Genomic DNA, 72,089 nt, shown 5'->3' on the forward strand with positions numbered 1-72,089 from the left:
CCACTTCCTCAGCAGAGAAGTTACCTCGGCTTGGTGGTACCAACAGTTCCTTGGTCTTCTGGCAGCGGTCCTATTAGCCGTTGCGCACACGAGACTAAGGATGAGGAGGATCCAGCTGCACTTCGTGGTCTCATGGAACCAGGAGCGGGGCTCTCAATCCGAGATTATCAATGTTCCTCCATCTCTCCACTCGGACCTCTCATGGTGGTCCAGCGACTGCAACCTGCGGAGGGCCAAGCCCTTCTGGCCGCCCACTCCTCAGGCCACCATCACCCCAGACTCCTTGCTCGAGGGCTCGGGAGCCACCCTGGACGATCTCTCGGTCCACAGCACCTGGACTCGACAAGAGCAGAAATACATCAATGGGCTAGAGCTGAACGCCATCTGGCTGGCACTCAGTGCATTCCTACCACTTCTCGGGGGCAAGGTTGTCCTCATCCAGATGGACAACTCGACCAGCATGTACTACGTCAACAAGCAGGGATGCGCCAGAGCCACTCCTCTGTGCAGATTGGCGATCAGCATGTGGGAATGGGCCCTGGAAAATGACATTTACCTCAAGGCAGTCCACCTCCAACCTGGGAGCGGACAATTACGAGTGGAAGATAAACAACCTCGTTATTCAGAAGATCTTCAACAAGAGGGGGTCACCCCCAGGTGGATCTCTTTGCCACCTGGCACAACAAGAAGTGCCCCCAGTTTGCATCCTGGCAAGGTCGGGCCCTGGCTCTCTGGGAGACACATTTCACCTCCAGTGGACTGGTATGAAAGCCTACGCCTTTCCGCCCATTCCCCTGATTCACAGGGTAATTTGCAAAATCAAGGAGTCTCGCCAACTCCTCATCCTAATACCTCCATGGGGGCTGGACTGTTCATGGTTTTCGGAGCTGCTCAGCCTCTCGGAAGTGCCCCCGATTCACCTCCCCATGGGCCCAGCACATCATCTGGCACAGCAGGGGGGCAGAGTCATCCACCCTGCACCAGGGAAGCTAGCCCTCACAGCGGGATACCTGGGCAGGTAACGCTTCGGCACCTTAGCCTCTCACAGGCCAATCTGGAGATCATACAAGGCACCTTGGGCAAAGGTACCAGGGCCCAGTACAAAAGCAAATGGACCAGATTCTGCCACTGGGCAGACTCCAAGGGGATCGACCTCCTGGCGTGCAACTTGGATGACGTGCTCTCCTTTTCGGCACACCTCGCCCATTCAGGCGTGCAGGTGGACACCTGCCGCACATACCTCGCAGCCATTGGGGCTTACAGGAACTCAGAGGAGGGCACTTTTTCCTCCTCCAACCCTATTGTCAAGAACATCTTACGGGACTCGGGAGGCTCTACCCGCCCATAAAGAGACTGCATCCGGTGTGGGACCATAACATAGTCTTGGGCACCCTGGCGCACAAACGGTATGAGCCAATGGCGTCAGTGGACATTAGGCTGGTCACCATCAAGACGGCCTTACTAGTCGGTCTTACTTCAGCTCTCAGAGTCAGCAAAATACAGGCGCTGGTCGCTTCGGAACCATATACTACTTTTCACAGGGACAAGGTAGTCCTGCGGACGCACCCGGCATTTCTGCCCAAGGTTCTGTCTGCTTTCCACTTGAATGAGGAAATAGTCCTGCCGATGTTTTTTCCTGATCCCAGGGATGAAGCACAGAGAGTGCTGCACTGCCTGGATGTCAGGCGTGACCTGAAATTCTACTTGGACAGGACCAAGGGCTTCAGCAAATCAGACACCCTGTTTGTCACTTTTGGAGGCTCAAGGCCAGGCTATCGGGCCTCTAAGACTTCCATATCCTGCTGGATGGTCTCTGCCATCAAAGAAGCGTACGAGGGCCAGCACAAGCCGCTCCCGGCCAACATGCATGCCCACGCAGTCGGGGCCAAGGCAACGGCCATCGCGTTCCAGCGCCATGTCCCTTGGCAGGTCATAAGCAGGGCGGCCACGTGGGCCTCTCACTCTGCTTTCTGCAAGCATTAATGTTTGGATGCCGGCTTTAGATCTGACACGGCTTTTGGACAGGCGGTTCTCCAGAACCTTTTTGCTTAAGGAGGGTCTCATCTCCACCCTGAGGCTACAATCAGTTGTAATCGCCCATACAATAGGGAGGAAAGGGGACGGAACGTAAGAGTAATTATAAGTTACTCACCGTAGTGACTAACGTACTCTAAGTCCATAGTCCCCTTTCCTCCATACTTCCCACCAACCTCCCCCCTAGTGATATTGGTGTCATTAGGCATTGTTAAATCTATTGTCGATGCGTCAATGGGGACTAAAGTGTGGCGCCGGAGGGCGGAGTCAGGGCAGCGCATGCACCCTGGGCCGCACCCCCACTTGCCTCTAAATTTAAAGGCGAAGAAGGTTTTTTCTCGTGAAAAAGGTTCCATCTCTCGTCCCTTGGAAGGGACACCCATACAGTATGGAGGAAAGGGAACTATGGACTAAGAGTACTTTAGTCACTACGGTGAGTAACTTATAGTTTAGCCATGATTCAAATCTGTCTTACAAACAAAGTGTTTCTTTTCAATCAGAAATACTACAAGCAAAAACAAGGCACGGCTATGGGCACCACTTTTCCCCTCTCTTATGCCAACTTAATGATGGGATATTGGGAAAAGTATGAAGTATGGAAAGAAGAGAACAAAAAATATACCAGCAAGATAGTAATGTGGTACTGTTAAATCGACAACCGCTTCATCATATGGAGAGGGAGTTCAAAAATGTTCAATTTACTGAAACTCACAGTTCCGAAAAAAGTCCTCCTAAATGTCACTGTTTTCATTGAAAAAGGACAAATAAAAAGTGAACTTTTCCAAAAACCTACAGGAGTCAATATCCCCTTACATGCCAGAAGTGCACACTCCAACAACATCATCTGTATTATCCCTTATGGGGAATTTATCAGGCTACAGAACTGTTCAAATATTGAAACATATGATAAAGAAAGCCAATTGACAGCATGGGGCTTCCAACAACAGTGCTACCCTAAAAGGGTTATCCAGCATGCTTATATTAAAGCACAAGCTTGCGATCGATCAGCACTTTTGTCAGATAAAATGCAGATACCAGGCGATGAGAAAGAAAAAGACGCAACTCGTCTGTTACTGACTTACAGATCAGCAAAAATAGTGGGAAGTATTCTCAGAAAACATTGGAAGGTACTGATGACAGACCCTGACCTTAATTACACCTTGGGCCAACGTCCAAATGTTAGCTATCGCAAATGTAAATCTATTAACGATCACCTAGCGAGCAGTTATATGGCGAGTGAAACCCGTACAATTGAAAACTACTTGGCTGGACCTAAGAAATAAGGGTTTTAAAAAATGTTCCAAATGTAAAATTGGTTAATTTGGAGATGATTGCACAACATATCAACATCCTGTTTTAGACTCTTATTATAGACATCACCAACAAGATTACTTGCAAATTGAAATGTGTTGTATATGTTTTAAAATGCACGTGCAACAAATGGTATGTAGGGAGTACAAAATGTAAACTGAGAACAAGGATCTTACAGCATGTGAGGGCCATTAAGAACAAAGATTTTTCATGCCCCATGACCAAACATTTCTTGGAAAACCATGATAGAAAACTGCAGGACTTTTCATTGTTCAGATTGAAATTGGACCCAGAGGGAGTGATGGAGAAAAACTACTAAGACAGCAAGAAACTCTCTACATTATTGATTTTGAGAGCAAGACCCCAGGATGATACAACATTGACAAAGAACTCTATACCTTTTTAGGGGAATGATCAATCTGATGACTTTTTGACATTTTTGATGTCATATTTGATGTCATGGGTGTTGGTCCTTGCAGTGCACAGTGGTAACGCGAGTTATGGTTGCATAGCGTACCATAACTTGGAAATTTCTGGGTTTTTTAGGTTTTACCTGTAACCATAACGTCCCTGTAGAAACGTTTTTCCATTGAATTTCATAGGGTTTGTAGTGGTGCAACTTAACCATAACATCCCTTTAACAAGGTTTTTTTTGTTAGTGAATTTCATAGGTTTTTAATAGTGCACTATAACCACAATGATGCTTTAGACTAGTTTTTTTTAAATAAAGTGGAAATGGTGTCAGTAGCGCAACTTAACCATAACGTCCCTTTAACAAGGTTTTTTGTTAGTGAATTTCATTGGTGTTTAGGACAGCACTTTAATCATAACGTTGGTATGTTAAAGTTTATGCAGGAAAGATGATAGAGTTTAAGGTGCACAAGTCAACCATAGTGTCCCTGTAGTAATGTGTCTTTCACTGAATTGCATTAGGGAAAATGACGTACCTATACAAAATGTGTACTTTCGCAACAAAGTGCACAAAGGCATAAAGTATGCAGCATAAAGAAAAGCACCAACATGAAAAGTGACGTTTGCCTTCATCAATCTTACCGCGCACCTGCTGCACAATCAAACAAAGAAGGACGAGGCAGAGGAGCAAACGGCAACTACCGAGAACAGAATGTCAGAGCAGCGTGGTAAGGAGACAAAGGTTTTTGTTGTAATTCCAGAGATCCGTTAGTGTACAACAGTAGAAAAGCATTATGTTTTCTGTTTGTGCACAGCAATGGCTTCCACCCTAGAGTGGCTTGAGGAGAATTTTCCGCATGAAGAAATGAGTGATGACGATAAGCCCATTGTTACCCGCTGCTCTGTGAAAAGGGAAAGAGTTACTGTAAGGGCAAGCACCCTGGAATGGCTGGACGAAAAGTTTCCGAATGACCAAATGAGTGAGCATAGTAACCCCATAGTTAAGGAACGAGCTGGCAGAAAGAACACAGTCGCAATGTAAAACTTCATTTCAAGTAACCACGTTTGTTCTCTTTTAACAGACCATACCGGAGTGCAAAGCTTTTCACCAGAAGCGGCACCTTTTGCACAGGAACATACAGCCACCGAAACAGAACTGAACCTGGGCATATCAAAGTTGACCGCCTGGACGCCAAAATCGAGCAATTGCTCCTGCAATTTGCTGACTTGAGAACGTTTGTTGAAGACCATATAAGGGGCAAAATAAGGTATCACTGCGCAACTTGTACATGTCCGCGTTCCCCAATTCCCAGCCCCCCTTCTCCGCAAAATCAGTTGCATGCAAGACGCTTCAATGAGAGCGCAATCCCTTGTTCCCATCAGCAGCAGCTTCTTGAAATGGAAACATCCCCAATATATGTATCTGTTTCTTGTCCCTCTTCACTTTACGATTAGTCACTATAAATGTTTGCTAATAAATATTGCAATGTTAATTTGTACAGATTGTGTATGTCCCTTTTTTTGTTTTTTTCGTTTAACAACGCCATTGTAAGTGAGAAGGGCACAACAGTAGTGGGGATGAGTACAAGTGAGAAAAATGGAGGAGGCGTACGACCGTTGCACCTGGCTGCCCCAAAACAATCATCCGTAGGACGCCACTGCGGGCTGCATGTTTGCATTTACACATCTGTCTGGAAATAGTAACAGCAGCGTCCGTTTATCTGTGCCACAACTGAGCACAAACGTATATCATATTGTGACGCCTGGTAACACTTTCCTTGGTGAACATCACCAAAGAAACGTGTGGTATAGTAGTAGCTGGAAGCGTACGCCCTCGTTCTACGCCTATTTTTCCACATAAACATCCCACCTACTCTACAGTGCTCACATCAAGCATAGGTAGAAATTGCAATGTACGTGAACCATATATTTAAGTAGGCTGGGGATGGGAAAGGTATCAGTAGTACACCTATGCATGTGCGACAAAGTATAACGTGCAATATACGTCTGGCAGAGAAGCTTGCAAATGGAGAACGATGGCAATGTCACCATAGTAACTTAGCAACGTTGCGCGCCATCCCTTATTTTGCGCACACGCGCCAGATCCGTACACATCAAAAGAGAACATTTCTCTGCAATGTACGGAGTGTTACACTGATGGTGCACCCTTACAGCGATCGTGCACTCTCCCTTATTTTTATTGTAGGGAATGAGTTAATGGCACTTTGCGATGTCACATGCTTCACATGAGCCCTATAAAAGAGCACACCCTACAATTGCTCTATTTGGCTTTCCATACAAGACCACCGGTGCGCAGTGCTTGGGCCAGAAATAGCTTTGTCACCAAATCTGTGCCTGCAAACAACTTCTCCAAGTAATGGGCACCAGAGCTTCTGCTACTTCCTCTGACTCCGAAGAACGCACACCCTCACCACCAACACCTCCTTCTAAATGTCCTCAGCAAATTTACAAGCTTCATAATGGGGAGGGACATCGAAAAGGAAACAAGAGTTAAGTAGAAGGAATCCCCATTGCCTACAGCCAGCCGCAATCCTCGGTATGGGAACTGTTCAGGACCGTTGGAAATGTACCTAAATCATATGCTAACCAGGTGCAGTGCACTGAGTGCAACACAGTACTCAGTCGCGGAAAACCTGGCTTGTACAGCTATGGCACCAGTTCCATGCGGCGGCACCTTAAAGCGCACCACCAGGCATCTATTTGGAGAGTTGTCCCCTTCCAAGCCGGCTGTACCTTATTGTCCACTACAGCGTGTTCTGCATCTGCTCCTACCACCACTAGAGAGACTCCAGTGGGCCACCGCAACCTGCAAGCACCTTTGGAGGACATACACAATACAACAGACCCTACCTTGCAAAGGTCATTGTATTGTGCATGTACTGTGACGAGGTACTGTGTAGGGCAGAACATTATTGTGGAAGTGCTTTTGAGTCAGCGGTCTGGGACCATGGCAAACAGTGCCGCCTACCCAAGAAAGGGTACACCTTATATCTTGTAATCTCCACTTACCATTTCATATCCCTGTGCTTGGTACGATTTGTGAAATCTCCCTTCTACTGCTGTCTTTTCTGGCCTGTCTTATAACAACAGGAAAAATGCTACACAGCCAGGAAGCGGGGCACACAAAAAAGCTCTTTTCAGATGAAGCATGCATGCGTTGACGCAGCCTATAAGCGCTGCATACAGAGATGGCAACAATTAGCGGTGAGACACCATCAAAAGCATTGTATACATTTCCACAAAAAAAGTAGCGGATCTGAAAAGAGCCTTATTGGTACTATTTGTATTTTAAACGTTACAATTCTGGAAGGACCACTGGGGAAATGCATCCTACACTTGCAGGAAGCGCTGTATGGCATTTTTTGATATTACGCAGAAAGATCTCATTGCCATCATCAGTCAGATGAACTCCATCTGAACGAAAACATTTCCTACTATGAAAGGTTATGTTTTCATTGTGGAAGGAAAACATGCCAACGTCACGGAGAAAAGCGCACACAGCCTTGTTCACATTGCGCCGCAGTTTCTCCATTTGTGGACCACAGAAGGAAGAACGCAGCCACTTCTGTCTCTGGGCAATGCAAGAAAAGATTATGGACCTCATCACGAGTTGGGTGGTAACGGCAACGCTAATAGTGCTGGCGTTATTAGCCCTACCGCCAAACCCACCGGCGCTATTAACGCCGGATCACGGGTTTAGCGGAACGGGTATTGCCCATTCCCCATTGAGCCCATTCGGGAATTCCCCATTGGGCTAAATGTGGAATTTCCGCGCTCTTACCGCTGGTGGATTTCCCGCCGGCGGTAAACGCGCCGAAAATAGGCACATTTTCAGCAGATTTCCCCCCAGCTTAGAGCTGGGGGAAATCGGCCAAAGCCATGATTTGCCGGACCCTTGAATGCAGTGATAACATAGCTACCGCCGCATTTAAGGGCTACCGCCAAACTCGTGATGAGGCCCTATGTGTGAATGTGGAAAAATGTCCATTAGTTGGCAAGATGTCTCCTTCATTGTAAAATGCAGTGAAATGCCGGTAACATGCCCTAAACTGTTCCCTCCACAGTGAACAATAATGATGTCTGGATGAGGAAGCGTCACCAAACTAGCACACAAAGGACCCACATGGACCCACTGCATTCCATGTATTCCGTACCAGTGCACAGAAACATCATTGAAACCAAGGTGTGCTGCTAGTGCACAACGCTCTGCGTAAAGTTGTACCCAGTGTATCCACAAGTCACCCAACAGCCATGTAGTCTGCCTACTTAACGGCACACCCGTCCTGTACCCATGTCCACTTCTATTGGCAAAGAAATGTTATGGAACAATCTGTTCCTACACACCACACCCACAAATTCATATTGACCAATCCCAACTCCTGCATAGTCCCATTTCCATTGCAGCCACCCTCACAATACCCGGATGTAGCATGTGCGTGCCCCCAAAAGGCGCGGCTTTCGCCAACATATTGCCCTGTGTGCGGGGCTACACAAACACATTTGAAATGTAATTAAAAAAGCAGCATCTTCGTAGAAGTTATACAAAGTGTTTATTTCTAATTGTGCTAAAGGCACGTGTCACAAAACACCTACTTCTGTGCTCCTTGTTATGGGTTGATCTCGGCTTGTCCTCCGTATAGTAATACATAGTATGTACTGCAACAGATTACTAATTGCAATACAGCAAAAAAGAAAATTCACTGCCACTAACCTAACGTCACACTACAGACACTAACGTTATCATGGCCACAAAACGAGATCCTACCATGGAACACAAAAGCATACATACAGTTAATCGCTCAACCGTAGTCCCATTTCGATACCAAGCATGTTACGAAGAACACCATTTAGCACATGCAGTTTCCCTTACTACCGTGAGGGCTGCGGGCCAGTAGAGCAGGGACCGTCCTTCTTCCCTATCAAGTAGTCTTTCAGCAGCACTCCCTCATTGGCTACTGTTAAAGTATTACATACTCATAAACCAATCACAACCAAGAAGTGTGCATTTAATTGTATCACATCTAATGAACAGTGCGTAACAGCTGTTACTGACGCAGAGGTGACAACTCTTCTAAATGAAAAGCACCTCCACGAGAAATTACAGGTGAACAATCTAGGCGTTCTGCAGCCACAAACATCAGCATCACTACCCATCAGCACACCCAGTAGGTATTACTCATTTTTTTACAGTACAGTCCCAACTGTGGTATACGTCCTCATACCTCTCAAATCACATGCTTTTGGCAGCTGCCGCCCTCCACTTATGCCGTTGTCTCACCTGCCAAGCTCCCTAAACATCCATACTAATCATAGGGATTTGACACGTGAATTACGACATCAGTTGTTTGCACCCGCCCAAGAGCCATGAAAGGTTGAGTGGCACCAGAGTGCCTAGGTGTAAATCTCCATAACATACTCAAAATGTGTACTATTGTGCTTCCCACATGCATTGGTAGATGAAAAAAGTGACTGTGTTCTTGTGTCCCGTCTTTTTTACAATTGTTTCCCCCATCACACCACCTCCTAGCACTTTTGTACAAATCGCAAATGCAACTTTCAGGCAGCCTTTCTGACCAAACTATGCAACCTGCATAAATTTCAAGCATAACGACAGTTTCCACCCATACGTCATCCATAACAACAGCACGTAATCAACACTAAGCAATAAAGAAAGTTATCACCACGTTCAAAACAGTAACATACGTAAATGTGCATAATCAAATTAAAACCCCTAAGCAATACCTGCACTCAGGTACTGGACATACATATGCACAGAACTGCATGCAAATGGACGCCCAAAAACATTGTACTTTCCAATCTGTAAATCTTGCCGCACCTTTGTCTCATTCTCCCACACTGTACAGTACTGCATTTGTCAAGTAAATAGGCCTACACTAATGCACACATGTTTTCCATAACCTGTCGCACACTAAACTCCCAAGTAGGCCACCTTCTCCCTTCACAAACACGCTTTTACTGCCAACCGCCCTTCATATTGTAGAGCTTCCATTTATACAAAAACAGTTCGTCTTCCTACCAAGGCATCCCCTACAGTTCTCAAAAATGTAATATATAAATGTAAGCAATATGTCATGAGCCAACATATTTTCTTACCATCTTCTTATACAGGAGCAGTACCCACCAATCTCTGTGAAGCTACTGGATTGTACACTTCAAAATACAGACTAGAAGACACCTACTCTCTGCAATCAACAAAGTAAGTACAATAGCAGCATATTCTTGTTTGTCTTACTAAACCAGTGCACTAATAATATACTGTAGCATATACATATGTGCCCATCCAACAGTATGTACTGCTTTGTTTCTAATCACACCTCTGCACGTGCTAGGTGTTTCTTAGGTTGCCATTATTACAATAATTCCCACATACTAACAGTGTCCCCAATCTAACCTTACACTCCAATACACACCCACACCCTTGCACTTAAATAGCTGCCTACCCTTCCATTCACTCACTGAGGCACATTGTACACATGTGCATGTGAAAATGTACACACCCACACTTTACTTTCCTCGCCAACAGCTACTTCACAATGGCTACCAAACAGCAATTTCATAGAAAGCAACGCAGAAAGAGAGCCACACAACCTACAAACACAAAGCACCCATCCACTGAAATCTGAATGTAATCAGAAAGGTTCAGTAGATGAGTTAAAGCAGTAAGGAAAACAAATCCATCCACAAGTAAAGACAGTGTAGGTGATCTGGCGAAATGTGAGAATGTATAGGAAACCACAAAATACAGTCCAACGCAGACTACTCCTAAAAGTGCATGTACAAATAGTAACGATAAAGAAAAAATTCTGTATTATTTGAATTGGCGCTCTTAGGGAGAATTCTCTCTTTAGGCTGAATTCCCTAACCTAGTGAGTCCCCCAGCAGCTTTGCTGGATTTCTGGAGTTTGTTTTTTTCTCCTGCCAAGAGTGAGACTCTTTTTCTCCCACTCTTGGACATGATTTATGGTGTTCCTTTGACTGTTAATGTGTTTTATGAGCTATGGGGTCCATTACTCCATAGGGTCTCATGTGTTTTTACTATGTGTGTTACACAGCACCCTCCGTGCAGTGACACAGGGGTGTCATAGTGACACCCCACCATAGACTCCATACCCTGGGACTGACTACTGTCTCCCAGGGCATGTAAAGTCACCATTGGCTTTACTAGTCCCAAATTATTAACAGAAACCGGTACCAACCATCATATTGTGGACATACTGGTTGGGGCAATTCGATTGCCCCGGGGACGTTAGTCGAGGGAGCATGTCTCCGCCCCCCCTGATCGAGTTTTGGCTGGTGGCAGTGGATACTACTTTTTATATTCAACCGCGAATATATCCCTATGGGATTTTCCCATTGTTCAAGGCTACCAACTTTAATTATTTAATTCTCATAGCCTCGAACATACCACCGGTTTATTTAATTAATATTAATTTGCCGGTTGGTATTTTTTGCCAGGACTCGATTCTAAAATGGCGTTTGTGTTCTCTTCTGTGACTCCAACCCAAGTCGAGCCCTTTGTTCCACTTTTTGGCGGGCTTCTCCACAGAAGCCTCCAAAAGTGGTGCCACTGTGTCTGGCCACCACAGGGGGTGTGGGAGGGGGTTTAGGCAACCTGGACTGAGTTACCTTGGTAACTCAAGTCGCACTCTTGTGTGATTGGCCCAAGTGGTGAGCCGGCCGGCTCACCACTTAGCATGTTTGATTGACAGCTAGGCTGAGTGAATGGGGGTGTGCTGCATAAAAGCAGGGCTTTGGGGACTGGAACTTCAGAAGGTGCCACAGGACCTGAGAATCCGACAAGGGAGAAGCTGAGCCAACCTACCACGACGACACCACCGGTGGAGCCCTGCGGAACCGACTCACCACTTCCCAACGACAGAGAAGATCTCCCGGCTGGAGAGGCTTCTTCCCCTGACTGGTGGGCACAACCAGTTTACCTTCTTCTCTTCGCACCCCAGACCGGTTTGTGGTCAAATTGCCCGTGCCAAGCACCCCGGCAGCCGGATAGCCACTTACCACTGGACCGCGAATCAACGGACCGCTCCTTTTACCTGAGAAACTCCGCGGCTGGTTTCTTCCCTGGCAGTGCAACATACTCCTGTCTTCCTCCCCGACGAGATCCTCTCTTCCCCCGGACGAAGCACCGACTTGCATCCGCTGCCAGGAACAACTGCCCTCGCTGGAGTATTCGCACCACTTTAAGGTACCGTGTCCGCCAGGCCTCCCTTTCTAAAGATTGCTACAAGGTAATAATAACCCCTTAACCTTCTGGACTGGGCTGGCCGCCTTGACCCTCTAACTGGTCCCTTTCTTTGGTCCGACTCCTTTTTGAACCGTTACAAGACTTTTGTGCACTGCAACCGTGTGACCTTGGACACATTTCATTTTGATCCTCTTAAAGCGGATCCGGCCTACTGACTCTAAATTCACGGTGTTACTTTGCCTTCCTCTCTTGCTGTGTTCGTGAAAAAGTGTTGGGATCTGTTCCAATTTATTCTCTGCTTTTCTATCCCTTTTTAAAACAAATTATTAGATTGCCATCTATGTTAAGCGCTCACCGCTGTCTGAAAATAAGTGGGGCTTTACTTAAGACTTGTCTAATATTCTTTTAAGGGAGTGTATATCTTTTAGTGACCGTGTTTTTGGATTGCTTACTATTAGTGCCTGTGTGTTTTTCTAGATGTGGTTTTAAAAAAATAATTATATCTCTTTTACACCAAGCCCTGGTCAGTGTTTACTTGTTCTATTGTGTTCTCTTGACCTATTGTGAATACTCTGTATACTGCCTAACTCTTCTTGAGGGAAGTCTGACTGCTCAGCCACAGCTACCAAGTGAATCTGTGTGGTACAGACTGCTACCAAGTGGGTTTACTGCCAAACACCTGTAGTCCTAAATCTTTTGCAGTGGTCCCAGAGGGAACTGCACAGGTTTCTGCCTAACAGGCGCCTTTTATTTAACATTCACAAAGTCAGTCACTGCAATATTTGTCTCACAGTTGGTTTGTGCTATAATATTTTGAGTTCCACAAGGGTCTATTATTTGTTCTGTAGCTTTGTTGCCTTTATTTGGTTACTCAGCTTTGTTACCTTTATTTGGTTCCTCTATTAGTTGTTCTGTAGCTTTATTGCCTTTATTTGGTTCCTCAGCTTTGTTGCCTTTATTTGGTTCCTCTGCGCTCGAACAGGTACACATAGTAGTGTAATCACAAGCAAGCATTCAAGAAAACTAATTTTACAAAAAATGTTCCACTAGAGAGTCCTTCACAACCTTAAAAGTAGAGGACAGAAATCATTATCAACCCTAAAAACCTACTGCAAAAAAGTCATCATGGAAGCTCTTACAGACACTGCTATAAGTGTGAAGCGGAAATTGTTTATAATAACTTTAAAGAGAATGAAACCACTAACAAGATTAATTGGTAAAGTACAAGCAGTATTACAAAAGAAATGCAATGTCACCATAGATACCTTTGGCCATATATGTGCAGGTGAGTGGAGTCACACCAGCAACACAGAGCCAAACTTCAATGAAGAATCCTACAAACAACAACTAACTAACCAAATTGCCTTACATCAGAGTTGACGAGGATATGAAAAGATAGCCAATACCACAATGGAAGAAGAAACACTTATTTCACAAATATCCCCATCAAACTTAGATTGCACTCTCCAATTCACCAAACCAGCACGCCTCACCGACAAATGGCCTTGCACATCAATGTGCAATTTTCTCCCATGCCTAATCAAAAATTTGCAGCAATTCCTCAATCACTATGTCAAAGGCACCAGCAAAAGAAAAAGGAAAATACTACAAAGTATGGACTCCTGTCCAGTGCGCAAGTACACTGGTAAACGCGGACATTCATTAGCCTGCATTTGTGGAGCAGGTTGCAAAAGCACCTTCCACCGTATTAAGATGTTAGCAACCCACCATTCAACAATCAGAAATCTAGTGTACAAACTGTACTATGCAAAAACTCCAGCTGTAGCACTCCAACAGATAAATGATATTCTCCTACACAGTACAGCCAAAAAAGTGCGCTATGAAATTGAGCACATCCCAAGGAAATACTGTGAAACTGAAGAGCACTTACCCACTGCAACATTGTCAGCCAACCATACTGCCAACAGTGCAGCTATGAACGTTTTACATCAGACATACACAAAAGAAATACAAAAGTTCAAAAGCACTTCTGCTGAAATACCAAATCAAGTATGTATGTGTTGCCGTAGAATGTTCTATTAAAAGAGCACCAAAACTGTTGATGTAATTCAGAAAATAGAAGCAGAAAGCAAGTACAACATTACCAACACCTCAATACTGTGCACATAATGCACTTCAAAACTTGACAATAACCAAAGGCCTTCACGTGCAATTAGTAATAATTTGGAACCGTTTCCAGTGCCAAACACGCTGCAGCAGCGTAATTTGTATGAGAGCATTATAATACAAACGGTGCACCCATTTCAAGCAATAATACATTTTCAACCAAAAACTGCAAAATTACCTCCCACCGAATTACTGAAAGGCATGTGTGGTAAATTAGTTTACTTACCGTTATATATGAAAGAAAATGTAGACACTCTACGAGTGCAAAGGCCAACACATAAATCTGTGATTATCCTGGTAAATGGTGTACCTACAAAAGACAAAACAATAATTGCCAACACCTAGTGGACTTAACCAAAGTCAGAGAGGCGTTGCAGTACCTTAAAGAGAACAATGAATACTACAAGGAAACAAACATTATAGAAAACCTGAGATAAACAACCAAAATAATGCAGGACTCCTCAACAAGTGGCCAATTTGAATGCCTAGATCCTAGTACAGCCTCCAGCATTTTAGACCACTATACAATTCACCCACTGCACTCCAGAGACACCATAGACGATGCACTAGAAACATATCAAATGCGGCAAGCCAAAGGTGTCCCAATCAGTATATGGGAAAAAAGTGTGGAAGCACGAGCCTTTACTCTTCCCACTGGAAAAGGTGGAAGATATGATGAAAGAAGCACACAAATAACAGCACCCGAATACCGCTGTTTACAAATGTATGCTGAAGACCCAAGATTTAGACAGAACATGGAGTACATATTCCACCTAGTCTTTGAAACTAACAACACTATGTTATGGAGTATACCACACATTAAAAACAGGTTCCCATTTCCAAAACATTTCTGCTACACAACTACTTGAAAAGGTGCAACAAAAGGACGAAGTTTTACAAAGTAGTATTACAAATGTTTTGGCAAACATGCGTGGCACCAAAGAGTACTGGTACAGACGGTACGCAGATGTGCAATGTATGCTACGCAACCTTGGCCCACCTACATGGTTTGCCACTTTAAGTTGTGCTGATTATGCATGGGTAGACTTGCACACTTTCCTACTCATAACAAACAAAAACAAAACAGGTATAGACGTGAAAACACCAGTAGAGGTGTGCTCTCTCGATCCAGTAAATGTTTCACGCTACTTTCATCATCGCTTCCTTGCAATGCTGCACTTCATTTGCAATAAGACTTCCTCCCCTCGGAGCAGAACAACACTTCTTTTGGAGAAAAGAATATCAAGCCAGAGGAGCACCACATATCCACATGCTTTTGTGGATTAGAAATGCTCCTAAATTTGGTGAGGAGAGTGATGAAACTGTTTTGGAGTTCATTCACAAATATGTCACATGTGAAATCCCTCCGGAAAGTACCCATAGTGTCCTACGAGCACAGATTTTGTAATTCCAACGACACAAGTGTGGCAAGTATTGTCAACCCAAATACAAGAACAGAGGCAAATACTACACCAAATGCCGCTTTGGTTTCCCTAGACCAGTTTCAACAACAGGCCAAGTAAACAGCTTCATGTCTTCAGTTCGACACAGTGTGAAAGGAAAATCTCCTAAAAACACATACTACATAAAAAGGAGCGAAGCATCCAAGTACATCAATGATTACAATGCAATTATTGCCCTCTTATGGAATGCCAATGTTGATGTACAATACATTGCAGACAATTCCACTACTGTTGCACAATATGTCACCGCCTACTTAACCAAATCAGAGAAAGCAGAGCTCAAAGACCTCTGGGATGATATAGCCTCCGAGAAAACACTGGCACAACAATTGTATAGCTTTGGCATTAAAATGCTATCCCATAGAGAATGTGGGAGCTACGAAGCCGATGGACGCTTAACCGGCACAGCCTTATATGGGAAATCTGACAACATAGTGTGGCTAAGCCTTGAACCTGCTGCATCCAGAAATAGAGTACTAAAATCGTAAAAAGACATACAAAGAATAGCCAAAAGTGATCCCAACAGCCAGGACATTTTGAAGAACAACTTATTGGACACATACTACCCAAATAGGAGTACTACTTTAGAAACCGTGTCCTTGTACCAGGTAGTCCAAAACTTCTCATACAAAAACAACATTAAACCAAATGAGGAAAAAGGAAGATACAGAGTGGAAGGTTGTGAAGGCAGGCTGGTAACACTAACCAAAAGAAGCATAATTAATCATATAAAGTTGTGCTTAAAAACTCCTCTACACAGAGAACTGTGCTACATGGCTCTACTGCAACTTTTTAAACCATGGAGAAAAGATTATTTATTTGCCACCTACACATGCTATGAAGATGCTTTCAAAGCCACTGAAAGTACAATTACTGATGAAAACTTCACACGGTACAAAACCATATTGGACACTGAACGCCAAGAAGCAGAAGAACTTAAAGTACAACTAAATGTGGACACTTCTGAAAGCAGTTTACCTTCACAAACAGGCAGCTAAGAACCACTTGGAGAGCCACTCAAAGCAAATGAGGCAGAATTAGCCTTGATGGAGGTAACCACCACTATGCTTCGGTACGAGCACACGTACTGCAATCCCGACTAAACAATGAACAACGTACCATTTTTAAAGAAGTAAGTAAAACCATTGAGCATGGTTTACAGCACGAAAGTACAACTTGCACCTGTAAGAACTACAAACCTATACTACTGTATGTAAGTGGTGAAGCTGGATCAGGTAAAACATTCTTAATAAAAATTATCAGTAATTATGTCCAACAAATAACAAACAACCACCTTTCTGCGGTTATAACTGCCTCTACAGGTTTGGCTGCGTACAACATAGGTGGCGTCACTCTACACCGATTGCTACTCCTTCCAGTGAAACACCAAAACAAATTGGAGTACTATAACCTTTCAGCACAAGCTGCTATGGAGCTACGCAGAGTTTTGAAAGAAATTAAAATACTTTTGAAAGATGAGGTCAGCATGGTCTCCAACCTAATGTTGACTTTGATTCACCTCAGAATGCAAGAGGTACTCAAAACCGACTACGAAGAACTCTTTGGAGGAAAACATGTCATTTTTTTCGGAGATCTCCTTCAATTGACAGCAGTCAAAGGTGAACCTATCTTCAAAACCCTATTACACAAACAGTGCCGTAAAAGTCTTTGAAGCATCGGCAATGTAAATCTTTGGCAACATTTCCAATACAAACATGCTTCAGTCCGCAGACCTCACATATGCCAACATTTAAAAAAAAATACAGATTGGTGTACTGTCAAAAGAGGCGCAGTCTACTCTCAATAGTAGACACATCCATGAGCAATATGGGCGTAACACGTGTGCTACTGATGTCATGGTACAATTAGCTCACACAAATGTCAGCTGTATAGCCTTAATGCCAACTATAGCAAGCTGCGCACAATTTAATGCAACAATGCTGCAAAAAGAGAAACAACAACTAGTAGAAATTCATAGCACAGACAAACTGGATGTACACGGTATGACAATACCTGTGTGTCGGCAAGGCATAGCACGACTACAAGCTTTAGATAACTCCATCTCCAACACAGCTGGTTTGGAGAAAATTCTAACATTGTGTCAATTGTAGAGTTATTCTAAAGCGTAACATTGACCAAGAGCAAGGTTTAGTTAGTGGAGCACTTCGTACAGTTGTTGCTTTCCACACATACCCACGGGACAGCAGCATTCAGTTTGTAAACATCAAGTTTGACAAACATTCAGAAGTCAAAAATATAGGACACACAATGGCACGATTCCTTCTTTTCAAAGGCAGAGAGCAGTTTTCTCTGTCGCTAGTTTATGCAGTAACTATTCATAAACTGCAAGGTCTCACCTTAGATCAAGCATTGATTGATATTGGCAACACAGTCTTCAAAGAAGGCATGAGTTACGTAGCACTGTCATGACTGCGTACCCTGGAAGGACTGTATCTAGTTAATTTTGATGCAACTGTAGTCAGTGCAGACATTCTTTGAATCGTAGAGTACAATAGACTATGTGCACTGTACACACCCCATCTAAAATTGTACCCTATTCCTTAAAAACCAAAAGCTTTGAAAAGAAGGCTCATTCCATCAAAAGTAGTAAATGATTGGGCCACAGTACCGTCAAAGAAAATGAGTCATACCACAGCAACTACCAAAAGCAAATACAAAAGGAGTAAAATAGACAAACCAAACCCAACTCGACCCACAAAAAAAGCTGCTGCTAAGAAACCACGTACTCTTCCATAAAAGGGCTCAGACACAGAAGGACCTGTACAATTCAAATGTTCCAATTCAACAGGTGTTAACTGCTATGCAAATGTAACAAATGTTCTATTCCAAATACCAGCAGTTGTAGAACACATTTATTCAAATGGCGCAGACCAACTGTGTTTGCAAATGCTCATCCTTCACAGAAATGCAGTAAGCAATCCTGACACTATTTACAGTGTCTCAGGAATAAGGCAAGAATTGGACTACAGTGCTGGAATGGTAAAATTCACCTTAAACCGACAAGAAGATCCCCAAGAATTTCTAATGTACATACTACAAATACTGGAAAGAAAAAACATACTTGTAATAGAAATCTTTCACATTTCCTTCATGTGGAGACACACATGCACTATTTGCAACCATCTCATTGAGGAGCATGTCCCTAACAAATCCTTTGTGTATATACCAATACCCAACTGTGACTCCATTCCATTTCAGCAGCTGGTGCAAACTGCAAACCCACCCACGTGTACTCAAACAGCAAACGCAATGTCACATTACCCACCGTTGCCTTGTAACACAGTGCACATCTAACTTTTCCTTACACACTGTAAAAACGTGTTTTCTGTATTTTGCTATTCACGTGTCCATTTGTATAGCACCATCATATCTACTTGTATGTTGGACTATCTTCACCGTAATGACACTACCAACATTTGTAAATAGATGCTACATTCGACACATGTTCCCGGCTAATGCCTTCCTATTTTTTCCTGTCTCATCTTTGGAAATCGAAACTTAACATACCTCTCCTTAAACAGAACGCACGCTCATTGTAAAACAGCCTTAAGGCGGAAGCATGTGTAGCTGCAAGGACATATATTGTGTAGAAGTCTAGCAAAAAAGGATACATAACTTGCAGTGCAGTTCCTCTGTCCATGTGCCCCAAAGGTACTCTGCAACCATCTCGTACGTTGTACAGTGCCACTTCACGGCCTCCCAATTGAAGAATGGAATTTGCCGAAATTATGTAAGTACACCTTTACAGCACATGTGTATGACGATTAAAAGTTATTTACATGCTCCTGTGTATGCATATTTACAAACTTGCTCTACTGCTCACTTTCTCTCCATACATTACACGGACCTTCGTGATGGCAGTAAAAAAACACTGTCACACTGCCATGTCTCCATCATTCCCAGTAACTTGCAACTGTCATTGTAATGTCTTTTGCTTCTCGTACACTGAAACACCTCACCTTCTACACGCTCCTACAGTGCTAGACTCCCTGTTCTGCCCTTTGTATGCCCTTTCACACAATTACTACGTCTACGTACCCTCAGTGTACTATACTTTGTAACCGACACAGGTGCACGCAGCGGTCAACCGGTACACAAATATGAGCAACTTACATTTCTTTTGCGCGCTTCTTACAAAAGCAGCTGCTCCATGCTCCACCAATCCAAGGTAACCCCCCATTACCTTTCTTATTGTATTACTTTCTTTGTAAACACATGGACACAATGCGCCATGTGTCCAACTGCCCTGGCTACCACTGTCAACTTTTGTAAAAAACAACACATGAAAACATCATCTTGTCCCAATGGTTCAAACACATTTTCTTCTGTGCACCCGTACAATCACTGTATTACTTACAAACAAGGCACCAAGGCAGTGAGTTCAGATATGGCGCTACCCAGTAACACACACAGCATTGTTCCTTAGCCATTACTACATTATCCTTCCTGCAAAATGTTGTCATGTATGCTACAACTAATAGCCTCTACTTACATGTACTCTTATTCCTCTTTCCACTCAGATATGTTGCACCCTACTGCGCATGCCACACATTCCAATAGACGGCTGGTGGACCAACCATTGGAAGATTACCATAAGCAATGTCTTTTCCATCGTTATTATCTGGGCCGACCACTATGGGTCGGTATGTCTACTTGCAGTTCCTGCTATACGAAACAACCTGCAAATCTTCATTCTATAAAGCATCTCAGAGGCACTGCATGCTACCTTCGCTAACTTTCAAAGACAATGTCTTCTTGCACACGGACCACCAAGCAGCAGTACGTAATCCTTTTTCCACTGTGCTACACCAGAACAGAAGAACATAATTGCACAGACGGCATTGGTCACTGTGTTTTGTGTGCAAAGTAAAAGAGCGGTGAATCCATCAACTGCGTTTACATTCTGTGGCAAAACAAAAGCACTTTCAACCACTCACTGTATTATTAGTAAAGATTGGAATGATCTTGAACCGTGCAGTCTGTCTGCGCAAGTCCGCTTTATCTTTTATTTGTTGTTCCTTTCCAGAGCTAGGTGCTCCATTACAGAGTGTGCTACGCTTGGCACGGACATTAAATAAATACCTGGAGTGCACGCCGTGAGGAACGAGTGTCCACAAGTAAAGTCACTGACGCCAGTTAGGGTTGCAACGGTGTATGCGTCACACAGACATAGCTGACAGAACTGATCCACAGAGTACAAATGCACACACTTCAAGCTCCACCGGCTTCCATTCGCCATGTAAACAAGTACGTCAAACAAAGGTAACAGTCAGATAGCCTGCCCTCCTGTCTATAGCTCCACTGAAAGGCGTTCATCATGGTGCCGGCTGTAAATGTATGTGTTCGAATTCACATTCTCCATAGTATTCATATGTAATACTTATTAACTCGTGTCATGTCGCACTACCTTCCTTTCCTCTCACCGTACTAGGTTTTATGAGAGGTGTACCATACTGTACATTAACTGTGTCATCTTAGTATAGGAATAGCAACAAGGACAATAACGGTCACCATATTCACGTGCTGTCACTTCACACCACCTGTACTGGTATGGCACCTGCAAAATTTCCTCCACAACCATGCTGTGACAGTGAGCACCCACACTTCACATACATCTTTCCAGCCCTGTATGCTAGACTTGCATATCAGTGTAAGAACTGACCCAAAGAAGAAAGAAGGGGACATTGTTAAACCTACTTCCGAACAATGGTCACATTGTTACGTCAAACGCCCGTAGCCATCTATACACAGCAGTATGCACTTGCCACTCCCAACACAACATGGTACACCAATTAGAGCAATCCCTACACCATCTGCAATGCTCTCTCCAACCCCAATAGCCTCTCAAGTTTGTCACCTGCACACTTACCCCACAACTATTCATGTGTTAGTATCTGCGTACATGAGCCATTTCGCAAATGTTAAGTATGAAGACAAGCCTTGCATTTCCCACTTTCTTACTGCACTCCCTGAACCGAACCTCTGGTCACCTCCACACCCCTACGAACACAAATGATGTCCTATCTCTGCAATTCCTCTTTATGACCTACACCATGTCCTCCACAATTATTCTGCAAAGGGGTGCATCTTACGGCACTTATATATTTACAAGTGTATTGTATAGCACAATGTAAGCTTATAATTTACTGCCTACTTGTACGTATAGATGCAGAAACATACTCAAACAATGCAACTGAGTCACACCTACTTCCAACCAGTGCTCACACTGTTGCAGGCAAGGGCCATACCTATGCACACAAAGCAATATGGGTTTTATAGGTACAAGACAACATGGCAGCCTGACTACAAATATCCTCATATTGTCTCCAATGCACTCCCCATACCCAATCGAGTCTGCCTGCACTCACCAAAGAATAATAGTCGCCTCCACAACTGGCCACCAATTAACTATCTGTGAGTACCTACATCAAATACCTTCCATCTGTCAATGTCTACCTACCCCTCCCTAAAGCAAGATTATGGCCAAGCCCTAGCCTCTTGGAAGGCAAAACAGGCATGCATGCTAACATTTCCAACAGTGCTTGCCTGCCTATATGTATGTATTCGTACAGTGAAAGAGCGAACCAAAACAGCATTCACACACCTACTACCAACCACTGCCCACACTGTTACGGGCAGAGGCCATTACCTCCAAGGCACTCCCCATCCCCTACACAGTCTGCCTACAGTGACCAACATATCCTACTTCCCTGTGCAACTACCCACCAATCAAGTGTATGTCAATAGCTTTGCATTGGTGCATATCTCCGCAGTGTACTGGCAAACAATCCTTCTTTTTCTCCATGTCGTTATGCACTCTCGTGCACCAATGGTGTAAGCAAACTCGCCTGCCTACCTATTCGCTATGTGCCTCATTGCTCTCCCATACATTCAGCCTTTACATTAGGGGGTTGTACCCAAGCTGTACGCGCTTTCTGCATGGCATGGCCATGCAGTAAGAAGCCTACGCCTTACCCAGACCCACTGCAAGGTAAGTTGAAGAAGCAGGTTAATATTTCCTCACAAACCCGCCGCAACAAAACAACTCAAACGCTCAACCTCAACATACTCACTGGCAGCCGTAGCCTAATGCACAAAACATTATCAATATCTTTGCTGCCCCCTCTTTCACCCAGCCAATCCTACAAATCAGTCTTTCCAACGCCATTCGGCGCACCAGTATCCTCTGATGCTTCATGGCGTCGTCTCCCAAAAACATTGACGCACAGCACGCTTGCCTCCAGCCAACCAACGTCCGCGTCCACTGCTCGCCGATCACACATTGGCCCGTGGAGCGAACTGGGAAATGGTTCTGCAGAGCACACCCAGATATCACTAATTTTTTGGGACATACATTTCAGTGTTTTGCAAAGAATGTACCAGTCCAATTTTGACCGAACACACACAAGCGTGCTTTCTGGCCCAAGTCCACGCTCCTGGTGCAAATTTGGTGAAAATCTGTCCAGCCGTTCGACCTGTAGCCGTGCGCAAAGTTTTTCCCCATTCGGTCTATAGAAAAAATTGGGACCACTCTATAAGACCCCCATCGACCCCCCTAACCCCCCCCCAGAACGAAACCTCACCCAACTTGGCAAAAAAATTCAGAGCCGCCCATATACTTTTTTTGCAAAGTTTGGTGAGGATTCCTCCAGGGGGAGCGAAGTTCTAAGCCAACGAAAAAGTGTTCTTCATATGAGTAGCAACTAAACCATAACTACACCGCCGCTACCGCGGCCGTGTGAAATATATATATATGGTGACCAAATAGTGTGGTTGAAGAATGAAATTAAATAAAGTTTTAATTAAAGTATTGATCAGAGTTTCCTACAGCAGAGAAGTCTATCTTCCATTGTATTCCCTCACTCCTGCTAATGCCAGCCTACTTAACCGTCTTGTAGAGCGGAGTGTATCGGAGTGTCCGTTGCCCAGAGCGTGTGCTGGGACTGGCTGGAAGGGACATATCAAGCCTCTGCCTCCCGGGATCGGTGACGGGAAAGAAAGAGAGCAAGTAGAAGTAAGTTGCATTGTCACTGTGACTCCAGCACCATATAAATTAACTGTTTGGTCTAATTGACTGATTGAACATTGGCACTTATTACTTTGTGTGATTTGGCGGCCATGCTTGTTCTCTGGTTAAGTGGTATTGAAGTGCTTTCACATGCAGAACCGAGGTGCAATCCCGACTACAATGGGAGTGGCCAACGGGTTGCAGTGGGAAGACGCTGGCTACGCTCTGACCATTCTCGGTCCAGTGCGGATGGAGAGATTGATCTAAGGAAGGCACTTAAAGACTCGGAGAGTCCACGCCTGTCCGCCATGGGGCCTGCAATTGGGGCATTAACCAGTGAGGATTTGACCCATGAATCATTGTCCCTTACTCAATCACCACGTGGCTGTTCGCAGAGGACTGTCAGGCTGGGGGACGACAATGTGTTTGTCAAATCTACTAATCTGATAACTAATTACTATCCTCTACAACCTACTGTGAGTAAGGAGGCGGCTATAGACCTATGTGCAGATTTGGTGCAGGAACTAATGACCTCTGTGCCCTGCCTGGACTCCAAGTCTATTGAACTTCTAGTAAATGCCATGATTACGCCTGGGGCTGATCTATTAATGGAATTGGTACCAGGTTCACCAATATCAGGCAATACGCTTTGTAATTCTAACAGAAGCAGGAGTAGTTCCCCTGTACCATTAGGGTGTGGGGGGGGGGTGAAGCAAATTGCAATGTCCCAGCATTTGTCATAGGTGAAAAGTCCTTTTTGATTGACTGTGGACTCAGCTTCTCCAATGAGAATGCACAGGAGCATACTACCTCCTCTTCGAGTTGTTTGTTGTCCAATCCACCTGCTGTTGGTGTCGAGGTGGACAGATTGGCAAACTTGGATGCTAGCCGTTCATCTGAGGCTATGTTTTCTATTTTGGAAACACTTTTGACTGACTTGACGCGCAAATACAAGGTTACAGCTGAGAAACTGGATGTTGTTTGTGACAGGTTTGAAAAACTTAATCAACCCCTTAGCAAACTATTAAACACCTCTTACCAGTGACAAGAGGAGTGGCATCAATAGGAAAAGATGTAAAGAGCATCCTCAACCTTCTGCAAAAAGACCTTCCTGGGGAACAAGGCGTGAAGGCAGTAACTCGGGAGGTGGAACCCGTAACAGCAGCAGCAGTCAGCAGTGATGCTGATGCCTGGTTCAAACGGCCTAAGAAAAGGGCTGTGAAAAAATCTGTGAAACAGGCTTTGAGGTATGAGCAGTTAGCAGATTAAAAAAAAGGAAAACACCAGAAATGGGGGCACCTGCGTACGAGCTGAAGTAGGGTCCTGGTATGGCCCCATGGGCAGCTTGGGGTGTGTATGCCCAACAGGGGCAAATTGAAGCAAATAGGAATGGTGAATTAAAGTCCCTGAAACTCACAAACTGTGCAACTTACTTGACACCGAGGGTGGTGCAGATGGAGGATGCACACCATTTCACCCTCTGCTCTATAAATAGCAGACACATTAAGATTGCGGACATGTGCTAGGACTGTGCTTATGTTACATACATTGTGCATTTTTTTGATGAGAACATTGTGCCCAATATCATGGAATTTCACGAAGCTGGGCTATGAATGTTCGATCATCGAGATTGCAACAGGTTCAGCTATATGTTACCCACGGAGCATTTATGACTCTCAAGAAGGTAGCCAAGTTTAAAAATGCCAGAACGCAGACCTGTTCGAAATTTGGGGAGGTTGAGGCGGGAATGGTGCATATGTTCTGGGCATGCCCTGAAATAAAGAGATTCTGGGGGGAGGTGTCGCCTTTTAGCAGGGAAAGGGATAAACTTAGAAGTGGACTCTCTATGGGCATGCGTGGTGGGGGGGTTCCCCAGGGGGTGTAAACCCAAACATGTAAGTAGACTCAAGGACTTGGCATGTATATTGTTTAATCGCAGTATTGCAATGTGCGAGAAGGTGAGTAACAGACCTAAAGTAGAGGCTTGGTGGCGGGACCTTCAGAAATGGGCAGATGCGGAAACAGTGCTATAGAGAGAAGCAGGGTGGGGACGATGAAGGGGATACGTTGAAGGCCTGGAGGCATTTGGTTGCCACCTTGACTGGGTCTGAACAGTCTGACCCGGTTGAGGACAACCCCATATGAGAGGAGGATGAAGAGATGCCCATAGGAGAGGTTGAGGAGGCTGAGATGTGTGTTAGGCTCAGGAAGGGGTTGGGATAGTTGGGGGGCGGAGGAAAATAAAACACTGTAAATGATTACTGTAATGCATCCTTGTTGGTACATTGTATAGTGTTCAAGTTGAAATTAATAATAATAAAAATTGTTTAAAATGTTGTGGTTGGGCATCTTCCTATGCCAACCGAGTGGGGGTGGGCATACGAAGGAGCACAGGCTTTGCCAGCTTTATTTGTGAGTCTGGCACAGTTAACCAAAGGGCGGCTTGAAGCAGTGGAACAGGGAAACAGGGGGGGGGGGGGTGAATCTCATTGGGCATGGCTGGAGTCTTTGGTAAAGTCAAGGGGGTTGATGCACTCATAGATATGCCCTCGGTCCCCTCACATGATGATGAGTTGGAACACCAAGGGGCATAATCATTTATTCCAGGGAGACAATCTTTTTAAATATTTCTATGGTCTTAATGTGGTATTGCTACAGGAAACTTTGCTAATAGAGCTGTTGGTGGAAGATGGCTGGAGTTTTCTAACTAAAGCAGTGATCAATTGGGCCATGTGGGCGTCCCAAAGAAGGCTTGGCTTTGGGAGTGAAGCAACCGATCAATGAGAATCGTGGAGATACCTGTATTAACTCCTGATATCCTAGTGGCCAAAGTGACCCCCCTTGCAGAGTATGAATCCATCTGGTCTACAGGAGTTGACATGGATAAATGTTCCGCCTTATGTAAGGGAAGTTGCGGCCACTCTGAGGGAAATGGAGGCCTTGTTGGGCGGAGTTGATCGGGTGGGACCTGCAATATTGTGTTTAGACTTTAATGCTTGGATCCGCTGCCATTAAGGCAGGTTGTGGGCGAACCAGACTCCAATAACCCTCTGGGATGGGTGGGGAGCAGTGACAAGGCCACCCAATGGGGGATGTGTTAGGCCTGTTTGCTGTGCACATATGGGTTTAGCGCCATTAATGGCACGCATCTATCTGATGATCCACCTAATTTCATCAGAGTGGGAAAAGGGTGTAGCAGCACATTGGATTACATGTTTGTCGCAAACCTCCCTGCAATCGTGGAGGACATATGTGTCGATTAGTGTGCGGAGAGTGACCATTATCCAATCTTGGCATGCTTGAGGTTACAGCCGGCCTTTGCAGATGAAGGTGCGACCGGCTGACTCAGTGTTGTTCTAGGGCTGAGTCGGATCTCATGGAGTACTCTAGTCTGGACCAAGTGGTGAGGTTGGTGAGTGTGATCCTGGCTGGGTCCAGTGATGAGGCAGTGAGGTCCGGGAGATGACTCCAGGACGGGTAGTTTCCCAGTTTGAATCTAACATGAAGAAGATTCATGGTTGTGCAGTGAGACACATTAGGGCTGCAAGTAGGATGGGCCTGGGGAGTAAGCGCTGTTATCAGCACCACTATGACCTTGTGATCAGGGATGGTAAGAGAAAGTTGAGGGGGGGGAACTACCCAAGTTAGCAGCAACGCGGAGTCGGTTGCAGAGTCTTCTTGTCTTCACTACACTCTGCTACCTGCTCATTCTGTTTCCTGCTTGCTGGCTGTAATTATCAGTGGTACATTGGAAACAGCGTGGAAAAACGGCATGGACCTCCAGTCCATTTCTATCTTCATTGATAGCATCAGACTCCAGACTTCATATACTGACCCCCGCCGCAGAGTGGGCAAGGAGGCGGTTGCAGAGTCGTCTTGTCTTTGTGTTCGAAATGCACGCGTGTTGGCGCAGCCGATAACACTAATAAAATATTCCTAAGACCATCAGCTGTTGCATGCCCCTGAGAAGCTACTGCTGGCGAAAAAGAAAAGACTCACCGGTAAACTGGGAAAGAAGGGATTACATATCTTAATATCGCTATAGCATTGACTTGCATACTGTGCGTTTACGTGAGGAGGGGGGGAGCGAGCGTCGGTCTAGAGGAAGACTTTGCTTGCGTTTCACTTCAACAAACAGCTCATTCCGCATGGTTCCTTTGGCTTTTTGAAGCTTGGGTTGGTGAAAAACGAGAGCCGATCAGGTTTTGATGTCACGATCACGGACTATAATAACAATAACAGAAAGGACAGAAATCATCGCAGATCCAGGCGTAGGAATCTTCGTCAATCATACCGAACAGCAGAAGGAGAAACTTAATGGTAACATTACGAACCAAGATGCTATTTTTTGTTAGTCAGAAGGAAGGTATACATTTAATCTATTTGTAACTGGAGGGACAGCCCTGGTATTGGACAGGATATAGTGGGCTGGGGTTCAAAATATATATACACAATGGGTGGTCCTGTCCTTTAAAGTTTAGGGTACTGCACGTATTTTAGAGCAGTAAATTCTTTAACCTTCCTAGGTTTCTTATGTCGGTCTCAGTGGATCCCTAACATGAGTTGAGACAACAACCTTAAACAATTATTAGGTTTTTGTAAAAGTAGCCTTTTTTATTTCTTAAGTGGCTTTTTTTGCAATTTTTATATATAGAGAAAACAGGCATTCAATTCAACTCAAAAATTAAAGTGAATAAGCATGTAAAGGCATGGAAATGCACAATGAAGAACCAGGATTTAACATTTACATAATTCAGTCAAAATGCTGGTCTGAGACTGTGTTTTTAGAACAAAAGAGGAGATATAAATTTTCCAAATTCAACCTTACATAGATCGGTATACACAGTGTGTCCCAACTCCTTGTATTTTTTAGAAGGAGTCGGCAGGAGGTGTGTACCTTATTAATTCATAACAAAACAAAGCCTCCTAGTAGCATTTATATTAAAATTCAATTTCTTAGCATGCAACACTTTTTTTCAAATGATTGACATATTCTGTATTGAGGTAGTACAGAAGTAGTAGTGGTGGCCAGCTAAGGCTGGTCCGAGACCGAGAGAGACTGGTCCAGCATTATATTAGAATTCAATTTCTTAGCATACAACACTTTTTTTCAAATGATTGACATATTCTGTGTTGAGGTAGTACAGAAGTAGTAGTGGTGGCCAGCTAAGGCTGGTCCGAGACCGAGAGAGACTGGTCCGACGTCTGTTAGTAAAATAAAGAGAGTTCTGTGTGTTCCTAATGTGTGGTCTTACAACAAACTGCCACTAGAAACACTGACGTTTCGATTGATAGAAAGTTTCAATCTTCATCTGGGGCCTTTGTATATTCTAAAAAATACAAGGAGTTGGGACACACTGTTAAGAAATAAAAAAGGCTACTTTTACAAAAACCTAATAATTGTTTAAGGTTGTTGTCTCAACTCATGTTAGGGATCCACTGAGCCTGACATAAACCTAGGAAGGTTAAAGAATTTACTGCCCTAAAATACGTGCAGTACCCTAAACTTTAGAGGACAGGACCACCCATTGTGTATGTATATTTAAACTAAGCAGATGTTGCCTCTTAATTAAAGCTAAAGACGAAAAACTAGCCTTTAGCTAAACCATTATTTTTTTGTTTTCTGTTTTTTTTTCTTTTACATTAGCCACAAGAGACAATAAACCCCAAAGTAACTTTTCAATAGAGGACTAATATGGAGGTAAAAACTAAGATGAATACTGATAAGGAACATTAAGAGGGAAAATTCAGAATAAAAGGGTGAGTGAGCCCATGTTTACAAATTACTTCTTACTCGTTCTTTAAACAAAGAGTACCAATGATAGATCACATAAAACAGTACTCAAAACTATATTTATTTGGTTCCTCTTCCTCTCCTTTTTCTTATTTATTTACATTTTTTTCTTCTTTCGGTTTACATACAGTATCTCTCCTGAAGAACCATGGATAAACACTGTGGGGAAACACGTGTTGAAAGTAAAATATGAATGGAACGAACTAAATAATGCATGGGAGGAAACTGCATGAAAATTAATGCAATTGTGAGATTGATGAACAATTAGAAAAAATATATATGAACAATAAATACACCAGTGCTTGACTAACTGGAAGTCAATTACTGAAAAACAAAAAATGTGTGATTAAACTTTGTATACCAGGAGCACACTCGGCGTATGTGTCTTTTGAAGCTAAATATAATTAAATATTGTTACAGTTGCAATATAAGCACTTAGGGTGCAGATCCTGGGAACAAATCACTATTTTATTGGCACAAGAGATATCGCCTGAATAGGAATATAAAGCCGACAAGGACTGCTATTTTTCAAGAAAACACTTTTTCTAGGCTTTCCCTCAGGCAGAATCAGTGCATTTATTAAAAATGACAGACTCATTTGAGAAAAGAGAAGCAGTTTTTTTCGGCATCGACAGACACCAGGAGATGTTGCACTATCTCAGACTTCCATCTCATTAAGAAACCTGTTTGAAAAATTAGAAGCAGTATCAAAAAAGGAATTGGCTCAATGGTGGAAGATGAAAACACTTAGAATGTATATGGATGTAGGAAGAATACCACAAGGTCTTTGGATTTGTATTTTTCCGTCTTTTGAGGAAGAGGATACAGAGGCTTTGCTGGAAAGGGAAGCACTACTCACAAAAACTTCAACCGATATGATGATTAGAATCATACATCAGTCAGCATCAGTACATTGAAAAGGGATTAAGGAATTGAAAGAGACAAATGAAAAATTAAATCTTCCAGAAATAACCTTAAAAAATTATCAAATTCTAGATGACTACTTAATAAGATTCACTGAAGAATTGAAAACCAAAAAACAAAAGACTTTAAGAGATGAAATCGACTACAAAATAGAGTGTACACTTACCAAAGGAAATATATCATCAAAGGCAAATTCAGATCAAAACCAAAAATACACTCAACAACTAATATGGGCACCACAACACAAACATCAGATACAGAAACGAATAGTGAATTGGAAAAAGAAATTGATGAATCACCAAGCACGTCCACCAACACTCAGGAATTACATTTTTTAGAAGAATTTTGCAGACACAAATCAATCACAAAATTGAATTTTCAACAGGGGATAACAAACACAATGGAAATCAGACGAAACACAAACGGAAGTACATCAACCAATTCCACAAAAAAAAGAGAGGAAAAAGAGGAGGAACAAACAAAGGTGGAGCACAAAAAGGAATGCAAACCAGATCTCAAGGAAAAGGGACCAAATAAATCTTGGCCTTAATCTATCAGGACATCAGATAGATGACACACTCACTACAGTACTAAACAAAGGACTAAACTACACGCCACCATTTTATTATTCGGACTGTGTTGGGCAGAGATGGATGGCAAAAAATCCCCTGGCTTGCTTACATCTCCAAGATTCTTGGGGAGGTTATTCTAAGTGTCCTTTTTCCGCCTGCCTCATTAATAACCAAGAGGGAGGGGGCACACCACAAAACTGTTTTGGGCGCGATCACAGTGAGGAAAAGAATACTTATGGAGTATGGCCATAAATCTGGTCAATTCTACATGAGTATTAGCAGGCCCACTGGAATACAACCATATTTAACATGGAGCCCGTACAAAAAAGACAGGTGGTTGATAACAAGGACACGGTTCAATTGTCTTCGGCTGCAAGGGAATACTTATAAGTGGAAAGGCTTTCCTGATTACGCGGGCTGCCCAGTTTGTGACCATACCCGTGAAGACCTTTGCCATCTGTTGTTTTTTTGTATAGGTTACGCAGGCATTCGTAGAGCAACCTTGATTCCCGCCCTCAAGAAGACAGAGATCCGCTCTTATAAAGAAGCACTCGTGTTTCTCTTGAGTGCCGATATGGTCTACACAGCTTGGGCTCTACTTATGTGTTTGAAAAGAGCGATGTATTTTAGAATAGCCTATTAAAACTTCAGGGTGCTGTAAGTTAGCAATATGAATCTCATAACATCTGAAGTAACGATCTTAAATGTTTCCGCCCTTTATTATTGTCTGATTTATCATTCTTTTTATCGGGCCACTGTTTATGAAATTATGTGTAACTTAATCTTAATCTATGTTGTTTTTTTGAGAATGCTTATCGATTCTGTTTTTATGGAAGTATAGATACTTTTTATGAATTTGCAATTTTTGAATGTGTATAACACTGTCTTTTTGTCGTTTGGTGGATTTTTATATATCCGAATAACCTTGTTTGACTGACTGACTAAACTGCAGTCCTACTAACAAAGCAGATTACTTTCACACACAAGTTGACCTGTTCAGATTTTGCAGGAAACTGAAATTAAAAAAATATTTTGTTGAAACTATGAAGAAACCAGTAAAAGCACATAAGGAGCAAGACATTTCAGCACTCACAGTGGAAATAGAAGAAGGGACCATTGATATTATGAATTTGATGGAGGAGAACTATACAACAGAAATGTTTATGGAAGAACAAAACATAGACTCTTTTCAAACGGAAGAATCATATTTAAAATTGAAATCAAAATTTATACCGAAATTGATGGAAAATAATGTAATTGACATCTTCCAAAAGGCCTTCAGTGATGATCTTAGACGTAACTATCTAAAGAACAAATCCTCCAAAATTAAGCACAACCTCTCTGAACTTGAGAAAAGAGCAATAGAAGATCTTGCGAAAAATCAACTATTAGTAACCAAATCATCAGATAAAGGGGGCAACATTGTGCTCATGCAAAGATCAGACTATATAGCAGAAGGAAACAAACACTTGAGTGACACCAAATGCTATACAATTTTCCCAAAAAATCCCCTCAAAGAGCTACAGCTACAATGGCACCAAATGGTCAAAAAACTGGGAAGAAATTGGTTTACTTTCAGAAGAAGAATCTAACTATATGGACAACACACAGCCCGTAATGTCCTTTATTTATTTCTTACCAAAAATACATAAAACATTTGATACTTTTCCAACATGCAGACCCATAATTAATGGGATAAGATCTCTGACAGAGAAAATTTCACAATATGTCGACTTACACTTGGAGCCGCTTACAACAGGTTTAGCATAATATCTAAGAGACAGCAAACACGTTATATAGCAGATGGAATTAATACCTTGGGAAAAAGATTTTCTTTTTGTTACCTTAGATGTGGTGTCATTATACACTAGCATTCAGCACCTTAAAGAGATGGAAACAACAGATTTTTTTCTTAAAATGAGGTTGATTTAATTTCTACAACAAAACAAGATGATCTTGGAAATGCTACACTATGTATTGACCAACAACATTTTCATGTTCAACAAAACTATCTAAAAACAAGAGCAGGGCACAGCGATTGGTGCCAAATTTTCACCCGCTTATGCTAACCTGTTTATGGGACATTTTGAGCTTAACCATGCGTGGCAACATCCAGCATTTAATGAAAGACACATTGTGTATTGGGGTCACTACATTGACGACATCTTGATATGGAATGGAGATAAAATTAAACTGCAAGATTATATTAGACATCTGAATACCAACAATTACAATATTACATTTACAGACAAAATCAGCTCAGACACAATTGAATTTTTGGATTGACAACTATACACGAATGGAGAAAGAATACTGACAGACCTCTTCATTAAACCTATGGCGGTCAACAATGTGTTACATGCAGAAAGCAATCATGCAAAACACATAAAAAATATCCCCTACAGGGAAATACTAAGAATAAAACGGAACTGCAGCACACAGGAGAAATTTCAAGCACATGTATTGAATCTTAAAGATAAGTTCATACAAAGAGGCTATAAAGCGGAAGATCTGGACAGAGCAATAAGAAAAGCTGAGAAAATACCTAGAACTAAGTTAATTTCATCACCACTTGCAATAGTGAAGTATATGTTTTGAAAAAACATTGGAATAGTGTACAAACAGATGATACACTTAAGAAAAACATAGAGGATATACCAATGATGGTCTTTCGAAAAGCATCGACTCTAAAACAAAGAATAAGCTGAAGCCATCTCAAAGAAGAAAATATTGACAACTTAAGCATGTTCTTAAAAGTGCCTGCACCAACGGCAACATATAGATGTGGCAATTGTATAATTTGTACCCAAATAGCAAATGGAACAAAAGAAATGTTTACCTAATGGAAGAAAGCAAAGGATCAAACAATACATCAACTGTAACACTAAATATGTTCTATATGCCATAATCTGCATTTGTGGCAAAAAATATGTAGGAAGCACCATAAGGGCATTGAAAATTAATCTTCTGGAACATTTGAGAGCCATAAAAAATGGAGATACCAGATACCCTTTGGCAAAACACTATAGTCAAGAACACAAACTGTTGAATACTAAAGACATCACATTTTTGGGTCTAGAAAAAGTAGACGCACCAGAAAGAGGAGGAATTTGTGAATTAATACTATGAAGAAGAGAAGCAAAATGGATTTGTGCTCTAGACACATGCTATTCAGGCCTAAACATAGAACATGAGATGGCCTATTGGCTATAAATGTTAAAAGAATATGCCTTGTACAAGTTAAGCCCTCATGTATATCTATACCTTAATGCACTATATATTCTACAAAATAATTTGTTTTTAAAGAATATTCCTTGTACATGTTAAGCCCTCATGTACATCTATACCTTAATGCACTATATACTTTAGACATTTTTTTAACTATGCTTTGAATCCATATCATCCATATATATTATTTTGTTTGTAATTGGATTTATGTTGTTTTGCAAGTTGTCTCTTTGAATTTCGAATTTTTCTCTCAACTGTTATCAATTTTTCCTTAGATAAACTGGTACATGAGGGAATAAAAAGTTTAACAATACAAACTAGGAGATATCTAATCATGTTAGCTCAATCCAAAAAGCGACTTAATTTACATTTTAAAACGGTCGTCGCATTGTACTCTTATAGTTAAATACTGTTAGGTTCTAAAAAAGATACTTAAAAAAATGGCCGCTGTATGAATAAACATCAAATTGACACCCCAAAATGGCCACCGTAAATACAGTTATTCAAAAAATTACTAGTGTTTCAGTTTACACTCTATAAATGGACGCCATACCTTTCCTAGAACGTAATACGTCATCACGCACTAAAACGCAATGATGTCACGATCACGGACTATAAAAACAATAACAGAAAGGACAGAAATCGGCGCGGATCCAGGTGGAGGAATCTTCGGCAATCGTACCGAACAGCAGAAGGAGAAACTTAAAGGTAACATTACGAAGTAAGATGCTTTTTCTGTTAGTCAGAAGGAAGGTATATATTTAAACTAAGCAGATGTTGCCTCTTATTTAAAGCTAAAGACGAAAAACTAGCCTTTAGCAAAACTATTATTTTTTTATTTTCTGTTTTTTTCTTGTAGATTAGCCACAAGAGACAATAAACTCCAAAACTATTTTTCAATAGAGGACTAATATGGAGACAAACCTAAGATGAATACTGATAAGTAACATGAAAAGAAAAAAATTCAGAATAAAAGGGTGAGTGAGCCCATGTTTACAAATGACTTCTTGCTCGTTCTTTTGACAGAGTACTGATGATAGATCACATAAAAATGTACTCAAAACTATATTTATTTGGTTCCTCTTCCTCTCCTTTTTCTTATTTATTTTTCACTTTTTCTTCTTTCGGTTTACATACAGTATCTCTCCTGAAGAACCACGGATAAACACTGCAGGGAATCACGTGTTGAGAGTAAAATATGAATGGAATTAACTAAATAATGCATGGGAGGAAACTGCATGAAAATTAATGCAATTGTGTGATTGATGGAACAATTTGAAAAAATATATATGAACAATAAATACACCAGTGCTTGACTAATTGGAAATCAATTACTGAAAAACAAAAAATGTGTGATTAAACTTTGTATACCAGGAGCGCACTCGGCATAAGTGTCTTTTTGAAGCTAAATATAATTAAATATTGTTACAGGCGAAATAAAAGCACCTAGGGTACAGATCCTGGGAACAAATCACTATTTTATTGGCACAAGAGATATCGCTTGAATAGGAATATAAAGCCAACAAGGACTGCAATTTTTCAAGTAAATACATTAGAAACAGCGTGGACCTCCAGTCCACTTTCTATCTTCATTGATAGCATCAGACCCCAGACTTGATATACCGACCCCCGCCATGGATCGGCCACGGAGTCGGTTGCAGAGTCTTCTTGTCATCACTACACTCTGCTACCTTCTCGTTCTGTTTGCTGCTTGGTGGCTGTAATTATCAGGGGTACATTGGAAACACTGTGGAAAAACAGCGTGGACCTCCAGTCCACTTTCTATCTTCATTGATAGCATCAGACTCCACACTTCATATACCAACCCCCGCCGCGGAGCAGCCCTCGGATGCGGTTGCAGAGTCTTCTTGTCTTCGTGTTCGGCGTTCACGTGTGTCAGAGCAGCCGATAACACTAATAAAATATTCCTAAGAACATCAGCTGTTGCATGCCCCTGAGAAGCTTCTGCCGGTGAAAAAGAAAAGACTCACCGGTAAGCTGGGAAATAAGGGATTGCATATCTTAACATCGCTATAGCATTGACTTGCATACTGTGCGTTTACGTGAAGAGGGGAGAGTGAGCGTCATACTAGAGGAAGACTTTGCTTGCATTTCACTTCAACAAACAGATCATTCCACATGGTTCATTTGGCTTTTTGAAGCTTTGGTTAGTGAAAAACGAGAGCCGATCAGTTTTGGGCAGAGGTTCTGGTAACGGTTATACCGTCCGTTCACCCTCCAATATCAAAGCTATCCAAGCTATTTCATTTGTGCTGCCATCGCGGGTGGGATTATTCCCACTCATTTTTGGAACTATCTCCCAGTAATTGTGACCGCCTTAAGTGGGGGCCTTCTGGAAGTAGGAAGAGACCGGTTGGGTGCTATATTATAAAAGTGCACAAACAAGAGGCAGGCTCGAGGTTGCATTCTACCGACATTGAAGGGGCACAGGCTCAGAGGCACTTTGACTAAGAGCAGGGTCAGTGTAAAGGCCAGTGTAAAGGAACAGTTCTCTCTTGTTCCAGTGAACATACTCAAGTGGCTATTTAACGATTAAAACTGCACAGCACACTGTTCCTTGACCAAATAAACACACCAGAATGGGATGGGTCCTATCTTGATCAACCTGCAGGGCCAGGGTTCCCGGCAGAAACTACTTTCCTTCAACAACACCAAACCGCACAATAACAACTCAGGTGCAAGTTCACGATTATGATCTTCCTGCCCAAGGAGGGGAAGGGTTATTCGAGAAAGAATCTGCTGCCTCATTAACCCATTACTGGAAACGTGGTTTACAATACACCATAACAACTAATAAAATCCAAAGGAAAATTAAAGATCACTTTGGGAAAAAAGGAAACAAAATTTTGAATGACGCGGAAGAGGCCTCTGATCATACCTGGTTGCCAGCCCCAGCCATACAATACCACGGCAAAGGGGCAGAAATCCATAATAACACTTCTGGGAATAGAAGTGGTAGAAAGAATTCTTTACGTGGAGGTGTCAATCAGGTTGTGTCTCAACACTCCTTTCGAGGCGCAGATGAAAGATTGGACAGTACAGGAATAAAGCAGACGCCTATTTCAAAGGAAGGGGAACTTAGCAAAATACAGCCAAATGAGACTACACTATCGGCACTCAATTTCGTACTGAACTCTTTGGTTTCGGTATTTGAGCTCCTCAAAACAGAGGTACAGTCACAAGCTGGGATTCTCCTAGAACTCGCCTATGAAACGGCGAAATATGAATCTGTTATGGTGTGGCTAAGCACTATGGTTCCAACTACGAAAGAAGTTAGAATTGAAGTGGCCAAACAAGGCCTGGACATCTCTTCAATCCAAACACTCGTCACCTCGTGAAAAAAAAGATGAAGCCTCTAAACAGTTGCTAAAAGACCTCCCAGCTCCTAAAAAATCAACCACCCACTAACCAAGAAGTGGGTGAAGGATAAATCGATCCAAATCCTATCTTTGATGACACCCCTCTTTTCGGAATCGACTTTGGAAGAATTTCGGGAATGGCAAATGTAGTGGATGAAGAGGGAATCTTAACTATTGAAGCCCTACCCTAAAATGGTGAGGGGATATTGACGGTAAAGGACACAACAGAGCCAGCCTGGATGGCCGCAATCTGTCAAAACTATAGAGGAAAAAGAAGAACAAAGAAGAAAGAAGGGGGCAAAAAGAGATCGAGAACACTTCCCCCTCAGGCAAAGAAACAACAAAAAAAATCAAAAAATCAGAAGAACCTATGTGTAAAAACACCAGAGTAAATACCTTCTTGGAAAACATAACGTTACCCCCAAGCACTGAAGACGCAGTTCAAGAGTCTGTAACTATCCCCACCGCGATTGTCCTAGACATGCCTCAAAGGACAAAAAGCATTGGGGGTGGTATGCAAAAAACAGGGAAAGGCTGCGAAAGAACAAGGAAAGGTCAAAAGGAAGCACCACAAGACTCTATCAAGATCTCAAATGTGAGTGTAGGCCTTCAATGATATTCCATCAAAGGAGGGACTTGCAAATATGGGAAAATCTGCCTCAAAGGAATTAGAAAAAGGTACAAACCCAGTGCGAGGGAAAACAAAAACCTATAAACATATGGTCCCCTCTCGTCCTGGCATTAAATGGGCACAAATATTCTTGAAGAACCAACTGACAGCCCCTAAGCAGAGCTTAGTTGTCAAAAATCTGCAAAACAATCTGCTGGGGTCGACAATACAATTGGCACCCATTTTCTTAAAGCCAGGCAGAAAAATATCTCCTGCCGCAATTAACGACCACCAACAATCGACTTTTGAAGCAGTAGTGGGTAAGACCCAAGGAAAACTGTCCACTCTCCCAGGAATTTGGAACGGTTTGGGGAAATCAAGGGAAATTATTGAAACCAAAGAGGAACATAATCAGGAAAGTAACTTGAGCAAAGTGTTAAATGATGAGATAGAAATAAACTACTTTGCACTCCCAAAACTCTGGCTGAAACTCACGGCAAACACCAAATATCACAAATCATTAAGCAGTGTTGTGATCCTTTCCCTCGTCAAAAAGACAGCAAATCCTTATTTACTGTCATCAAAGGATATAGAATATGTGAGATTCACAAATACAAAATACTTGTGTCTGGTGGAAATAGGCTTAAAATTTAAGAAGGCGCAAATGGCTATTCTGAACACTGCAAGGCATCTGGAACGGCATGGATTGAAAGTGTCTCTCACTCCGCCACTAGAACCCGTAAAGGACAACGCTATTTCCAGGGAAATCCAGAAGGGAGAAATTCAAAGGAGGGAGTGGGGTTGGGGGGCAGAAGAGGCACAAGCCGATGAACGACAGCTCGACTCTGGGTCTAATATTAATGACAAAGCACTGGCTATACTCCCAAAAATCCTATCCCAAGTACTTCAAAGCTTGCAATAGGAACCAACATCTTTAGGTTCAACAGCTTTAGCTTGGTTAGTTGGAACACGCGGGGTCCTGGAATATTTGATTCTAAAAAGGTGAGGGAACAGCTGTTCGGGCTCCGTGATGTAATATTATTGCAGGAAACCTGGCTAGTAAATCCTTCTGAGGTTGAGGGTTATGTATTTCATTGTCTATCTGCTTCGCAGAAAGCTAAAGGTAGACCAGCAGGAGGCCTTTTGATGGTCTTCAAAAATCATAATATAAAGGCATTTACCCCGATTTATAACAATATCGTAAGCATTCAGGCCTGCAAAATTTAGTTAAAATTCGACATGCCAGACCCCGATCTTGTTATTATTAACATTTAGTGGAACCCTACCTGTTCAGAACTCTAAGATTTTCTAATTATACTGGCGTCCCTGTTGACAATGATAAAGATTCAATATGGAAACTCTAATATAATTTTAGCTGGAGACCTTAATGCAGAATGTCCTCAGTCTATAAAAGAAAATGAAGTTCCAGGGGGAAGTAAAGCTTGTAAAAAGGGGTGCACCTGGTTAGATTTCCTCAAATCGTGGGGGTTAAAAATGACGATGGGAAAGGCTGGGGGAAATAGTAGTGTGTTCCCAACCTGGCATTGCGGTAACTCATCCTCTGCGCTGGATTATGTATTTGTCTCAGCAGGCCTTTTATGCAGACACTCTACTCTGGAAATTTAAAAACGACGGGGGGAGTGATCACTCAAGACTGGAATTGTCTTTTCCCGATTTGCTTGCCATACCTTATGCCACATATGAGCAAGATCTCGTAGGCATAAAAGGGAAAATCCAGGCAACTAAATATGAACAGGATGGCAAAAAACTAAATTATAAGCTGAGGAAAATCCAGATATGCATATGGGAGGAAGAATGTCAACCAGACCAATGCATAAAATGCATCTGGTCCCTTCTTCCACCCAGTGCAACCGAAGGGGGCTGTAAGCAGAAACCTATTCAGAGCTTTTATGAGGAGACGTGGAGGAAAAAAAGGGAACTCAGACAATGTTTGCGTAACCTTAAAAAAACATACACTGACTGGGAAGAGTATGGTCAAGAGGCCATAAAGGCCAAGTTAGAATATAGGCACTGGTCAAGAAATCAAAGGTTCCGGAACTGATGTTAGATTTATTAAGGAAGAACAACTCCAGGAACTTCTAGTTAGTGATAGGTCAACTAGAATCTGGCCAAAATAGTTTGTTTGGTTACAGAGAAAAAATGGGTGGAATACCTGTCAGAAGTTTTCAAAAAACCCAATGTATCAAGATAAAATGTACAACTCGATGTCCCATGGTACTTATCTTTTGATGAGCAAGACATCATTGATATAATACATCAATCTTCTTCAAAAGCAGCTGGACTAAATGGCCTCACTTATCAGGTTTTAAAGAATGAATGCTAAATTGCCTTTTTTTAGAAATACTTGAGAGACGTTCGTTTCCATCAACTTCGAAGACGGCGCTGGTCATACCATTCTTCAAGGGGGGCGATCGGCTAAGCCTGGCTAATTATCGCCCTTTTAGATATTGACAGCAAAGTCTTCATGAAACTTTTGTTGAAGGAACTTTCAATTTGGGTAGACAAGGCACAGATTTTATCTTGTTTTCAAACAGGTTTTAGGAGGGGAATGTCCACCAGTTTAAATGGCCTTGTCCTAAACCTGGTCAGCGAAAAACACAAAGGAGAAAGGTGCAACCCCATTATATGGGGCTTGGGTTGATCTATCTAAAGCTTTCGATCAAGTGGATAGAACTCTGCTTCGAAATAAACTGCACAACTGGGGGATCCCGGATGCATTGCTAGCAATGTTGATTGAATTGCACAAAGATACTTCCGTGAGAGTGCGCCTGTACGCTCAGGGCCATCTTTCTGAGCTAATTAAAGTAGAGAGAGGAGTGAGACAAGGCTGCTTGGGGACTCTGCTGTTCTTTAATTTGTTCTTAGCAGAAATTGGTGTCTTTTTGGAATCATCTGCGCTGGCCAGTCCTTTGTTAAATGGGAGAAGGACGCACTGGCTGGCATATGCGGACAGCATTGTCTTATTAGATATGACAGCAGTGGGCCTTCAGCGCCTGTTAAACAAATTCGGCGACTGCGCTAAATTAAACAGGCTAGCCATCAACCCTCTAAAATCCAAGATTGCAGTTTTCAAACACCCTAAAAATACATTGTGTTATAAAAATTGGGTTTTGGAGGGTCAAGTGATCCCAAGGGTAGATGAATTGATTTACTTGGGCTACCGAATATATGCCTCACTCAAGGTAGATTTGGAAGGAATGGGGGAATTTGGACCGATAATTCTCCAAATGAAATAACTTAGTGCTAAGTATTGTAAGTTTTCCATTCTTCCCTTACTCGTGTTCTATGCGTTTAAGGCTGTACCAGTAATTCTCTATGGTTTGGAAACTAGACCGTTAACATGGAATATTAATTGCTGTAAGCTAGAAGGTTATTTGTGGAAGAAGGTTCCCGGACGTCCAATGTGTTCTTCACTATGTAGTCTGAAGTTTGAACTGGGCATTCAATCTTTGGGCTGCCGGACAGATTGGACATTTTTCTCATTATATTGGGGAATTATCACTGCCCAGAACTCTTCACTTTATGGGGATATAAAATCACATCTTGACAGTGCAAGTTCTAGGATGCTTGCAAATTTAGAGTTAAAAATTAAAGATATCCTGATAAGGATCGATTCAAACTTAGAGACTCTAATCGTGAATACCCTGAAGGTGAAGAAGATGCTGGAACTGAGAGATTTGATCGCTACAATTGCGGGTTTGAGGGATATGGCTCCCCCAAACCAACTTTTGAGGGTTGAAAAAAAACTGGGACAACTTTCATGTTACCTTCTAAAGTTCCCAGATAGACAGGTAAGAAATAGCTTTCTGGGGATTAGACTGAATAATGCACATACCGGAGAAATTCTGTCGAAGAGAAATCAAGGGGATCGAGCTGTGAAACTTTGTACAGTATGTGCTATGTTAAGTAAGCAAACACTCAGACATTTGTTAATGGACTGTGAGGGAACATGGGCACTAAGATCATCACTCTTTAGACGCTTCGTGATCCAAGAGGAGGGTCTAACCTCAGAGTTTTTATGGGATAGAATGATCTCTGGTTACGAGGCACCTTAAACCGCCATCATTGTGTAAATCCTGAAAGGCTGTAACATAGCACTATAAAGTATGAACAAGGTTATTTGAAATAAGAGTGCTTGCAGTCAACATCAGTGTTATATGGAGGTCGGAAGTAAGTGGCAAATTAAGTCTGTTAAAATGGACATTTTTCTTTTATGTAATCACTGTCAAGTTTATTTTAGATAATGTAATGACTACTTTTTTGTAAAGGTCATCATGACCATATACAAAAAAAAGAAAGTTAGCAGCAACTAAGCACCACCCATCAGTGCACACTGAAAAGGTCAGAAGGGCTAAAGCTGACCATTGTAAATGTGTAAAGCGGCATAATTACATCATGGACTGTTGCAGATGGCAGGAGTTGGTGCTAGCGACACAGAGTAAAGAAAACACTGCCTTCTGGGACATTGTTAATGGCTGGGACTCTAACATCAGAAATGTAAATGGGGTAACCAAGGCAGGGTGGGTAAACCATATTGAATTGTCCTTGGGGGGAGCCGTGACAGCCTTTACCAGTGAACAGCAGGCGGAGCACAATTGGCTATATGAATTGGCGCGGGATGACATTGAGTTGATCATTAGATGCAGCAAGGCCTTGAGGGCCCCTGGCCCAGATGGCATATGTAGTAACATCATTCAGGCCGACCCTTCGGTACGGGCTTCTCACCTGCATTTACTCTTTAAGAGCATCAAAGCCTTGCAGTGCATACCGGCATTGTGGCAGGATTTGGGACCAGCACTATGATGTGCCGGTCCCAAAAAAGGGCAGGCACGATGATCCTAAGAATTATCATATGCTGGCTATGCTGGATGTTCCGGCAAACATTTTTGCTAGAATTCTTTTAGATTAATTGGTGAGCTGGGAAGGATCCCTTGATATTACACCCTTGTTTCAAACGGGGTTTCAGAATAAGTCCAGCACTAGATCAACACGCTGGCACTAACCACCACGATACAAAGAGCGTGGATGGTGAGGAATGTCCCTGTCTATGTCACATTTATTGATCTAAGTGCAGCTTTTGACACTGTTGATTGTAACAGGCTGTGGAGTAAATTGCAATAGCTGGACTACCAGGCCTGCTTTAGATGCTGGTACTTTTGTACTCTCAGACGAGGTTGAAGGTCGGGGTGGACCAACATGGAGGGTGCACCGCATGGATTACAACATTTAAGGGCTTGAAACAGGGCTGTACCCTGGCCCTGATGTTGGTTAATCTACACATGGCAAATTTGGGGGCATCCGTGATTCATCCTGCAGCTATACCTCCAAAGCTTGTCATCAGAACTCTCCAATGGCTAGGTTTATGCTGATGATGATGACCTGGCCATTCTGGATTTGACCCCTGGAGGGCTTCAAACGAGAATTTAATTACCTTGAATAAACTCAAGAGTTAAGCTGATGATAACTCCTTGGTCATAAACATTTCCAAGAACAAGATTATGGTCTTTGATCCTCAGAGGAAGAAGCAGAAATTCAAACCTGCATGGGAATAGGCAGGAAATAAATTGGAGGTGATAGCGCCAACGACATATCACATTTGAAATGTTGCTTATATTGTTATGCCGATGCTCTGGTACAATGGCTAGTCCTGTGAATACTTGGGCATTCATCTGAACTCAAGGCTGAATAGCACAGCCCAGTTGGATTATGTGAGATCAAAAAGTACTATCACTACGGGAGTATCCGCTTGTTCATACAGAGGGTCGGGGGGTCACTCAGTGGGCTCCGTCTTGCATTTATAGCAAGTTAAGGTGGTTCCAATTATGCTCTATGGAATGGAATCATGGGCACTAACCAAGACTTGGAATTGGCTAAATTGGGATGGCTAACCTTATTTTGGAAAATGATCAGTGCACAGGTGGGCTCATTATTAAATCTAATCCTGCAGGCATACAAGACACGAGCCAAACTAATGCTGGGCAGTAATCTTGCTAGAATGTGTACAGCAGCTGGGAAATGGCTAAGGAGGGCGCCAGCTAATGTAGTGGGCACCCTTTTGCAGCACGTAAATCAATTCTGAAAGCTATTATTGTTGAGCAGGGCTCTGGGCAGGCATTGGTGAATTTATAAACTAGGAACAGTGCTGCTGAGTGTGTGCTCTATATTCATCAAAGCACAAGCCCCTCAACATATATACTGGAATTTTTGGGTAACCACTAGATTTGGAATTATCTAAAAATAAAGTGTAATGTAGTTAGAACAGGGGTAAATGAGGAAGCCTGGCAATTGATTCTGAGATTAGAAAGGGAATTTCGTCTGTGTGGTGAAAGTGTATTGGAGTCAGCCAGACACCTTCTATGTCAATGTGAAGCACTGGCGGCTCTAAGATTGGAGGCCGGTTTTGCTATTGGATGGGGACATAACCTGTCTGAGGACAGGCAGTGGGACATATTTATGATGGGAAATGATCATGCTTGCATTGTTTTTTTCTGTTCTGGAGAAAAATTGTAAATATGGAAGTTTTATTATGATGGCGGGGTTGGTGCGAATATCTCCTGTCAAATATTAGTTGGCGGTTTTAACAATGTTTTAACCCCTGTCAAGTTTTAGTAGGAGGTTTTAACAGTGTTTTAAATGGTCGAGTGATGTTTGGAAGTAATTTGTGAAAAGTTGAATAAACTAGATCACAATAAAAAAAAGTATTATAATATTTTATTTTGAAGAGGTAAAATAATGTTATATTTTGTATGCGATAGTGTGTAAAGGTTTTATAAAAACTGTGAATCCAGTTTAAATGTAATGAACATTTCTGTTTTGTTAAACAAGAACCACAGAGAATGCAGACTTTTGTGAAAGAGCAGGGGTATTTAGGCAATAGATTGGCAAAAATGTCATTGTTCAAGCATATGTCTTTGATGAACAAGGTAGAGAAGGGGGATGAAAAGTCTCAAAAACTGGACCATTGTGCAGGAATTCTTCACAGTACCACGATTCATGTCTTTGGCACTAAACAGCATTGAACCAGGAGTCTGTGCGCTTTTGGCACCTGGCCGGGGTCAAATTATGGGGTAAGGTGGTGAAAGGTCCCAATGATGTGATGCTTTTACCTTCCTGGTAGTCAGAACATCTTTGCAGGTGCCCTGTCTCACCGGGATTCTCTCGACCTCGCATCCGAGGGTAAACCAGAAGTCTTGTTTCCCAGGAACAAGATCATTCTTCAAGTCACCTCTTTTCTCCAGGGCGTGAAAGAGGCGACCATCTCTGCTGAATTTGAGCTGCCCATTACAGATTCATGGCTGGTGGAAAACAAGGATGGGCTTTTCTTTGTGAATCGAAGATTATACATACCCAACCCAGAACTAGGCCTCAAGGTATTAACCTGGTGTCATGACCATATGTCCGCAGGACTTCGGGGCAAGATGGGAACTTTAGAATTAGTCACCCGCTCTTTCTTCTGGCCCGGAATTACAGCAGACGTGGAGAAGAACACCAAAGCCTGCCATATATGTGCCAGAAGCAAACACCGCTTTCAAAAACCCGTCGGTTTGCTGGAACGATCACTGCCACCTACCAGACCCCGGAGCCACATATCGACCCACTTCATAGTCGATCTTCCCCCATCTCAGGGCCTCACATGTATCATGGTAACAGGGGATTCTTTTCCCAAGCTGGCATATTTCTCGCCTCTGTGTGGTCTTTTGTCTACTTCGGCCATGGCAGAAGTCTTTGTCCGTGACATTTACCATCTACACGGTCTACCAGATAAGATTGTGTCACACAGAAGAAGCCAGTACACCTCCACGTTTTGGAGTGCTCTATGTACCAGACCCAGGATTGAGAGGGCTCTGTCATCAGGCTTTCACCTGCAGATGAATGGACAGACTGGATGTCTCAATGCAACAAGACAACTAGGTATCCCTACTCCCCACTGCAGAATACGCTTATAACAACGCTGCCCACTCAGCATTAGGCATCAGGCCATTCTATTGTACTTACGGAATCGATCCTCGCGGCCTCCTTCCAGTGGTTTCTACACCCTCCAACATTCCCTCCATAGAAGCTGTTTTGCCAGAGGTCTCTGAGGCCCACAGGATTGCAAAGGAAAGTCTGTTGGACTCTCAACAAAAGTACAAGACCAGGCAGATCGCAAGCGTTCTCCAGGCCCCCATTCTGAAGTAGGTTGTAAGGTCTGGTTGTCATCTAAATACCTTCCCCGATGGGTTCGCCCCTCTTAAATTGTCTCCCCGGTTCCTGCGAGATAATTTCTCAGATCAACATGGTGGCCTACAGACAGTAGATACTCAGATACTCAGGTTTCCCGCCGAGCTGTTCACAGGTTCTCGTCACAAACTGTTCCTGAGACGGAAGAGTATGACATTTTTCAGATTCAGGACTCCAGGTACAGAAGAGGACGTTTGGAATACCTAGTCCACTGGAAAGGGTATCCAGATTCAGAAGACCCATGGGAACGTAGCACGTTTGTACATGCACCAGATCTTATCTGCAAGTTCCACCGGGCCCATCCAGGCAAAACATGGCACCCCGAGGTGGAAGGGGATATACTGTCATGCACTCCCCTGTCTGGTGCCTGTGGGAGCGCTGGCGGGCTCACCACCATTGATTTTCCCATTACGTACTATGACCGCGCTCACAGCGCCGCCGCTGGTAGGTACTTCCACACAGGTTTCTCCCTGCCACGCTTCAGTGGCAGTGTATTTCTCTCCCCGCTTCCTGTTGCGCTTCCGGGCACCGGTTTCTATGCTTCTCTCTCCTCTCTCGGCGTCCGGTGCACTGTTAGTTCTGGTTTCTCTCTTTCCCTTTCTTGTTTCCCCTGTGCTATCCCTCTGTGTACCTCTTGTCACTCGGCTCTCTCTCGCTCTGCTGGGTCCATCCCAGCCGGCTGTCAGCTGTGCCTTCGTGGACCGACATCCAGTTTACAGATCCTCTCTTCATCCTTGGATCTGGACTTCTTATTTTCACCTCATATCCCTCCTTGGGATTTACGCTTACTGGAACACACCGGTGCTCCGCCTTTGATTATACAGAGTGGTGCCTTTCCTGCTAATACTTCCTACGTGGATCATTCTCTTGCCATATACCTTCTCAGGAAACTACTCCTCGATACTATATCCAGAAGGACTTTCACTGGGATTTTTGTGCCTAAGCAGGTTTTTCCCCAATCCGGCTATCTCTGGAGCGGGGGTCACTGGCCTGCTTGTCTGTCAAGTAACCATTGTGGCGTCTTCCCGAGGTAGGTAAAGAAAAAGGAAGGCGAGGCGCGCACTCCAAGTCCTGGTCAATTAATCTGTTGCCAAAAATTAAATATATCTGGGTTAAATCCCAAAACAAGTTGCTCAGTATTACCAGGGTTAAATCCCTTGAGCTGCAGTTCTGTTATCTGTAGTTGTTCTCCTTCTAGTGCTTTCTTATCTCAAATAATCTTCAGGAAGGCTGTGTTTTATTTGCAGGTGTTACTGATTAGTCTCAAAGGCTTCTGGTAGTTGTAGTGAGAGAGTTTTTTCAATTCAGAAGACCAGCAACCAACACCCCTCCAATAGCAGAAGTCCTGCCCAAATTTGGGGGAGGGGAGAGAACCATCAATGTGATTTTCCAAAGTGGGGCACAGTCACCCCGGTGCCGCTGCCTCTGGAGCCCGGAACTCCCATGAAGTAAGGGATTTAACCCTGGTAATACTGAGCAACTTGTTTTGGGATTTAACCCAGATATATTTATTTTTTAGCAACAGATTAATTGACCAGGACTTGAAGTGCGCGCCTCGCCTTTCTTTTTCTTTATAAATATATTTATATATATAAATAAATAAGAACACCCGGCAGCTGAGCTCCTGCAAAAAACTGTGAGCCTTACTGGGCACCCACGAAAAACACTCCCCCATACCGCCACCACAGCACTTTAAGAGGAGAGATAAACAACATTGCCTCCCCCCAACAAAACCAACGCCGTGCTGCGACGAACCTGAAGCCTGCACGTAAGACCCATAACACGGTTGCGGGTGCTTAGCTCTGCATATAGCGCCTGCTAGACCTCCTGCAGGGCAGAAACGAGACACGCAGCCACCCTGAAGCTTCAGAGAGATGCAACAGAATAACAGCGGTAAGGAGAAGGGAAGGAGGGAGACGGGAGACGGCTGCTGCGAGCGCGTGCTCCTGCTTGCATGACACACCAGCGCAGCTCCACAGAACCCGCAAGCCCAAAGGAGCCCGACACGACACCGCACCACCCATACCCGCATGGTACAGAGGGAGAAATGGAACACGGCGGATTTGCAGGAGCATAGATAAAACACACAAGCTGCAAAGGACTTTGGATATTGGGACGAGGGGCTACACAGGCACTCCCCTGCATCAAGCTGTAAGACGCATGAAAATGGGCCACAACACTAACAAAGGAAAGTAGCAGAGCCCCCAAACCTTGAAAACTGTGGCACTGTGTGCTAACACAGAGGCGGGAACATCCACAGAGCGACCAGTAACCCACTACAATAAATAGCTGCAGTCAATAAAGGGCGTACATGGGAGCAACCAGAGGACCAATGTTACCCCCAGCCACATCCTGAACAGCAGACACCGTATGTGAACCGCGGATGCAACTAATGAGGCAAAGAGCCAACACCAACTGAGAACAACTCAGTAGCCGCAAGGACAGCCAGAGCCATACCTCCTCTGGCCTGCTTCCAAACACGCCCTGGCCCTACATAGCAGCATACAAAACAAGTCTCAACGCAACGACTGTGGCACCAAATAATACCCCCAGGCTGAAGGCATGTAGGATAGAGAATCTATATTAATAGAGAAACCGCAGAGCTAAATACTACAAGACAAGAGAGGATTCTACAAAGATATCCATAGAAAAACCCTGCAGCCACCACCAGATTCAGAAATAAGATACAACAGATCGGCAGCACACTGCAAGAGAGAATGATGTAGTGCCCCGATCAGAAGCTGTGAGAGCAGTGAGGCTACAGACAGATGAGAAGTACCCGCGGTGAGCCCTAATTCATACCTACGGGAATAGCGTCTAGACCACAAGTACTACGGGGCAAAGTAGGATTACACCCCGAGCTGCTCCTTGACACGCCACATACTAGACGCTCACAAAGGGTAAGCATTCAACTTCTGAAATGGGCAAGGAGAAAGCCAAGAGAGCAGGCACAATGGAACAATACACGACATCCGCCCCAGTTCCCCCAGTAGATCAGAACAAGTCCGGTGAACCACAAGACCCAGACGAGGACATATCCCTTAGAGACGGGATGAATGCCATCTCCAATTCCCGAGCCTCCATGGAAGTTAAAATGGGCAGCATCAGTACAGAGGTCTCCCTACTGCGTCACGATCTCCAGAAGCTATCGTCCCGCACAGGAGAGGCCGAGACACGCATATCCATAGCAGAGGATGAGCTAAGAGGTATGGGGCAACAAATGAACAGGGTACTGGAATGCATCAAAGTATTGGAGAAACGGGTGGAAGAGGGAGAGGGTCGATCGAGAAGAAATAACATCCAAATCCTTGGCCTGCCCAAAAAAACAGAGGCAGCAAGCATGGAGCTCTTCCTAGAGCAATGGCTTGCCGACTTATTCGCCCCCAAATCCTTATCCAAGTTCTTTTCGGTTGAGCGTGCTCACAGGATCCCGACTGGCAGACCACCCCCTGGAACACAACCACGGACAGTGATAGCCAAGATATTAAACTACAGAGATCGAGACGCCTTGCTCCAGATGGCCAGGACTAAAGGTGCCATGACATACAACGGTTCCAGGATAGCCTTCTTCCCTGACTTCACCAGAGAAGTACAAAAAGCAAGACAATCATTTGACCCTCTTAAGAAACGTCTCCAGGGGCTAAACATGAAATACGGCCTACTATTCCCGGCACAGATGAAAATCTACCACAAGGGCAGTACGGTGCACTTCACGGACCCTAAAGAAGCATGGAACTGGGCAGAACATAATCTAGAAGGAGACTGGGGCCCATGGAGACAGCAAGAAAACCGGAGAAATAGACCTCGACCAAACAGACCGCCAGATGGGCCACCACAGCAAGAAATAGAGGCAATGCCACAAATAGGCGATGAATAAGCGCAAACAGCAAACTAACAAACATGTTATTTGTTGGCAGCAAGACAAGCACGGCTCGACCGCTCAAATGGAACATGGAAGACGTCAAAGCACTCTGGCTCGGAACAGTACAAAATTCCCTGTGTGGAAGCTGCGGCCGCCTATACATAAACTCTCACAAGATAAGCAATGAATCCAACTGGATCTAGCACCAAAAAACTAAGTCTCATAACATGGAATGTGAACGGCCTGGGAAACAGCATCAAGAGAAGACTGGTGACGCAATACCTAAATCGGCACAACCCAGACATAGTACTCCTCACCGAAACGCACCTGGCAGGCACAAAGTGCCAACTCTTCAAGAGGACCAAATACCGCACAGCAATACATGCAGGCTTCTCCATAGGCTCAATAGGAGTTTTAATACTGATCAATAAGAGAACTCCTATCGAAATATCCAACATAACCCAGGACACTGGAGGAAGGTTTGTCTTCATACAAGGCACACCGTGGAATCAAACCATTGCCATACTAACAATCTATTGACCCGCGCTGCTCATGACTGCCCTGGTGGACGACATTACACCAATCATAGCCAGCAACACAGCAGATACGCTCATAATAGGTGGAGACTTCAATGAAGTAATGAATGTCAGTGAAGACCGCACACATATTAGGGGAAGAAACCCAGCGATACCAACCAAACTCGCCACCTTCACAGCAGCACTGGGGCTGAGGGATGCATAGAGAGAGCTTCATCCGCACGAGAGGCAATACTCTTTCCACTCAGGTGCACATGCGTCCCTATCAGGATAGATTATGTATATTTTCACTTGGTAGGAAAAGATAAAGTAATGGAAGCAACTCTGCACCCCCGAGGGATATCGGACCATTCCCCGCTAATGATCCTGCTTCAAACGGAAAGACCCCAGCCTCCGCCAACATGGCGGCTGAAAGCCTACTATTTAGGATTTCCAGAATTGGTAGAGAAGATCCAGGAAGTCACAGTATTACACTTTTAACTAAACCAGAACTCAATAAATGATGAAGGGATAATATGGGAAGCATATAAGGCAACTTTGATAGGCAAGGTACTAAGTTGGACAGCAGCACACAAAAAAGCACACAGGAAAGACGTTGAAGACGCAGAAACAGAGGTGCAAAATGCTGAGACACAGTATACTAGCACAGGGGCAATTGAAGACAACAGAGCTCTACAATTGGCACAAAAGAAACTACACAACATCACTCTGACCTGTGCGAAACAGGCGCACAGAACCATGCACGCTAGAATATACGAGACTGGGGACAAAGCCAGCAAAATGTTGGCATGGTTGGAGAAGAGGGAGGAAAGACACCTCCGTTTGCTGCATAAACACCGCAAATGCTGGACAGATCTTAACCGACTCGGGCATCGCAGAGAGCTTTGCAACGGATTATGAGGCACTATACGCTGTTCCTACGACCACGACAGATACCAGCATATTGGACACAGTCACCATCCCGTCCTTAAATGACACACAAAGAATGAACCTAGGAACAGAAATCACAGAAGAAGAACTGACAGTGGCTTTATCCCAACTCCAAAATGGGAAAACCCCAGGACCTAACAGCCTCCCAGTGGAAACCTGGAAAAAGATTGGCAGTGGGGAAATAGCGCCTCACATGCTCAAAATGTTCCTGCACTCTAAAGAAAAAGGAATTCTCCCCCCGGACCTAAGAAAGGCCAGCATAGTGGTGATACACAAGGAAGGCAAACCACCAGATGCATGTAGCTCTTACAGGCCGATCTCGCTCATAAACATAGAGGCCAAAACACTGGCGAAAATACTAGCCAACAGACTACAGACAGTAATAAACTCTCTCATCTACCCAGATCAATGCGGCTTCATGCCTCAGAGATCCACCCGAATGAATATTCACAGGCTCCATGCAGCCATTGAAAAGGCACCAGCATTACAAGAACCACTGGTACTCCTCACCATAGACTTTGAGAAAGCATTCAACTCGGTCCATTGGGAGGCCCTGTGGACCATAATGGGTAGAATGGGATTTGGCAACCAATTTATGGGCTGAGTCAAACTTTTATACAACGCCCTGACAGCCGAGATCAGGGTAAATAGATGGACCTCACGCAGCATCAATCTGGGCAAGGGAACTAGATAGGCTGCCCCCTTTCTGCAATGCTATTTGCATTGGCAATCGAACCCCTCGCAATAATGCTAAGGGAATCACAGTCATGGAAGGTATTCCACTCGGCCCACGGCTGGGAGGACAGAGTTTCCCTATATGCTGATGATCTATTGATCTACCCGTCACAATCATGTCCCAGAGTCACACACATACTAAATAGATATGGAACATTTAGTGGACTACGGGTAAACTACAATAAATCCATACTATTGCCGATTATAGGAGTCAATGCAACAACCCTACACAACTGCCCATACCGAATAGAAAACGACCAGTTCCGGTACCTCGGTGTACAAATCATGACCAATCTTACACAATATGTACCCACAAACCTACATCCCATCACAAACAGATTTGCGAACGATGTGAAACACTGGATGACTCTTCCCCTGACCCTACTAGGGAGAGCGGCTCTATTTAAGATGCTAGCACTACCGCGATTCTTATACATCCTGCAAAAAGCACCACTATATATACCTAAAATAGAATTCCGTAAAATAGACAGAATACTTAGGAAACTGCTATGGGGAGGACACCACCCCTGAATTGCCCTGAACACCCTGCAACGCTCTGTATGGGAGGCATGTATTGGACTCCCCCACCTTCAAACATATAACAGGGCAGCCCAGATGGCAATAGTAAACGACATCCTACATAACAACCCTAAATTACCACACATCTGAGCGAAAAGGCAGTTGGGACAGGGGCCCTCCCCTTTAGAGAGTCTATACCAAAACATAGCAAGCCCAACCCCCCACAATAACAGCCCATAAAACACAGATATGGATAGACACACACAAACACCTAGGATGGGAAGGGAAGGTCACACCGGTGCAGCCCCTGTGGCGAAATAGGCACCTACCGGAGCTCAGCAAACTTCTGCAATGGGCGAACTGGGAAGCAGCTGGAATAATAAGGCTAGTAGATGTGTTACAAGACGGTAAAATAGTACCCTTTCAGACTCTAAGAGATAAATACAAGCTTCCCTCCACAGAACATTTCCACTACAGACAGATGCTAAATGCACTCACCACATGTGTAATAGACTTTCCCAATATACATGAGTGTACACCAATTGAGAGAAACATCGTGATAGAGCGCATAGACAGGAAAATAACCTCCACAATGTACAATGCAATTACCTCCTTCGCTACAACCGAACTCACGGACCTCAAATCAAAGTGGGAAAGAGACGTGGGACCAATACAACCAGAAGACTGGACCACAGCCCTCATGTACCCCAGAGAAACAGCCATATCGACCAGAATCAGACTGATTCAGCTTAAAATTCTTCATAGGATATACTACCCGCGAGAGGCCTTGCATCAATGGGGGAGGGCAACGGACCCCAACTGTCTAAGGTGTCATCAAACAAGAGGAACCTTTTCCACATTTTATGGGAATGCCTACGAATAAAGAGCTTTAGGCAGAAATGCTGTGACAGATTATCAACGGTCATAGGCCGAGTGGTACCAATGGACCCTAAACTGCTAATATTGGGAATAGACAATTTCCCGCTTTGAGAAACTTATGCTTGCAACGAACATTGGCCTTGCAAAAAGAAATCTAGCCCAGCTGTGGGGCTCAGGCTCCCCCCCACAATATGAACAATGGATAACAGATGTGGACGTGTGTGTGGCAATAGAAACAAGAGTATATACCACCAGAGGGTTCCCTGGGAAAGCGCACAAGATCTGGTAAAGGTGGGAGGACAACTAGAGATGCCAAGCAACCGCGCATAAGAACTGCTGAGCTGCTCTGATTCACCTGAACTATACGAATAGCGGTAACACACAGAGTGAATATGCAGAAGTACCCTTCAAATGTAATCAAACGAGCCGTGCAGTGAGAATGTCTTTATGTCCGTATGTCTTGAATGTATTGTTTGTTTATTTACAAAATCAATAAAATGTTATTTAAAAAAAATAGTCCCCAGTAAATAGTCCCATTCTAATGTTGGTCTTCATGATGTTTATGAGCCTGGCGACAAAGTCGCCAAGACTGACTCCAAGAGAGTCTTGGATGAGGTTTTAAGGCCTTTGACATGGCCCTAACTGGAAGGCTGACTTGCCAGTGAGGGCCAGGGGCAAGGGTCATGACAACTAGCAAGATTGAGGGGGAAAGCAAACCAGGGTGCTGGCTGGACGAATGGAGGGCCAGTGTAACGCTCACCTGATTCCCGTAGAGGCGCCGGTCTTGACTGGGCGTATACCGTATCTTCAAAGGTGATGTGTAACACACGGCTGGCTCTTTGGGCTGGACCTCTGTGCACTGTATGTCTGACTCGAAGGGTAAGATGTCTGCAGATAGAAAATATGGGATTAATGAACTGGGTTATTGAATGTCTCTCTCTTCTTCCCTTTCTCTTCTCCTGTAGAACCCCAAAGGTTAACGCTCTCACCTTAGGTAAGTGAACGCTGTGCTCTCCATCTGCCTCGGGGCAGGGTGCTGTAACCAGTTTCTTCACTGGATAAGGGGAGCAGGCCTCTTGACTTCAGAGGACTGCTGTCCGTCGTTTACTGCACGAACGGTAAGTTTCGAGTAATTCTAATGTCTTTAAAAGTCTTTAGTAATGATGTCTCTTGTTTTGCAGGGTTCCGGCGATGGCGGATGACGGGCTGAAGTGAGTTGAAGATGGAGCCCGTGTGATGAATAGAAGCGCCTGGAAGCACGTAAGTAAGTGCTTGTTGCCTGCTTCACGATGCGCTCTAACTGTCTTTTTATTTTGCAGGTACAAGTTCGGAGCGGCTGCAGGGTGCCGGAATACCCACTGGGTTAGATGTGGAAAGGAGTAATGGCACGTGAGTATTAAAGTTCCCCAATGTCTTTAAACGCACCTTGTTTTGTCTTTCAGATGCGGGATGCAGCGCCGAAGGCCTCCGGAGCGTGCGAAGAGTTGGTAAGCTTTTGTCTTTCAGATGCCGGAATGCAGTGCGAAGACCTCCGGAGCGCACGAAGAGTAGGTAAGCCTTTGTCTTTCAGATGCCGGAATGCAGCGCGAGGCGTTGGTGACAGCCGATGGACCAGGTAAGTGAAGCGCTGTCACTGAAGACCGTAATGCTAACCTGTTCTTTCTTGTCTTTATAGGTGTTGCTGAAGACTGGATTCAGGATGGTAAGCCTTTTTCCTTAGGCCCAGGATCAGATGCAGAAGACACGATGAGCGTTCTGCTGCAGAGGATGCAGAATAACGCAAAGCAAGATTCATCCATCGGGTGTGGTTTAAATAGCCTCCTCCTAGTGCTTAGGTGTCTCCTTCCACAGCCACGCCTAGGTAAGAAAAGAGTTCCTGCTTTCCAGAAGAGTTCCAGTGTTCTGAAACTAGGGAGTGGCTCCTGCCCCACCCAACTGGAAAAGTAGTTCCAAACAGAAGAGGATCAGAGGCTCAACTGGCAGGCAAGTAAGCAGCATGGTCTGCTGCAGGTAAGTCCACCCAAGCATTATGAGCCCGGCGCTTCCAGCGCTGGGACTGGGCATATTTATGAGCCTGGTGCCACTGGCGCCAGGACTGGGTCCAAAAGGTCCCAATTGGGACTGGTTGGCACTCGGAACCTGGGTTATGGATCTGCTTCCAAGGGAGTTGGGAAAACCCTGACCTTTTGGAAGCAGAGATCATGACAGTACCCCCCCTCAAGGCCCCTCCCAAACCGGGCTTCTCCGGGGGTTTTGGCTTGTCAGGAAATGTTCGGTGAAATCTTTTGATTAGGCGAGGAGCGTGGACATATTCAGCAGGTTCCCAGGATCTCTCTTGGGGGCCGTAGCCTTTCCAGTCAATTAGGTAAAATAGTTTAGATTTGGAGATCTTGGAGTCCAGAATGCTTTTGACTTCAAACTCGAGTTCTCCATCAACTAGGATGGGTTTTGGAGATTTAGTTAGTCGGGTTTGAGGTTGCACGGGTTTTAATAGAGAGACGTGGAAGACCGGATGTATCTTCATGTGCGGGGGCAAGTCCAACTTGACCGCTACTGGGTTTACTATGGTAGTGATGGAATAGGGACCAAGGTATCTTGGGTTGAATGTGCGTGGCCCTTTTAGAGGTAGATATTTGGTGGATAACCAGACTTGATCCCCCTACTTGATATTCAGGGGCTTCCTTCCGATGTTGATCTGCTCCTTTCTTGTATTGTTCTTTAGCCCTTTGAAGGTGAGAAACAGCTTCCTTAAAGGCTTGGGTGATTGTAGAATGCAGGTAGTCTACTGCTGGTGTTTCAAGATCTTGGAGGGGATCCAACTCCGAGGTTCGAGGGTGACTGCCGTATAAAAGAAAAAACGGGGTTTTCCCAGTTCCCGAATGGACAGAGTTATTGTAGGCATATTCGGCTATCCAAAGGATGTCTTTCCAAGTTTTTTCAGTTTGTTGCAGCATGCAGCGTAAATACTGTTCCAGAGTTTGATTGGTCCTCTCGGTTTGTCCGTCGGTCTGAGGGTGGTGACTGGTCGATAGTCTCACATCAATTTGAGCCGACCGACAGCAACTTCGCCAAAAATGAGAAATAAATTGACTACCTCGATCCGAAATTAGAACCGAAGGAAAACCGTGCAGTCGGACGATGTTTTCGAGAAATTCTCGGGCCAGAGTTGCTGCTGTTGGCAAGCCTTTGAGCGGAATGAAATGCGCCATCTTGGAGAATAAGTTCACGATTACTAGAATCGTATTGTATCCGGAGCATGGAGGTAGATCGGTGATGAAGTCCATAGAAAGCGTATGCCAAGGGCGAGGTGGGATGTCAATAGGGCGTAAGAGGCCTGCTGGTCTTTCCTTTTGACTCTTGTTTTGGGCGCATACTCCACAGGACATTATAAAGTCTCTGATATCTTTTTTCCAAGACGGCCACCAGAAGTAGCGCTTGATCTTTTCTGAGGTCTTGGCCATACCGGGATGTCCTTCCATTAAAGAATCGTGATAACAAGAGATTACTTTTTTCTGTAAATCTGTGCTGGGCAGGTATAATCGTTCTTGGAAATACAATAAGTTGTCCTTTACTGCAAAGTCCTTTCCCTGCAGATGCCAATTCTCTATGTCTGCTGGAGTTACATGTTGCCTGGCTTGATCCTTAACTTCCTCTATGGATTGTGTGGCGATTACACCCAGAATTCTTTGTTCGGGAATGATTGGTACAGGTTTAGGGTTGATCAAGTGTTCTTCCACTCCCATCCGAGAAAGGGCATCAGCTTTACCGTTTTTTGTACCAGGTCGATAGGTAATTATGAAGTCAAACTAGGCAAAGAATAATGCCCAACGGAGTTGTCTAGAGGATTGGGCTTTTGCGGTTTTCAAATATTGCAGGTTTCGGTGATCCGTAATCACAGTAACGGTGTGTCGGGCCCCCAGCAGATAATGCCGTCAAGCCTTAAAGGCAGACTTGATAGCCAGAAGTTCCTTGTCAGTAATCGTGTAATTGATTTCAGGAGGCGAGAATTTGCGGGACCAAAATGCCACGGGATGCAACTGATTGGTTACCGGGTCCTTTTGTGATAGAACTGCCCCCATGGCAAGGCTTGAAGCATCAGTTTCCACGATGTAGGGGAGTTCGGGGCGAGGGTGTTTTAAGATTGGTGCAGAGATAAATTTAGTCTTCAAATCCTGGAAAGCTTGTTCCGCCTCGGTAGACCATTCAAAACGTTTGTTTTTCTTTAACAAGGCAGTGATGGGCTGGACTATTCGAGAAAATTCAGGGATAAACCTGCGGTAAAAGTTAGCGAAGCCTAACATGCTTTGCACACCTTTTACGGAGGATGGTGATGGCCATTTGAGAACTGCATCGACCTTCTTTGAATCCATACGCACTCCGCTAGGTGATAATATGAATCCCAAGAATTCAACTTCAGTCACGTTGAAAACACATTTTTCCAACTTAGCGAAAAGTTTGTGTTGACGCAATCTTTCGAGGACCATTTTCACGTGTTTCCGATGTTCAGATTCCGATGAAGAATAAACGAGGATGTCGTCAATGTAAACAACAACGCACACATCTATGAGCTCTCTGAGGACATCGTTCATAAAATATTGAAAGGCGGCCGGGGCATTGCAAAGTCCGAAGGGCATGACCTGATATTCAAATAGCCCATATTTGGTGCGGAAGGCCGTCTTCCATTCATCGCCCTCTTTTACTCGTACCAAGTGGTAGGCTCCTCTAAGATCCAGCTTTGTATATATGCCTGCTTTTCTGACTTGGTCCAGGAGTTCAGGGATCAAAGGTAACGGATATCTATTCTTGACGGTGATCTGGTTCAGGGAGCGATAATCTATACAAGTTCTAAGGTCTCCTTCCTTTTTTGGAACGAAGAACAAAGCTGAAGAAGCAGGGGACTTGGAAGGACGAATAAACCCATTTGCCAGGTATTGATCCAGGTATTGTCGCAGGTGAAGGTTCTCAGGCTCGGTGAGGGCATAAATTCTACTACAAGGAGGAGTAGATCCAGGTATCAGGTCTATCTGGCAGTCATAAGACCTATGAGGAGGTAGAGAGTTAGCCTGATCCTTCCGGAAAACATCTTGGTATTCTAGGTATTCGGGAGGTAACTGGGGAGTCTCTGAAGAAATTGCTGCCAGTGCAACACCAGGTGGAGGGTGACAAGTAGAGACACATTCTGGAAACTGGACCGTTCTTGCTCGCCAATCGATCAGAGGATTGTGTTTCTCTAACCAGGGTATTCCTAGAATATTCTGAAACTGAGGAGCCTTGATCACATCGAACACGATCTTCTCATGGTGTCCATCTTGACTAACTAGCGTCACTTCTTGAGTGGTATGCGTTACTGGTCCGGAGGCTATCTCCGTTCCATCCACCGTAGTAATGACGTCCTTTACAGCCTTGGGACAAAGAGTTAGATTCATCCTCAAAACCATTTCATGATCCACATAATTGCCGATGGCACCGCTGTCGACGTAAGCTTCAATTGCATGTAATCGATCCGGATTATCAGGGCTAATGAGGACCATAGGTATCACGAAATGCGAGGTCACGGAACTGGTTTTCACGCTCGGCAAGAGGACCTCTATTCTTGTCGGGCGAGGTCGTTTCCCTGCTCAGAGTTTGTAACTTTGGTAACTGCAGCTCCTACTGCCTTCTTGGCAGGTTTCACCGGACAGTCTCGAAGAAAGTGCCCTGAGTTTCCGCAATATAGGCATAATTGCAACTGTTTTCTCCTTTCCCACTCCTTTTGTGTTAGAGGACCTTTCAGGCCCCCTATTTGCATGGGTTCCCCGGAGTCTATTCCTTTGGAAGGAGTTGGCGGTTTGGAAAATACTCGAGCATCAAACTTGGAACGATCGGCCTTCCTGTTCTGCAGTCTGTGATCTATTTGAACGACTAAGTCTATATAGTCCGAACAATCTTGTGGGGGATTCACTACTTGGGCTAACACATCTTTGAGCTCTCCACGTAGACCTCTATAAAACAGCGTAATCCTTTTGTCCTCAGGCCATTGAGTTTCCACTATCAGTCTGTTGAAAGACGCAATATAAGCCAAAAGGTCTTGATTACCTTGTCGCAACGAAAGAAGCTCATTGTCCAAGGCCTGCCCCTGTGAATGTCTTGCGAATAGTTTTTCCATACTGAGCTGAAAAGCTTGAAAATCATGGAGGACCGGATCATCTTGATTTACTAGAGGGATCGACCAGTCTGCCGCATTGCCACTAAGGTACGAAAGCACGAAAGCTACTTTAGCTTGATCAGTTGGAAAGGCTGCTGGCCGGCATAAGAAATGCAACCGGCACTGATTGATAAATACTGCAAACCTCTTTGGGTCACCAGAAAATCGTTCGGGCGGAGCCAGAGGTACATTCCCAGGTAGGTTGATCTGCACTGGATTCATAGAGGATGTAGAAGGAAGATTTCCCCCAGATGCGGGTAACGGGGTCTGTCCGGCTTGTGACTGTAGCAATTGTCTAGCGAGATCATCTGTTCGCTCCTTGGAAATAATCAGTTCCCTTCTTAGAGCGTTCGTTTCCTGACGGGCTGCATGCACTTCTGCCCTTAGTTCCCCAAGCAACTGGGCTAGCTGGTCGGTATCCGAGGTCTCCATAGCGCCTGGACGGGAGTTTTGCAGTAGGCTTTGCGTTCTGTAACGCTCACCTGATTCCCGTAGAGGCGCCGGTCTTGACTGGGCGTATACCGTATCTTCAAAGGTGATGTGTAACACACGGCTGGCTCTTTGGGCTGGACCTCTGTGCACTGTATGTCTGACTCGAAGGGTAAGATATCTGCAGATAGAAAATATGGGATTAATGAACTGGGTTATTGAATGTCTCTCTCTTCTTCCCTTTCTCTTCTCCTGTAGAACCCCAAAGGTTAACGCTCTCACCTTAGGTAAGTGAACGCCGTGCTCTCCATCTGCCTCGGGGCAGGGTGCTGTAACCAGTTTCTTCACTGGATAAGGGGAGCAGGCCTCTTGACTTCAGAGGACTGCTGTCCGTCGTTTACTGCACGAACGGTAAGTTTCGAGTAATTCTAATGTCTTTAAAAGTCTTTAGTAATGATGTCTCTTGTTTTGCAGGGTTCCGGCGATGGCGGATGACGGGCTGAAGTGAGTTGAAGATGGAGCCCGTGTGATGAATAGAAGCGCCTGGAAGCACGTAAGTAAGTGCTTGTTGCCTGCTTCACGATGCGCTCTAACTGTCTTTTTATTTTGCAGGTACAAGTTCGGAGCGGCTGCAGGGTGCCGGAATACCCACTGGGTTAGATGTGGAAAGGAGTAATGGCACGTGAGTATTAAAGTTCCCCAATGTCTTTAAACGCACCTTGTTTTGTCTTTCAGATGCGGGATGCAGCGCCGAAGGCCTCCGGAGCGTGCGAAGAGTTGGTAAGCTTTTGTCTTTCAGATGCCGGAATGCAGTGCGAAGACCTCCGGAGCGCACGAAGAGTAGGTAAGCCTTTGTCTTTCAGATGCCGGAATGCAGCGCGAGGCGTTGGTGACAGCCGATGGACCAGGTAAGTGAAGCGCTGTCACTGAAGACCGTAATGCTAACCTGTTCTTTCTTGTCTTTATAGGTGTTGCTGAAGACTGGATTCAGGATGGTAAGCCTTTTTCCTTAGGCCCAGGATCAGATGCAGAAGACACGATGAGCATCCTGCTGCAGAGGATGCAGAATAACGCAAAGCAAGATTCATCCATCGGGTGTGGTTTAAATAGCCTCCTGTAGTGCTTAGGTGTCTCCTTCCACAGCCACGCCTAGGTAAGAAAAGAGTTCCTGCTTTTCAGAAGAGTTCCAGTGTTCTGAACCTTGGGAGTGGCTCCTGCCCCACCCAACAGGAAAAGTAGTTCCAAACAGAAGAGGATCAGAGGCTCAACTGGCAGGCAAGTAAGCAGCATGGTCTGCTGCAGGTAAGTCCACCCAAGCATTATGAGCCCGGCGCTTCCAGCGCTGGGACTGGGCATATTTATGAGCCTGGTGCCACTGGCGCCAGGACTGGGTCCAAAAGGTCCCAATTGGGACTGGTTGGCACTCGGAACCTGGGATATGGATCTGCTTCCAAGGGAGTTGGGAAAACCCTGACCTTTTGGAAGCAGAGATCATGACAGTCAGAGATAATTTGTTCAGGTTTGACAGCACAGTGATGAAAGACATGAATATCGAGAAAGGTAAAGGTAGTGATCAAGGAGCAGAGTGTGTAGGTTATGGGACTGTAAGGTCAGACAGGGATGCAGATAGGGATTTATTGGACGGAGAATGGGATACCATGGATGAGTTAGATGACGCAGAGAAGGCACCAGGAATCACCTCACGGGTAGAGAGCTTGTGGCCCGAACAAGTGAGGAACAGGTTTGGGCGGATAGCAGTGGCTCGGAAAAAGGGAAGTGAGAAATGGAAAGTAAGGTGAGGAATTGGCACGTAGCTGCCGCTGCTACAATAAGGCCCTGGGAGGGCGCAGTATGTGCCCTGGACTCAACTGAAACAGAGCGATCTAAAAAGAGCACTCCCACCTCTTACTTCGGGGGCTGGGAAATGGATATACACATTTGAAGAGCACTCAGCGGGGATCACATTAGCGGTGGGAGACCTCAAAAGCGCTTGCTTGTAGCTATTGTGGGAGATCAAGCTGGGGATGTATGGGTTATGGCTGGGTATCCCAGAGTTAAACTAGATGATGATGTGCATGCCAGGACACCCTTTAATAGCATCAGAGCACAGGTGTGGGATGCCTGTTACACTCACCTGGCTCCCACAGGGGCGTCGGTCGGACCCAGACAGCTGCGGTCTCCACCCACGTGATGCGTAGTGCAGCGATGACTGACTGGATCTGCCCTCCTAATCTTGTCTGCTTAACCCGTAGAAATATTCTCCTGCAAGTGTAGGGATGGATTTAGCCACTTGTGGATTCAAGTGATGGCACCCCCACAGTCCTCCCCAACTAATCACCTCCGATATGCCCTCACAGCAATCTCACCTTATATTCTTGAAAGATGAGCTCTCCATCCTGCGTGGATTTGCAGGGGCGCTTCGATTCCAGTTACTTCACTGGTTTGAAGGCTCGGGAGAGTTCCGGAGAGTATTGAATCTGAGGTTCCTGGTGAGGACCAGTAAGTATTAAGTTCATAGAGTTCAATATGTCCGATGTTCACTCTTGTTCCCCCCTTCCTTTCTTGTCTTGCAGCTGGCTCGTGAAAAGATGCTCTTGTGGCAGCTGGTGGCGCTCAGGTAAGAGTCTGTATTACCCAGCGCTGTGCAGTAAATGTTGCATGAGGAAAACATGTTGTTTTGTCTCTCTTTACAGATGTGGCACGTGAAAATATGGAGAGTCACAAAAGGATGCCTCCGGTGGTAAATCAGGTAAGTCTATGGTGGTAAGAATTATATTTGTTGGTTCCCTCGGCTCACCTTGTGGTTTTCTTTTGTCTCCTAGGTGCCGAAGTTCGGCGAAGAAATGATGGAGGCAGCACCGACCCGAAGGATGCTGTGAAGACTGATGAGTATGGCGCGGCGCTGCAGCTGGAGGTGCAGGGCGTGCAGAAATGATGTTCTTTACAGGTCCGGAGACAAGATGGATCCAGAATCAGATGTGGAATAGAAATGTTTGTTTTCTTACCTTGTCCCTTTCTTTCCTCTTTGTTTTAGGAGCTCCGGATTCGAGGCGGGCGTGGCAGAAGACTGGATGCAGGCTGCAGGCATGGTGAGTGTTACGCTGCTGGATGCAGAATAACACGAAGCGTGTGTTGCTGGTCGGGTGTGGTTTAAAAAGCCTCAAAAGTAGTCCCAGGTAAGAAGTCCCTAAAACCACACCCGAGTAAAAAATAGTCCCTGTAGAAAAATAGTCCCTTTCAGGCTTCAGGTTTGATTGGAGTCATTTGCAGCATGGTCTGCCTGAGGTAAGTAATGACTATGAGCCTGGCGCCTTAGGCGCCAGGACTGATTCCTACTATGAGCCTGGCGACCTAAGGCGCCAAGACTGAACCCAGATAGCCCCTAGCCGGGGTTGCTAAGGTTTTATCAAATGTCTTGATGCCTGCTCCCGGGGGTGATGGGCTTGGTCCGGATGCCTGGGGGTAGGCATCATGACATGCCTTGCGATGTACCTACCCTGACACGCCAGACCCACAGTTCATCATGCAGTACACCATGGGGATGATGAAAACCCCACGCAGTACATTTTGAAAGTGCAGGAGATGTGGAGAGTGGAGACCAGTGGGACTGATCAGTTCCTCTTTTCTATTTTGTGATAAAAAGGGGATTGCCCAAAGAGGTACAGAAGGCACCCGAGACAAAGGGGTGTGCCGTAATACAGACTATAAATATTCACCATTGTAAAATAATTAAAGACAGAGAAAAGGAAACGGCACAAAGACTGCAGGCTGAGCAAGCGAAACTGGTACAATAGAAATGAGCTAAAATAGCGGTTGAACGGGTGGTAACAGCAGTGACACAGGTGGAGAATGCAGAGCATGCAGCAGCGCAGACAGACATGAAGATAGCAGCATTTTGGTCAGGAGGGGGACAACGACAGTGGGGCGGCAGTCCGCAGCAGCAACCATCTGAGTAGTACCAAGGAGGTCAGAAGCAGGGAAGAGGAGGGTTCAGAGGGGGAGAGGGGTTTTTGGAAGCATGGGGTCCAGAGGGGGGTCAGGGCCAGTATAATGTTTGACATGCGGGAAGAGGGGTAATTTTGCAAGGGAATGCAGGAACAGAATGGCCGCAGGATACAATCCGTATGTCCCCGTAGGACCAGCACAGCAACCACCACCACCAGTTCAATTCCCGCCCCTGATGGCTATGTCTATTCCATATGAAATACACCAGGCGTACACAAAACTACCTCCAATGCCCCCAAAAGCCCAGCTGCCTGCCCTGCTGCTTTGCTCTCCCAAATACCAGTGCATGGATGTCTACGTATTTTATTATTTTCCCCAACACACTTAATAGGAAGGCAATGTACTCTTGGATTGCAAGAATTCACTCACTCTCAGTGATTATAAAACAGGAACTTATATGGCTGTTTATTAGCTCAAATAAATATTTCAAAATAAAATGCAGAATTAGAAAAAAGGTTACAACGTAGGTTTTCACCACTTCATCCCTGCCAAGAACCTCAATGGACAGCTTCTCAAAGCAGGCTTGGCACTGAGAGAAATCACAACAGGACTGCAACTAGATTTCATACGTCCACCGTCTCTCAGTTCAGCTGAAGCTATGTGTCTTTCTTTGCCATCCTCGTCTGATGCCCCCCAAACTAACTTCCGCAACTACAGACTAGTACTTTCCCAGAAAGGTCACCTGCTGATAGCACTTCACAGAGACCTGGCCGATGTACTCAGTGGAATGATGTGACAAGTAAAAACTCTGTTTCTCACAGGAGTCGAAAGAACTCCTTTCAATTCCTGTGGAATTAAAAACAAACCTTGACTGGCCTGGGCAAAACAAGATGTTTTTCCAGCTTTCAGAATATGCAGACGATATTTAGAAATTAAGCTTTCACTGAGAATTGGAAGCAAATGTCCACTGCTGCTCCCAGAATACATTTCACATTGACTCCATATTTGAATCACAAATATTACATATTTTAAATGCATCCATGTTTGAATCAAAGATATTACATTTTTGAAATGCATTACATTCCACCCTTGGACATTTGAGGTCCATAACTCAGTGGAACTAAATTGTGTTTCTGAAATCTACGAAACATTATAGCTAAGCTAGAAATACATTTCAAACAACAAAACCAAATAAAAATAATCAGAATAATAGAGATGCAAGCAAAAGTATAATATAGGGTTTCGCCAATATTTGGAATCCATGAAAACAGCCAATCCCACCAATTCCCAATACGAAAAGATGTTACCTCCGTTGTCAAATCCTTTAACATTTGGATGTGGTTTTGTACAGACTGGGAATGGTTACTCAGGTTAAAAGAGCACATTCCTTCAAAAGCATTGCACCCTAAATTATGTTTCAATAATAAGTAGTCAATAGCAGCTCTATTCTGAAAAACTGCTTTTCTCATAACTTTTCTATCTAAAAGCAATTCTTCTAAAGCTTGAGAAGTATGATTCAACCCATTCACTACTAAACATGCTAACTTAATTAGAGATGTATAGCCCCCAGCAGCTAATCCCCAAACTCCCACCAAAGAATAAGCAAGAGCTAGAACTTCTGGTTCAGACAATACATGCACATTTGAATCTCAATCTGAGGTTAGCCCTGTAGATTCAAAAATCGATCTCTTAACTCGAGGTAATGCTGGCTACAAAGGAAACAAGGTTAAGGCTAGTCGCGTTACTAGCCAGAATGTAGGTAAATGCAGTAGTCCCATATGAGAATAACCATCTGGATGTTTGCCATGGTTCAAATGACTAGCAGCTACAATTGTATGATTACAAGTCATGGTGTTTGTCACGTTGGTTCATGTGCTTGGGGCACATGCATGTAGTTGTTCTTCAAACACAGTTCTGTTGATTTCTTCATTTATATTCAATTGTTGACACTTGCCAACCTTCTCTGGCTGACAAGTCATTAAAAAACAAATATCTCCTTTAGCAATATAATAGGTGTGGATTTTAATGATTCTCCATTTTTCATTGGTCTCCTGACAGAACTTAAAATATTCATAAACTGAAAATGACTAATGAATATCATTATCCTCCACTGAAGAGTCGTTATGCATCACACTAAAATGTGTCTCAAAGTTGAAGCAGGTGTTGGCACTGCTACCAGACAGGTTGTCAGTAGGTCCATTCCATTATGTGAGTTTGATAAGCAAAAGTAAGAGATATTTAAGATTTCTCGAGCCAAGTAAGTCCATATATCTTCTGTTTGTGCAGCTTGGATTTGGTTTATCAGATTCAGATTCATAGGTGGCGCAAATGTGACATTTGGAATTTGCTTCTGCTCTGTGTAACTTGAGTCTACCAAATGGAGACCACTTCGAATTACACTTACACCAGCCAGGCCTAGGATCTGTAAACCAATCCAGAAAAGGCATATCAGTGTTGATAATCATTCTCTTAAATAACATTTGTCAGCAGGGACATAGTTCAATTTTTCCTTGCTGGGCTCCATTACTAACACCACTTGGTCTCTGCCTGATCCTATGATATCTGCCGGTACAGGTGGGCCACTAGGCTTCTCCACCCACACATTTGCACCTGGTACCTTGCGGTCTGTGAACCAAAACCCTGGTTCCCCTGAGTAATTAACACTGTAGGGGGCTCTCCCTTTTTGACCATGGACAGTTTAACATGTATGACAATCAATTGGGCTATCCTATCTCCTACATAGGCAATATCTGATCTCCACTGCTCATTAAAATGACTTTGAGTTCTCTTTGGTAGACAGCATCTATTACTCCTCCCAGTACTTGGATGTTCTTCAATGCTAATCCAGAACTAGGGGCAATCAATACCATATGTTCTGAGGGAATGTGTACTCCAGTCCCAGTCTCAATGATTATTATACAGATTTCTCTCTAAGTATGCAAATCCTCTCCAGCAGATTCTGGAGTTGCTCAGTAAGGAGCTAAGGAACGTGATGTAAACTCCCAATACAACAAGGTTTCTGTAGCTGAATTAGGTTGCATCTGCACAGTAGGAGTTATCAAGCGCGTCAAAGGTGTCTCTCAATCAGCTACTGCCCTATTGTTCAACACTTTTACAGCATCAAATACACGCTCATGCCAGCCTACCATTTCCTGACTTACGCAATTGCTCTTTCAGCAACCCATTCATTCTCTCAATCAGGACCGCCCCTTCTGGATGATATGGGACATAGTAGAGCTACTCAACATTGTTCGCCTGACAATACTGCCGAATTAGCTTGCCTTTGAAATGTGTGCCATTGTCACTCTGAATTTGCAAGGGCAGTTCATAATGCAGTATAATCTGGTCTAACAACTGAATGGTGTTCAATTGTGTGGCCGTCTTGCATGGCAACACCATTAAATATCCTGAAAAAGTATCCACAATGGTGCATGCATATTGCCAGCCTTTACTATATGGAATAGGACCGATACAATCGATCTGCTAGATTTTACCCAGTAACTTGCCTCTTTGCAAAAAGTGCCCTGGACAATATGAGGGATGGGTCTATGCTGTTAATGTTGACACACAGGACATTGCAAAATAACAGTTTTCACTATATCTAAAGGGATATTGATCTCTCAAGCTTGTGTCCACGTGTGAATTGCTTTTTCTCCAAGTGCCCACATTTCTGGTGACCCCACTTGGCCAGCCCCTTCAAATCATCATCCTGGGCCTCTGCATCCACAGATCAAATCTTGGTGTGTTCATCTGCAACAGAATGAAACCAACGTTCTAATGAGTCAGTAGTCCAGTGTGCGTCCACATGATACACTGTTACTTCACTTTGTGATAGCATTTCCCATATATCTTGCCACATTTGTTTTCCCCACAATTCTTTTGACTGTATTTTCCATCCATTCTTTTGCCATTTTGGCAGCCACAGAGCTAGCCCATTGGCCACGGACCATGAATCTGTGTACAAATAACATTGACCAGGTGTTTCTTGTTTCAATGCTTGATAAACTGCATTGAGTTCTGCAAACTGACCGCTCTTCACTTTTCCTGACGTCAAGATCTTTTTTGTCTTGGGATTATATGACACTGGTTTCCAGTAGCACTCAGTTCTTACATAGCAAGCAGAGCCATTGGTAAACCAGGCATGCTCTGTCTGCTCCACTGTCAGATCTCAATAAGGTAGACCATTCACAGTAGACTCATGTAATTCAGTCCCTTTCTGTGTCAATCTTCGGGTGGTATATTAGCTACATGCTCATGAAATCTCGCAACCTCACCCTTTCCTGATTTGGATCTGTTCTGAATGTACCATTTCCATTTGATTACACTGGCCTCTGGAGCATGGCCTATCCTGTGTGTCCTAGGAGATCTCAACACTGATTGCATTATTGGTATTTCAGGTCTAATCAGTACATCATGACCCACTGTCAATTATTCTGTATCAATAAGAGCCCAAAAACATGCTATCAATTGCTTCTCAAATGGAGTGTACTTATCACCTGCCTCAGGTACTTTGTGACTCCGAAATCTCAAAGGGACTCACTTATTGTCTTGCTTCTGCCACAGACTCCAGTTAGCATAATTGTCCTGTACAGATACATTTAGCTCCACTTCTGCTGATTCAAAGGCCACAAATCAAGCACATGCTGCACTGTGTCCTTTGCCAAATCAAATGCTCTCTGCTGCTCTTCACCCCATTCAAATTCATATTTCTTCAGTGTCACTTTGTAAAGTGGAGCCAAGATTTGCCCTAAATGTGGTATATGCTGTCTCCAAAATCCAAACAGCCCTATGAACTGCTGAGCTTGTTTCTTGTTTACTGGAGTAGAACATTCAAGTATCTTTTATTTGACTTTTGGAACTATCTCTCGTTGCCCATTGTGAATTCCCCAAAATATCACGGTCTCAGCTGGCCCTTGAATCATGTTAGGGTTAATTTCCCAGACGTCCTTTTTCCTATCTCCATGATTGCTTCCAATTGATTTTGCACACTGCGCTCATCTTTGCCTTGAATCAGAATATCATCAATGTAGTGTGAGATTTGTATGTCAGGCTTACATGGTATTTTGCCTAAGTGTTCTTTCACCAGCCGATGGCTGAGGGTTGGACTATGCAAGTACCCTGAACTGGGTGATCTCCAGCCCTTTAAAAAGAATAGCAATACCCTGGAGATGGATGGGGATGCAGCCTTTATTCATACATCAATAATCGAAACGACTCCACTAATTGGCAAAAAGGATAACTGTTTTAATATCAATTTTCTAAAACAGGCAGTACAAAGGACATCAACGGACGTCTCAGCGCAAATTCTCTCAATGCATCTTAAAAAAAAGCACTCCTATATAGCAATAAATCGTCATTGATGACAACCTGCGTATTACTTACGTCATCCTACGTGGCAAACTACAAAAACATATTGAAGAAAGTGATTGGGTCTAAGGGAATATCTAAGTGTACGTTCTATACTAGTATGGGACATTGAATGAAAGTGGTTTCTTAACATCAGGTGGGGCAACTAAGCCCTCCCTTCAAAAGGGCCACTATGAACGTCACTAAATACACAATGTCCCATTGGTTCTACAATCTATAGGACCCCTAATTACGTGGTCCCCTATAATTGATTGGCACTCTAACCTCTGTCAGTACTTTTCCACTTACGTCTAGCAGCACGCAGATTGGACCTCCAGGTGCTGGTGAGCTTGTCTCTAACAGAGCTTCCCACCAATTAACATATCCATCTATCATCACCTCAGTGGTCTGCTGGCAATTAAGACTTTGAACTTGTCCTTGGGATTGTTCTTAGCTCTGGGGAATTCAGGAGAGCGTAGGCACGCTCTGCCCTTATGCGATGGTGTGATGGTCCTGTTCGTCCAACTTCATCTGTCCACGTGACTGAAGACCACAAAATCAAGGCTCTAGTGTATTAAAAAATACTATTTTCCCATAGACCTCTGACGTCTTCCTTGTTTTGTTCATGCCTTCTGAACAGGAGCTTGTTCTTTCACATGATTTTGCATCCAATGTCAGTTCACTCCAGCCTGGTAAGACCTTGGCTTCTTGGCTTGACTTCATGGCTCATGCAGCCTCGCCTTTCCGAGATTCACTTGGTAATTCGTTTTCTTCGACACACTGAAAATGTGGCCTTCCTTTTTCAGTCCAGCTCTGCTAAAACACGTAGTGGAAACATCCATTCTTTACTCATTTTATGCATATATGTATAAATATATATTGGTGCATCGCACAATCTATTCACTATAAAGATAGCTTCAAGAATACTTTGTCTGCTTGCATTTCTCTGCATCTGTACACATGTAAAACAGCTTGACATTGTCATTGTTTCTGTGGCATAAGTTTCTTCATCTTTGTCCCAAGATGTCACTTATCCTTGATACTTTCTTGATGCCTTTATAGAAAATCTGCATTCTCTCGTCCCTGCATCTCTTCTATGTACGTCAGCTCGACTCTGCATGATGTCACCATTCGTCTTAATCATTCATTTGCTCTGCTTTCCGGGATTTCATTCAAATGGCCATCACATTTTCTCGTATGTAGGTATGGTTTTCTCAATGGGAACCTTGCTTCCAGGATTCTCTTTGGTATCAGTATTCTTACTGGTACCGCACGTGTCTCAGACTCTGGCTCCCAACATATAGGCAATATGGGTGATGTGGTTGAGGTGGGGGTACTTGGCTCCTTCTCTACACTCCACTCTCCGGGCAATTCATTGACCACTCTCCCAGCATCCTTCACATCTAGACATCCTTGTCTGAAGAAATGCTTCTTAGCGACCATATTTTTATGACTCCCTTCATGCACCCTGCTGATTTCACATGCTCATCCTTGTTCCATGTCATGAGCATGCACTGTCCATTTGGACTGCAATAGATCCATCTTCCCACCTCTTATGGTTCTTTGGATACAGGCATTTCGTTCCATCAGGTGCATGGATACTGGCCTTTACAAATCGATCATAATTTTCATCCCTATGGCTTTCTTTGCTGTCTTCTTACATTGTGTGATTATTATCTTGATCACATAGAATCCAAGCAGCACCAACACGATCAGGGCTCCAAGGAACTTGAACCTGTCTGCCATCGATTGTGGAACCCAAGAAAAAGAGTGATCCAAACCAACTGTCATCAGCAATGTCTCCTACTTCGTCCATAATCTGGACATGTAGCTTTGTTAGCATTTCTATGGCCTCTGTCAAGGTTCCATTCTCATCATCATGAGCAGGTAAGAATGTGCAACATGATTCTCCGATTTTTGTGCAAACACCTCCATCCATTGCTGTGATCATGTCCAGGACGTATCTGTTCTGAAGAGTCATTAGTCGTATGGCTCTCATCTCCAGTCTCTGATAGCATTAAATCCTTTTATGGTTGTTTTGATCGTTTGCAGCAATTCCCATCTTGTAATCTGCAGCCATTTGGTATTTGCTCCAACCTGGATTCTCGGCATGAAGATCAATGTGAAGACTGATTAAGTCTGACTGAACAATCTGTGCTCATATGGGATAGAGTCAAAAGCTTCTATTGACTTGGCAGAGAAATAATGTTCACTCGTCATTCGATTGATCATCTCCACAGATCTCTTCTTCCTTAGGTATAAATCTGCTTTCGGGAAACTGTCAAGATTCAGGTCACTTTTAGGAATCGCCAATGCTGGAACATGAACATTCACCAGTGAACATCGTCCTCCCCA

This window comes from Ambystoma mexicanum, chromosome 8 (genome assembly GCF_040938575.1).
Source record: "Ambystoma mexicanum isolate Mex_15411 chromosome 8, UKY_AmexF1_1, whole genome shotgun sequence".
Classification (NCBI taxonomy): Eukaryota; Metazoa; Chordata; class Amphibia; order Caudata; family Ambystomatidae; genus Ambystoma; species Ambystoma mexicanum.